The 66503-nt window shown below is 32.2% G+C and overlaps 2 protein-coding genes across 9 annotated transcripts; both read right to left on the bottom strand.

Annotated features, from left to right (window-relative positions):
* Positions 1–6114: 6114 nt before the first annotated feature.
* On the bottom strand, positions 6115–57623 carry LOC120354748. Of its 7 annotated transcripts, XR_005573103.1 has the most exons (7): positions 57506–57623; positions 51074–51176; positions 50816–50902; positions 47678–47892; positions 46813–47027; positions 46004–46165; positions 45205–45464 (listed from the first exon to the last, which is right to left on the bottom strand). XR_005573103.1 is itself a non-coding variant. In XM_039442224.1 (6 exons), the coding sequence occupies exons 3-6, from the start codon at positions 50893–50895 to the stop codon at positions 6509–6511; spliced, it is 414 nt and encodes a 137-aa protein (XP_039298158.1). In that variant the 5' UTR covers positions 50896–50902; positions 51074–51176; positions 57506–57623; the 3' UTR covers positions 6115–6508. The 7 variants fall into 7 exon arrangements, 4 of the variants coding, with proteins under 4 accessions (XP_039298158.1, XP_039298157.1, XP_039298159.1 ...); XM_039442224.1 differs by lacking the exons at positions 45205–45464; positions 46004–46165; positions 46813–47027; positions 47678–47892 and adding exons at positions 6115–6557; positions 7688–7788; positions 29908–30091; XR_005573105.1 differs by lacking the exon at positions 46004–46165.
* LOC111054715 lies at positions 9884–15758 on the bottom strand. 2 transcript variants are annotated; one of them, XR_002606321.2, is made up of 3 exons: positions 13927–15062; positions 12173–12332; positions 9884–10051 (listed from the first exon to the last, which is right to left on the bottom strand). XR_002606321.2 is itself a non-coding variant. In XM_039442226.1 (3 exons), the coding sequence occupies exons 1-3, from the start codon at positions 15174–15176 to the stop codon at positions 9921–9923; spliced, it is 309 nt and encodes a 102-aa protein (XP_039298160.1). In that variant the 5' UTR covers positions 15177–15758; the 3' UTR covers positions 9884–9920. The 2 variants fall into 2 exon arrangements, 1 of the variants encoding a protein (XP_039298160.1); XM_039442226.1 differs by lacking the exon at positions 13927–15062 and adding an exon at positions 15159–15758.
* Positions 57624–66503: the final 8880 nt, after the last annotated feature.

Raw genomic sequence — 66503 nt, 5'->3', positions numbered from 1 at the left:
AGGCTGCATGTGTTTTTCACATGAATAGATTTTGAATTTTCTTTCGAGGCCCGTATTCCTTGAACCTTGAAGTTAGTTGTTGAGTTAAGGCATTGGTTACCTGAAGAATTCTGTCTTGAGAATTCAATTATAGGCTGTCGCAGTCCGGGCAGTTTAAACCTACATAATTTTGTTTTCAGGATTTGAATCTTGTAGGGATTGAATCCCTATGACATCCTCTGCATAAACGAGCATTGGCTACATGAAGATGAAGTATCATTTTATGTGCCCACTGGTTTTACATTGGCCGACTCATATTTTAGGAATACAAAAACGCATGGTGGCTCATCTATTTTGATTAGAGACTCATTGAGATTCAAGAGAATGGACGTATCAGATTTCACATCAGACAGCCTCTTTGAATTGTCTGCCATTAAATTATTGCCAGTGAATTGTATTATCCTATGTCTGTATAGAGCACCATACTCCAATGTTAAGGATTTCCTTGTCAAGCTGGAGGAGCTACTAATATATATTACTTCTAAACCATATTCGTATGTTGTCTTAGCTGGTGATTTCAACATGAACATTAACATATCTGACTATGAGAAGACAGACGTAAAGCAATTTATAAATGTTCTAAGATCGTTTGATTTGTATAGCATGCACTCTCATCCAACAAGAGGTCATGCTTGTATAGATAATATTTTTTCTAACATTGATACTAATTCATATGATTGTGAAATCTATAAGCAAGACCTTGTATCAGATCATGCCGGAGTTTTGGTTCATATTCGTCAAGATAATTTTCTTCTCAAAGGGCCTAACCGACAGGATGACGAAAACAACTGTTGTTTAATAAGAGTAGTGTCTCCTAGTAGGTTATACAACCTAAGTCAATTCCTTTCAAGTCTGGACTGGTCACAGATATTCTATGTATGGGACGTGAACGAGGTAGTACAAAAATTTATGAATATTCTGTCTCAATACCTGACGACGTTTTGCCCTATGAAAACCCACAAAAATAGAGCCAAGGACTCAAACATGCATGTTAATAGTTGGTACACTCCTGAACTCAAGACCATGAAGAACCACCTGTTAGTCTTGTATAAAATTTGGAAGATCCGAGGTGCCAATGAAGACAAAGAGAGATTCAAAGATTTCAAAAAACTTTACACTGAAGCGATTGCTAGGGCAAAGTTGTCACTCAACGACAAGCTGTTGACAGAATCTAACAATAAATGTAAAACAGCATGGAAAATCATCAACAATGAATCTAAACACAAGAATAAGTCATCAACTACAATCAACATTCCTCCTGAGAAACTGAATGATTTTTTTCTTAGTGCAGGAGTTCATGCTCAGGATATGTCTATCTCTAGATCAGTTACAATGGAAGATATGCTGGAAAAATGTAATCTCATCAATTTAAAAAATGTGGCTGCACCAAGATTTGCATGGAAAGAGGTTGACATTGATACGGTGAAGTCCATAGTGGGAAATCTCAGTTCCTCAAGAAGTGAGGATACCTTTGGTCTTTCAAATTATACGGTGAAGAACATTATCGATTCGATTCTCCGTCCACTGACATGTGTAATTAATTTGATTATGATACTTGGAGCTTTTCCTGAATGCTTGAAAATGTCGATAATAAATCCAATCTATAAAAAAGGTGAAAAGGAACTGCCAGAAAGCTACAGACCAATAGCAATAGTCTCGATCGTAGGTAAAATCATTGAGGCATGTCTACTGAAACAGCTGTATGAGTACTTTGTAGAAAATAATTTGCTCAACCCCAATCAATTTGGATTTAGACCAAATCATTCAACAACTATGGCGATTGAAAAGGTTGTCAACTACATTCTTGAGAGCTTTGAAAGCCAATGTATGGTTGCTGGTGATCTACTGGACCTGAGTCGTGCGTTTGACTCCATGTCACATTCAATATTGTTTGAAAAGTTGAGATACTATGGTATTGAAGGTAGCGAGCTGACTCTGATTCAAAGCTTCTTGAGCAATAGACAACAGGTGGTAAAAGTAAATAATAAACTATCTAGCCCAAAAGCCGTGAAAACAGGGGTCCCTCAAGGGGTCTGTTTTGGGGCCGTTTTTATTTCTAGTGTTCATAAATGATTTCAGTTGTAATATACCATGCTTTTCAATATTGTATGCCGACGACACTACAATTCTCAATTCTGGTGCGAATGCGGAAAATCTTATTCATGACCTTGACGTTTCAACAAAAACCTCAAAAATATGGTACAATGTCAACAGCCTCCGTCTTAATGAGACCAAAACTGAGAGGATATTATTTTCCTTGAAGAGCAGAATAGATCCTAGCCTAAAAAACTACACGAAGCCGGTCAAATTGCTGGGCTTAATGCTGAACAGTAAGCTATGCTGGGAAGACCATATCGAGTTTCTTTGTAAAAAACTATCAAGAGTCACCTTTCTTCTACGTAAACTTAAACTATCAGTCAGCCCTGGAGTTTTGATGATGGCATACTACGGTCTCTTCCATTCACATTTAAATTATGGTCTCCGTTTATGGGGCAACTGCTCTTCTGCCAGCAGAGTGTTTCTATGACAGAAAAAAGCCATAAGATGCATTGCAGGACTCAAATTCAACGAGTCATGTAGAGATGCTTTCAAGAAACTTAGCGTCCCAACCCTTGCTAGTATGTATATTTATGTAAATCTAATTTACATGAAGGAAAATGAAGATAACTTTATGAAACAGCAAGAAAATCATGATCACAACACAAGAAATAAATTTGACTTGATAAAACCTTCTATAAGGCTGCACAAGACTTATAAAAGCCATAAATACCAGCAGGTTATTCTTTTCAATAAACTTCCCTTAACATTTAGAAGTCTTCCAAGCAGCAAATTCAAGAGAATAGTAAAAGAACTGCTGAGACGTAACGCATTCTATACAATAGAGGAATATCTCGATAGTCAAATATTGCAATGTTAAATTTACACATGTTAACTTTAAAATGAGAATGAACTACTCACCTTGTTTTGCCTGCTTGTACGGAATAACTTATTGTCGCGACTAATTTAAGACATTTTCTCATGGCGTGACTGTACCTATTATAGCCTATTTATTTTTTATTTGTAGTTTTTAACTTGACACGATCCATATATATTATGTTATATTTGTTGATCAATAAACAATTCTTAAAAAAAAAAAATTCTAAAAAAATCTTCAAACAACTGGCAGAGTTTTTTTATATATTTTTTCATTTAAAATCGGGGGTGCTTTAACTGGACCTTGAGGAGCAGGCCAAGGGACTCTTTTTAAGGTAAAGTAAGATAATATTGTACTTCTTTTATTTTATTTTTCAGACCTATAATTCGTAATAAATAATTTATTGTTTCGTTATTTTCAAAAACCTGAACGACCATTTCTTTTCTTTTTCCCACCGTTACAAAAATCAGTAGAAATAACTGTGAATAGTCTGAATGTTTGAATGCCGACCTTTTTTGGATGGTCCCACCTTGTCTTTGCATTCATTTTTGTTCACTTGAGATTGATTCAAGATTGAGATCATTCACTCCTTTGATTCGAGATTGAGATCATTTAAGATCATTCACTCATTTGATTCAAGATTAAGATCATTCACTCATTTTGAGATTGAGATTGATTGGGGTAGGGGTGAATGGGGGAATGCCGGTATGTTAAGCAGCATCATTTTTAGTTTTTAGTAAAACTTTACATTTTGTCTGGTGACATTTTTTTTGACTTCCACATATCACAGGCTACAATATAATTTTTTTGTAGATACTTTGTGACAAAATGAGTAGCTTAAATTAATTTTTTTGTAGATACTTTGTGACAAAATGAGTAGCTTAAATTTTTTTATCTTAACCCTTACACATACCGGTATTACCCCGACCCTAGGGGTACTGGCAGTAGGGACTTTCCCCATGTATTTCTAATTGCAAAAATTTAATAAAACAAATTTCATATTTTTTTGTTAAAAACGAACTTGAATCATCTAAATATTATAGGGACTTGAAGAAAAGACTTGAGTATTAGAATGGTATTTTCTGGACCCTCAGGTCGATACTATTAAAATTGAAGCATTACAGATCTCTCCATTTATTGAAAAAACATTTTCTAGAAAAAGATTTGGGTGATTACCAAAAATAAAATCGATCTATGGGTGGGTTTATCAACTAAAATCTTAACTTTTGACTATCGTCGGTACCTCCTCAACATGAAGGAACGAGATCAAACTTTAAGTTGACTTGTTGAAGAAAATGATAACTTTTTGCCGATGGTGATGCCTACATGAGCTCTAGGCTTGTGCCTGAAGAAAATGATAACTTTTTGCCGAGGGTGATGCCTACATGAGCTCTAGGCTTGTGCCTAACCTTTTGAATCACTATTGGAAATATCCATATTTCAATAACTCTTTGATTTTTAGATGACTTATGAAAACAATTCTCTGACTAGCCTGAAATACCCATATTATACATTTGTACATAAGTACATCATCAAAATAATAGGGAGAGGAATGTGCTATTCCTCTCCCAAATTTAGTTTTTCAATTCACAAAATTTTCAGTATTCAAATATTCTCACAAAGTAGATTTTCAAATTTAGATGTTTCAAATATTCCAATAACCAATAATCTACATTAGTACATCATCAAAATAATCGGGAGAGAAATGTGCTATTCCTCTCCCATATTTAGTTTTTCAATTCACAAAATTTTCAGTATTCAAATATTCTCACAAAGTAGATTTTCAAATTTAGATGTTTCAAATATTCCAATAACCAATAATCTACACATTAGTACATCATCAAAATAATAGGGAGAGAAATGTGCTATTCCTCTCCCATATTTAGTTTTTCAATCACAAAATTTTCAGTATTCAAATATTCTCACAAAGTAGATTTTCAAATTTAGATGTTTCAAATATTCCAATAACCAATAATCTACACATTAGTACATCATCAAAATAATAGGGAGAGAAATGTGCTATTCCTCTCCCATATTTAGTTTTTCAATTCACAAAATTTTCAGTATTCAAATATTCTCACAAAGTAGATTTTCAAATTTAGATGTTTAAAATATTCCAATAACCAATAATCTACATTAGTACATCATCAAAATAATAGGGAGAGGAATGTGCTATTCCTCTCCCAAATTTAGTTTTTCAATTCACAAAATTTTCAGTATTCAAATATTCTCACAAAGTAGATTTTCAAATTTAGATGTTTCAAATATTCCAATAACTCTTTGTGTGGTATTATTAAGGGTAGGAATGTGGGATTATTAAAGGCAGTAAATTATTATATGATTCTAATCATCAATCGAGCATATTTTCCCCCAAGAACAATAACTCGCGGTCGCAGACATTAATCATCCACGTCCCACAATGGGTCCCACTTGGTTTTTGGATTTTTTTCTTCGTTTTTGGCACCTTTCTATAATATTCGTAGAACATTTTAAGTAAGATTTACCTGAACCGATCATCATTGTTTAAATGGGTACCTAACACTGCAAATATATGCGATGCTGACAGATTGTGGAGTGAACACTTCGCTATAGTTTCGCTTTATTTACATAAAAAAACAGAATAAAAAAGTTAATAAATAAAATGGGTCAGATTTGTTACAAGCTCAAATGGTCGGTCATCAATACTGTATTCAATCAGGTTGAATTAATAGCCAATAGGATTTAATTGCAAGATGCCTTTTTTCTAGCAAGCTCTCAATATTGGAAGCCATATCCATATAAACAGAATTTAAAAATGAATTGTAATATTACAAATTTTTACTCTACTCTCCATGCCTCCACCAACTTTTATATTGATTTTTTTTAGGTAAGTTTTTCATATTACATTGCTATATCTTTATAAAATTTGTAGTGTATAACTTGTGTTGAGGCAAGTTCCTGGTTTCTACCTGATTTCCTCCACATAATTCTGTATGTAAACAAATTAATAAAACCGAATAAAAAATTTAATAAATAACTAAAAATGGGTCAGAGTTGTTTCAAGCTCAAATGGTCGGTCATCAATTCAATCAGGTCGTACTCAATAGCTAATGGTGATTTAATTGCAAAATGCCATTTTCTAGCAAGCTCTTAATATTGGAAGACATATCTGTATAAACAGAATTTAAAAATAAATTGTAATATTACAATTTTTTACTCTTCTCTCCATGTCTCAACCTGCGTTTATTTAAGTCAATAAAAAAATCAAAGTAGGGCAAATTTAAAGAAGTTTCAATACAAAAGGATAAACTGAACATAAATAATTTTGTTTTTTCATTTTTGATTTTTGATGAGAATGGATAAATTATATTGCAATAATAATTTGTGATTGTCAATGGAATAAATAGATAAAGTATGAATAAAATAAATGAAGGAAAATAGAAAGATATGATAAAAGAATTATAAATAGTTGTTAGATGATGGATGGGCTGGTTTTTTAGAAAAACATTCAAATTAACTAAATGAATATAACCTAACACATTTAAAAAAAGAACAATTAAAAAATCAAGCCATTATTTACCAGTTGCCATCGTCGGGAAGATCCAGAAGGTCGGATTGATGCATCCTGCGAATAAATGAATAGATAAATAATTTAATGAATTGATGAAGAATAATGATATAGAGGTGTTAATGCAGTGGCAAAAGAGTTGGTCAAATATATTATTACAGTGTCAAGAATAAGAATAAGAATCTTTATTCGCCATTGAACAAACAAAGAAGCAATAGGCTTCTTCAATATCAATGTAACACATAGTCAAACATAATATCATACAAAACATGAAAAACGATAATAATTTCAAGTTGAAATTGTAGGGCACTAGTATCACTCTACACTCTTCAATATTATAGAATGGGGTTTTTCAAAGCCAGTTCATTACTGACTTGAAGCGTTTTACATGCAAATTTCTCATTTAAGAGGAAGTTTATTGAATAATACATATCTCTAAGGTCCAAGTTATAATGGCAACATTGGTATTGCTATCCTTGTCTATCTGACAAAGCAGATACTGATGATATCCTTTTCCAGCTCATTACGTTACCAGATCGTTTTTTAACAACGATTAATCAGCAAAATATTTAATCTCATTAATTAAAATTCTTTGAAAAATATTTATTCTAGATGAATGAAATATAATATTGATTGTTTTAAACAAGAATTAACAGTTATATTTAACAGTTAAGATTTAACAGTTATATCAGTTATACCGGTATCAGCTGTCTGCTATAGAAGGCACAGTGGCAAGGCAGAGAATAAGCAACGCTGTTATATCTTTCTTCTCTGCCATTATTACGTGGACCGCACTATAGTGAGCCCATCGGGCAGGAGAACTCGCTATTGTACTGATCAACTATTGTACTGATTTTGGTATTAGCAGCTTGTGATATATTAACTTAAGAATCAATAATGTGATTTTGCATGTAGTTTTCATTGTCATTGAATAATTCATATTAGTTATTATGGTACTATATCATGTTTATTGTGTGAAAATGAAAATCAATTTGATTTCATTTGAATAGAACTTTATAGTTCACATCATTTATGGGTAAGTGAATACAAAGAGAAAAGATAGCATACGTAGACAAATCCCATATGGTATAGGCCGCCATTTATGATCCAAATTATTTCAAATAATTTTTTCTACTCAAGCTGATAAACATTTAAAAATTACATTTAAAAAATTAGAGAGTACTTACATAAGTCTCATGGCAGCATCCATGGATGCCTGCCATTTTGCCATTAGCCTTTGAGGCACTTTTGTGGCTTCATGATTTTTCTTTTTATTCTGGCCTGGGTTCTGTAAATTGAACAATACAACACATATACAATGCAAATCATTCATATAATACAACACATATACAATACAAATCATAGAGAAAAGATATAGCACGACAACACATTACAATCATAGAGGAAATATATTATCCCAATGCATACGCCGTTTATGAACGGTACTAAATTTCATTGTTAACTAGTCCTAGTAGTTGTTTTTGGTGTAGCTATAATACAGCTATGATGCTGGTAGTCTCTTATAATGTGCCGTTCTTAGACGTTCTCCCCTACAAATAGTAATTCTACACAGTAGTCAACGGTTAGCTTGAGTTAACGAAAGATCAGCTCGAAATTTGGAACTCATTACCTATCTTATCCCGTCTTCTCTCTATCACAATACGGTACCGTACATTTTATGTGTTGTTTGCACAGAGGCCAAATGTCATTCCTCACTCATCTATGTTAAGACTGGTTGAATATGCATTATAGAGATGTGGGCCTATGCTACACAGTCGTCATCACAGTAAAATGCTTCCAGCAAAACTTTATGAGGTTGGGCTTTTGTATCTATAATATTTGTTGTTCATTTTTCCTTCCCTGCTCTAATTTCAGGTTAGATTATTTTTCTACCATTACAATTTGTGATTTTCCAGTGACTCTTTATTGTTATTGGTTGTTTATTTATGTGATAAGATTCTCGCCGATGATAAAACACATGCGCATGCGTAGGCCTACCCCAGTCAGCACACAGACGTATATAATACGTCAAATTTATGTATTAGCCAATGTCAATGAAAGTAAATAATACGTATAACATTGATATTGAATACGTCCCATTTACGTATAAATGTCCCGACTTTTCAGGTATACTATACGTATTTCTTGATACGTATATATACGTATTTCTTGATACGTATACTATACGTATTTCTTGATCCGTATACTATACGTATTTCTTGATACGTATATTATACACATTTCTTGATACGTATACTATACGTATTTCTTGATTCGTATAGTATACGTATTTCTTGATACGTATAGTAAACATGTTTTCCAATATATATATTTGATGTATTGACCTATACATCTATTTTATGTATTGAATAATACATCAAATATACATATTGTCCAATACATAAATTTGATGTATTGAATAATATGTCTATTTTATGTATTGGCCTATACATCTATTTTATGTATTGAAAACTAAATCTAATTTATGTATTGACCTATACATCTATTTTATGTATTGAATAATACATCAAATCTACATATTGTCCAATACATAAATTTGATGTATTGAATAATATGTCTATTTTATGTATTGGCCTATACATCTATTTTATGTATTGAAAACGAAATCTAATATATGTATTGACCTATACATCTATTTTATGTATTGGAAACTAAATCTAATTTATGTATTGACCTATACATCTATTTTATGTATTGAAAACTAACTCTAATTTATGTATTGATTGATACATAAATATGTCACACTATTTCATCTATTTTATGTATTTCATACAAATATCTCATTTAAATAAGGTACCTCATTTATACATGTTGCCTAATACATCTAATTTATGTATTGACAAACACATCTATTCCATGGATAGAAATACAAATCTCAGTACCCTTTTTTGAATTATTTAAAATAATAATAAAATAATTCAAAAAAGGGTACTGAGATTTGTATTTCTATTTATATTACAAGTAGCCCTATACAGAAAAGACATATATTTCATGTATTGTGTGAAACATTTATTTACATAGGTACACAGTTTTGTATCATCAATAACATTTTTCATTCAATTCCATATCATAAAATAGCCTTGAACCAGTAGTTGATAAGATCAGGTGTTAGACTCCCCATTAGATACATAGGTTTCATTAGATAGATTAGAGTTCCACATTATCTCTATATTTATATATAATGAAAGGGAGTGGAGTGAATGCTAGAAAAATGTAGTCTATAATTAGCTGTTATTGGTTCAAGGTTGTTTTAATGAATGAATTGCATGATAAATTTGATAGTGGACACAACTATTATGAGCAGGCATTACCAGTGAAATTTGAGAAAATATGGTAATAAGGCGAGCAAAAAAACAGTAGAATACAGCTTGAAAATACATATTTATTTAAATAATAAATTCAGTGAAACGTATTATTTTTTGTAGATTTTTTTAGATTATAAATTCTGGTTCCAGACTGCCGGAACCACTCCTTCACCCGTATTTCAAACAGCTTGCTGGTAAAGTCTGTATGCGACGCAGCAACAACTTCTGAAACAGAATTTTACAATGTGTTACTACTATACACAGCTTTCATTGAATCGCGCACATTCATTCTAACATGTATGAAAATGGAGAGGTTTTTATAATTGTTGTGTGGCTACTGCAAAATATCATCAGTAATTACCTAATTAATTTATTTATTTATTGGATAGAGTAAACAATACAGAGTCGGAAAAGAAAAACAGGCTATTGCCCAAAACTTCTTCAATTTCCTAATTTCGTCTGAAATTGTCCAAATATTATGTAGGTTATGTCCATTTCAATTATTTATACACTAAGGGCCGGTTTCCAAGCTCGGAATTTAGCTAAGTTCTAGACTTTAAACAGCTAGAGTCAGAAAATTAGCTTTGCAAAACGGGGCGTAGTCGCAGTTTTTATTTTCTCATTTCTATAATTGAAAACGTTTTTTCAGACGAAATTAAACATTTCTAAATAATTAAAAATAGCTGAAACTTTACACTATTTTCTCTTTATTGTATTTTGGGTTCAATTTTCTAGTTTGTTGAAATTTAATTTAATAATGTGACTTTGATAATGACTACGACTACGGCCCGTTTCGGAAAGCCAATTTTCTTACTCCAGCTGTTTAAAGTCTAGAACTTAGCTAAATTCCGAGCTTGGAAACCAGCCCTTAATCATCAATCTGAATATACAATTCAGAATAAAACAAACAATTTTAAATTTAAATAGATTAATAATAAAACTTCAGTAAAAACATAAAACAAACTTCAAATTTACAAAATAATTGTATAAAAACACATAAATTTTGAGCTCAAAAATATCACGTTCACCAAGACAACAGCTGACTTATATCATGTAAAGTAATTTATGGTGTACAGGCTACCACAGGTCTGCATTTTGGTTCCGAATACGTTAATGTGAACATGTTTGTTTTGGCAAATCAAAATATTTATATTCATATTCAAAATTACTAGTAGTTCTGTGAACAGTAGACCTCACGCACAAGTACCTGATTGAAACTATAGACCTTATGGAAATTCAGCAATAGACTGGTTCTCCACACATCTGTGTAATCACTTGTCAGCTGATTTATGATGAATAATTCTATAGTCTGATTTTTACTCTAATATTGGAGGAGGAATATGAAGGAGGCTCCTTTTTCCTTTTATACTAGTAGTTCTGTGAACAGTAGACCTCGCGCTCAGTAAGTTACATTGACCTGTTATGTTTTCTTCAAAAATTAATAAATAATTTATCAATTTAAAATGTCTAGAAAAAATACTAAAAAAACATAGAGCTTTTTGTTCTATCGTACCGTGACGTGTCGTCCCGGAATGTGAGTGTGAGCGCTGTTATCAGGTCTGGCTGCAACTGTCTACAACCTTTATGGACTATACATTTTCAAGATACCGTATTCGATGTTTTTGAACGGGTAGTATTATAGTCCACTGGACAGCTGATTTATGATGAATAATTCTATAGTCTGATTTTTACTCTAATATTGGCGTATGCAGGAGGCTCCTTTTTTCTTTTATATTATCCTAGAAATGCAAAATTTCCAAAAACCTTGTATATACGTCGACGCGCAATCAGAAAACGAACATACCTGTCAAATTTCATGAAAATCTATTACCGCGTATCGCCGTAGATGCGAAACATATAAACATTAAGAGAAATTCCAAACCGTCGACTTGAATCTTATACCTCACTTCGCTCGGTCAATAAAATGCAGACCTGTAGTGAGTAGGGACCTGTATTCCATAAATAACTTTACATATGATTTGCATATCATTTCCATGTGAATCTTAAGCCGCGTTTACATCAATTTTTTTAACTACTTAATAACTTAATCCTTATAGATTCTATTAGATTGAACGGGACTTGACAAGCACATATATATGTTCATCATGTGTATGATAAGTTATGTTCAATCTAACAGAATCTATAAGGATTAAGTTATTAACATTTTGTTAAAATAACACTTACAGAGATTTTACTTATTTACTTAAAGGCTATCACACTATTATAATTGTTCACATAACATAAGATTGGGATTCAAAATCTGAAAACACGGCTAGCCTATTTGTTGGATGGAGAGCCTAATCCCGATCTCATGTTACGCCAACTATAAACACTAAGCACACTTACTCTCCAGGGTTTTAATAATCAGAAGGCTGTTTAAGGCCCTCTTCCCTTTCCTGCCTTCCCAGCTGAAGTTTGTGGCCACTTCATTAGTAACCAGTCGGACTAGTGCTCTCCGAACCGCGTCCTCCACATTCCCTCCCCCTATCCTTTGTAAGAAAACCACCTACAAGAAAAAAATAGTCATGGATAAGGATTTTAGATTACAGAAATTACTATTCAGAAGGTTCAAAAGACTTACTTCACCCTTCATTCATTTTTTCAGCAGATGCACTCAGTTGCTGGGTGGCTCTTAGGCCCGCCGAAAAGTACACCCACGCTAATCCACGAAAAGCAACCACGCCGTGGGATGTTTTGTAAACCACTGCTAGGCTTCTCCAGACATGTGATAATACATGCAATGAATAATCCACTTGTCAGCTGATTGATTATGAATAATCCTATAACAATGGTTTACAAAACATCCCACGGCGTGGGTTGCTTTTCGTGAATTAGCGTGGGTCTACTTTGCGGCGGGCCTTAATCAATTAGAAATTTCAATCAATTTTATCAAAATATCTGATCTGTTGACATGACATGGTATACCATTCAAAATTGAAGTATATCAGAGTTTTCAAAGTTGATCATTATTTTACAGTTTTAGGTGATTAGTGAATGTTATTTTGTTATTCAATTTGTTTACAAATTCTATCAAATTCTGTTTACAGAAGTATCTCGTAAACTATTCAAGATAGAGAGGCCATTTTTCTCTTGAATTGTAAAAAGAAAAATAATTGATTATCCGCAGAGGGATTTTGAAAAATACATTTTCAAAACATCAGACTGGATATGAAATTATCATTTTTATTAAACCTGCATGAAGCCTCTATAAAACTCTTTGATTTGTAATATTAAGTTAACATATGAATTTAAATGAGAATCATCAAAGTTCTATGTGGAGCGATCTTTGACAAAAGAACAGAAACATTGGTTACGGTTATCAAATAATGATTATTATTGCTCTACTGGTGTTTTCAATGTGGACAATTTGAAAGTTCCACTAAAACCAATCAGCTGTTGAAACTAAAATATGCAACGGTATCGAACATCATTCATTGCGAATAATAATATTATATTGTAAAAGAGATCCTATCCTTAATTTCAAGATAGCGGTTTTATTCGGTTATTCAAAAAATGATTTTTTTTATTATTGCTGCACTGTTACTTGACAATTAAAAAATTTCACGAGAATAAACTAGATGTTGAAAATGTAATACATGCAATAGGTAACTGTATTAAACATAATTCGTTGAAAATAATTGTAAAGGAGATTCTATCCTTCAATTAACAAACAATTTATATCTTTATAATGAAAAAGGCATTCAAAGATAGAATGACAATGAGATAGGCTAGCCTATTTTTCGGAAATAGAATTTCCATACTAGCCTACTATGTCACAATTCAACATTAGTTCAATGGATAGAGTGTTTCTGGAGAAATCTGCTAAACCTTTTGGGCCGATCCTTAGTTGCTGAACGGTACTCAAAAAAATATATTGAGATTCAAGACTGATTCGCAATCTGATTAGGAGCCTTTTTTCTAATAGTTTTTGTTGATAGAAATAGCTTGATAATAGAAATTCTTACGTAAATTTTCGAGTTTTAAATCTTTCAAGATCTGAAGACATGAAAATTGTACAATCCGTTTCTTCTTAATTTAATCAAATAAATGAATTCATTATAATAACAAGACATGCAATTATGATTGTAATTCTCACTCACCTGAACAGACGCAGACACCGCAGAAACACAACAGTCAACAGCTATCGTTACTGCCAGAAACTCGATAATATGAACTACCTAAGCTACTCCCTATTAATTAATCCCCTATTTATTTATCCTATATATCTATATAACCTATCTGTCACCTAATACTAAACTCAAAAATCTATAACTAAACCTATCTGTTTATCTAACCTATTTCAAAACTTAAAAACCTATTACGAAGCCTATCTATTTATCTAATCTATTTCTTACTCAAAAAATTATCACTAAGTCTATCTATCGAAACCTATCTACCACTTATTACAATAAATTTCTGGAGTCAAACTAGAAATCAGCACGATGCTATTCTAAGCTTTGTGGAGAGACGAGTGAACAGTGAAGACGAACGAATGACCAGAAATCGTTGTCTTCTTCAAAAAAAGACCTTCACCCCCTCAAACTACTACCTGAGAGTTAGGAAAATGGCGATTGGGTACCGCTATGTTGAGAATAGAAAGTTTAGGGTGTGTGTGAAAGAGAGAGGGTGAGTCAGTGTGGCAGTAGAGAGACAGAGACAAAGTTCTAAACAATTGGAATTCCCAGTTTCTGGAATGTCACAACTATAGCCAATAGTTCCCTTTGAACACCACGTGAAAAACACCACTTATTTAGTAATAATTTTAATGAAATAAATAAAATTACTCAATATTGGTTTCCATTACGAACTGCTTGCTATCATTTTACTGTTTTTGTTTTAATCAATCAATGAATTTCATTAGAAAATCATTTTCACATTGTTGGGTCCTGCTAAACCCGTGGGTTTTTCAGCAGGTGCCAGATCAAAACAATATTATTTACAACGTTAAATTAAAATTAAGTATAAATAAAATAATTTAGCTTACTTGTCGTTAATCAAGAGTAATATACAAGAAATGAAATAAGATGATTACAGTCATAATGAGGAACCATAAGAAACATAATAATTAGAATAAAAAGAAAATAACTGAAAATTTATAACATGAAATATTGAATCAAGACATCAATGGAATAATTATAATTTAAATAAATACTTGAACAACACAGCAATATAACAATTATAGATCAAACAATACTTCATAGCATATTACCAAAATTTACAGGAACATTAACATTACATTATAGTACTACTTTGGATTGGTACAGGTACTTTAGGACAGGTACATTACTTAATAATTTTAACTACAAGATTTCAAGCTATTGAATAAACTTACAGGCATTCTAATGAGCATAATGATGGTAGTTAAGTTAGAACGAATTACTTGATTTATACAATAAGACTACACTAAACTTGGATGGACATTCAATTTTTCAAGCCAAAACAAAATGTGATTATTTTACTTGGGGCATGCAATAGCAATCATCACACATATTTTATATGAGTTACAGGAAATCCCACTTGTGAAATCACGTACTCAAGTATCAACACTACAAATCAAGAAGCGAATATCAATTGCTTTTACTAGATAAAGGAATACTCTATTTATTTTCCTCCCACTCAAATTTGATAGAAGTACCATTACTTTGTCGGCATCTGACACAACATTTTGGATGAATTCGCCAAGAAAGTAGGAACGAATAGAGTTATACATTGGACAGCGTACTAAGAAATGTTCTATATCTTCTCTCTCACGAATATTACAAATAGGACAATTCGACATACAGTTCAATTTTGTACCTCTATTATTAACATACAAGTATATAGATACAAATAGTATCTATATAGTTCCAAATATAGTAATATAGTTCTAAATTTCAAGTCATTCCGTTAATTGGGAGATGAGATATCGTGTACACAGATGCACATACACTCATACACACACACACACACACACACACAACACACACACACACACCACACACACACACACACACACACACACACACACACACACACACACACACACACACACAGACCAATACCCAAAAACCACTTTTTTGACTCAGGGGACCTCGAAACGTATAGAAATTTAGAAATAGGGATACCTTAATTTTTTTCGGAAAGCAATACTTTCCTTACCTATGGTAATAGGGCAAGGAAAGTAATAATAACATTTAAATTAACACTGTACTCTGCCATTTAAGTAATATTAATTAACTAATTATGAATAGTATTGTATAAGTAATTTTGAAGTTTTCTGAAATATTCGTGATTATACCTAATACTACTCTCATGCCTAAAATAAACGAAATTTTCTTTGATGTCAATATTTGAAATAACGTTTTGTAAAAAATCAGTTCATGAAATAATTACACGCCAGGCTATTTTCCGCAAATCTTTTGCCAAGATGAGAATGTTCTCTCAGGTGAATTTTATTTTAGTTGGGAAAAATTCTGCAAGAAAAGAAACAGTCACTCGCTGCGAGTATCACCAGTTTGCGAATACCACACTGCGACTTGGAAAATTTAAAAATTGATTTTTTATAGTTTTTCATATCGATGTTGAGATTTTTATAGAAAAATCCTATGGTAGTCGCAACTTCTGATACTTGCAGCGAGTGAATTTAGCTTAATGTGACTTTCCCATAAGGGCTCACATACACGAGTCAAGTCGATTTGGTCAAGTAGATGCATTTGATTCAATGTTAAAGTAGTCCAACAGCTCATAAATGTTGACACGAAGTCGACTTGACGCCTCTGAACCGACTATCATTGAATCAAATGCATCCACGCATCAATGTGATGAATGCAATTCATGCAATGAATGCAATTGATCAATGTGAATGACTCGTGTATCTGAGGCAACAGGTATGGAAGAATGAGAAGAATAAAGCTTCTAATAAATCCATTGTGCTAATTAGAATTTCCATAGACATAATTCGAATTGAGCGTTGGTGGATTTTTATTTTAAACTTATCATACTTATCGATCGCTATACTATAGGTAGAATTGAGAGTGAACAACAGATTATTCAAATGAAATTATTTATTTTAAATTTGGAGTTGATGGGTAGCCTATTGTATCACGGGAAAATTTAGGAGTAGGAGAGAGGAGGAAGAGAAATGAGAGAATTAAGAAAGAGAATTAAACAAAAAGTGGCAGTGAGGGGAACTGAGCAAGTACCGGTTCTGATGAAGATGAAGAAAAAGAAATAATATGTGAAAAGTGCAATAATTGATAATGAAGGAGTAGGTGGAAGAGAGAATAAGATAAATGTAAGTGCAGGGACACACGATCCGGCGACATCGCCGTCCGGCGTTTTTGCCGGGCCCGGCGGCAATTATTTCCTATTATTATTATTATTATTATTATTGTTGGGGATGAATATTTCCTTCCTGAAGGACAGTCGCTGTTCAGAAATGACACTGTCAAGACGGAAGAAATTGGCTGCAATATCTCTGCTACACCACAGGAGAAAGAAGAAGCAAACCAGAAACAGAAACATCTGGGTTCATCCAATAGTAGAAAAAAGACTGTTCCATGGTGCATTTTATACTCTATTTCTGCTGCTCATGAGATAGATCGCTATACCTGAACATCGATGTATCGATACCCATCCCTACTTACAACCCTACCCTTGTAACCTACCCTTGTAACCCTACCCTACCCATTTGTAACGTTACAAATGTAACGCTGTCCGGCGTTTTCGCCGTGTCGTGTGTTCATCTCCATATAGTACAATGCCCTGCTACTGCTTTCCGGCGGCAAAACCGGACGGCGAAGTAGAGAATACCCGGCGATATTGCCGGATCAATTTCTTGCCGGGCCGGCGTTTTCGCCGTCGCCGGCGTCGCCGGAGTCGTGTGTTCTGCCCCATGCCTTCCTGTGTACTTCTTGCAACCGGACGGCGAAGCTTCGTCCGGCGAAAACGCCGGACGGCGATGTCGCCGGATCGTGTGTCCCTGCACTAAGAGGGAGAAGTGAATAGAGAGGAGAAATGAGTGAGAATTGATTACGATGATGATAATGATGCTTTCTTTCACTTGTGCACAGAAACATTGAATTTTTAATTTAAGTTTTATTGAGATGTTATTGTGGGTTAATTTGATTCGATTGAAGAAACAAAGTACAATAGTCGAAATTGTAATGTTTCATACTCTCGTAGATATGTCATTGATAAGACCATTGATAAATATGGTCATATAAGATATGACCATTGATAAATGGTCAACTGTTGACCATCATAAATCAACATCAATAAAAATTTACGTGAATTTTTCAATTGTAGATGTATCCAAGCTCTGACTCTATGAAGAAACTTCAAGTTCAGACTATAGTAATAAATGGATTGGAGTATAATATTGGGTCGTTCAAGTTATAATAATAAAGTTCTATGGTAGCTGGGCAAGACAAAAAGTCAGGAAGAAGAGTTTGTGTAGGCTATAGGAGTGCAGAGTTTTAGAAGAATGTATTTCTTGTAGCCTATGTATTTCTCTCCAACTTGTCAACAGCTATAGAAAAAGTCACTTCAGCAAGGACCATCTGGCAAAGTTCATTGTCCAAGCAAATTCCTTTCTTGGTCTTCTCTCTCACTCATCTTGCTCTCGCGCTGCCTACAACCTCTCACTCACTCTTCCACCTTTTCCAACTATCTTTTCTACAACTGTCTTCCATTCTTTGTTCTTTGAATCTACACAAAGTGTAAACTGACTCATAGAATTATGAACTTAGAATATGAACATAGAACATAGACTATACAGTCGAACCTCTCTATAACGAACCTGCAGTTAACGAAAACCTCTACACAACCAATTTTTACTTGGTCCCATGACATTTTAGAGTTTTAGCTGCTTATTTACCTCTATTTAACAAATTTCGGACCTCTCAACAACAAAGTTTACTCTAGACTTCAACATACAAAATGTAGTTTGTATAGGAAGCAGACGGGAATTTTCAAGGAATTGTTTAGTTTCAGCAGAAAGATCAATAGACTAAAAATAATGGCAATTCAGGTAGGAAGAAGATAGGGTGGTAGACAGTCAATAGAGGTTGAAACACATGTCGGAAATTGAATGCAAGTTACTGAAAATAGAATTTTAAGGATTTGTCATTCATTTTCACTTTTAGATTCACTTTCAGTATACATACAATTTATTGACGAATAGGCCATAAAATCGCTATGAAACAATGACAAATCAGTAACATAGCGGCTTTAGCCTCAGTACAATTAAAATTCATCAAGAATTTCATTATAAATAATCGTATCTATAATTCACAAAAATTATATGTCAATTGTGAGACATTTATTATATGTAAATGATTCACTTTCTGTATACATTCAATTTATTGACGAATAGGCCATGAATTCGCTATGAAACAATGAAAAATCAGTAACATAGAGATTTTAGCCTTAGTACAATTGAAGTTCATCAAGAATTTCTTTTTAAATAATCATATCTATAATTTACGTGAAATTACATAAATTATATGTCAATTATGAGACGTTAATTATATGTAAATGATTTACTTTCAGTATTCATTCAATTTATTGAGAAATAGGCCATGAAATCACTTTTAATCGAACAAATATCAGTAGTCCAATTCTTTTTGCTCAACTATAACTAGAATTCATCAAGTTCTTTTTTGAATAATTGAATGTACTCGTATATTCTACGTAAATATACAAGAATAATAGGTCAATTCTGGAAAGTATAATCCTTGTAAATCATTTACTTTCAGTACCGTATACATTCAATTTATTGACGAATAGGCCATAAAATCGCTATGAAACAATGAAAAATCAGTAACATAGCGGTTTTAGCCTTACTACAATTAAAATTCATCAAGTTCTCTTTTTTAAATAAACATATGAATAATTCACGTGAATTTACATCAATCATATGTCAATTATGAAACGTATATTATATGTAAATGGTTTACTTCCAGTATACATTCAATTTATACACGAATAGGCCATAAAATCGCTATGAAACAATGAAAAATCAGAAACATAGCGGTTTTAGCCTCACTACAATTAAAATTCATCAACAACTTATTTTTAAATAACCGTATCTATAATTTACGTGAAATTACATAAATTATATGTCAATTATGAGACGTTAATTATATGTAAATGATTTACTTTCAGTATTCATTCAATTTATTGAGAAATAGGCCATGAAATCACTTTTAATCGAACAAATATCAGTAGTCCAATTCTTTTTGCTCAACTATAACTAGAATTCATCAAGTTCTTTTTTGAATAATTGAATGTACTCGTATATTCTACGTAAATATACAAGAATAATAGGTCAATTCTGGAAAGTATAATCCTTGTAAATCATTTACTTTCAGTACCGTATACATTCAATTTATTGACGAATAGGCCATAAAATCGCTATGAAACAATGAAAAATCAGTAACATAGCGGTTTTAGCCTTACTACAATTAAAATTCATCAAGTTCTCTTTTTTAAATAAACATATGAATAATTCACGTGAATTTACATCAATCATATGTCAATTATGAAACGTATATTATATGTAAATGGTTTACTTCCAGTATACATTCAATTTATACACGAATAGGCCATAAAATCGCTATGAAACAATGAAAAATCAGAAACATAGCGGTTTTAGCCTCACTACAATTAAAATTCATCAACAACTTATTTTTAAATAACCGTATCTATAATTTATGTAAATTTACATAAATTATATGTCAATTATGAGACGTTTATAATATGTAAATGATTTACTTTCAGTATACATTCAATTTATTAAGAAATAGGCTATGAAATCACTTATTTTAATCAAACAAGAATCAGTAGCCCAATTTTTTTTGCTCAACTATAACTAGAATTCATCAAGTTCTTTTTTGAATACTTGAATGTATATTGTACGTAAATATACATAAATAATAGGTCAATTCTGGAAAGTATAATCCTTGTAAATCATTTACTTTCAGTATACATTCAATTTATTGACGAAAAGGCCATAAAATCGCTATGAAACAATGAAAAATCATTACCGTAACACAACGGTTTTAGCCTTACTACAATTGAAATTCATCAAGTTCTCTTTTTTAAATAAACATATATATAATTCACGTGAATTTACATAAAATATATGTCAATTATAAGACGTATATTATATGTAAATGATTTACTTCCAGTATACATTCAATTTATTGATGAATAGGCCATAAAATCGCTATGAGACAATGATAAATCAGTAACATAGCGGTTTTAGCCTTATTACAATTGAAATTCATCAAGAACTTATTTTTAAATAATCGTATCTATAATTTACGTGAATTTACATAAAATATATGTCAATTATGAAACGTATATTATATGTAAATGATTTACTTTCAGTATACATTCAATTTATTGAGAAATAGGCCATGAAATCACTTTTAATAAAACAAAAATCAGTAGCCCAATTCTTTTTGCTCAACTATAACTAGAATTCATCAAGTTCTTTTTTTGAATACTTGAATGTATATTGTATGTAAATATACATAAATAATAGGTCAATTCTGGAAGTATAATCCATGTAAATCATTTACTTTCAGTAAACATTCAATTTATTGACGAATAGGCCATAAAATCGCTATGAAATAATGAAAAATCATTAACACAACGGTTTTAGCCTTACTACAATTGCAATTCATCAAGTTCTCTTTTTAAAATAAGCATATATATTATAATTCACGTGAATTTACATAAAATATATGTCAATTATAAGACGTATATTATATGTAAATGATTTACTTTCAGTATACATTCAATTTATCGATGAATAGGCAATAAAATCGCTATGAAACAATGAAAAATCAGTAACATAGCGGTTTTTCCCTTACTACAATTAAAATTCATCAAGAACTCATTTTTAAATAATCATATCTATAATTTATGTGAATTTACATAGATTATATATCAATTATGAAACGTATATTATATGTAAATGATTTACTTCCAGTATACATTCAATTTATTCACGAATAGGCTATGAAATTGCTATGAAACAATGAAAAATCAGTAACATAGCGGTTTTTCCCTTACTACAATTAAAATTCATCAAGAACTTATTTTTAAATAATCATATCTATAATTTATGTAAATTTACATAGATTATATGTCAATTATGAGACGTATATTTTATGTAAATCGTTTACTTGCAGTATACATTCAATTCATTCACGAATAGGCTATAAAATTGCTATGAAACAATGAAAAATCAGTAACATAGCGGTTTTAGCCTTACTGCAATTCAAATTCATTAAGAACTTATTTTTAATCAATCATATATATAATCTACGTGAATTTACATAGATTATATGTCAATTTTGAGACATATATTTTATGTGAATGATTTACTTCCAGTATACATTCAATTTATTGAGAAATAGCGGCCATGAAACCACTTTTATTAAAAAAAAAATTAGTTGCCCAATTCTTTCAGCTCAACTACAACTAGAATTCATTAAGTTCTTATTTTGAATACTAGAATGTATATTTTACGTCAATATACATAAATAATATATCAATTCTGTTAAGTATATTTTATGTAAATAATTTACTTTTAGTATACATTCATTTTATTGACGAATTGGCCATAAAATCACTTCAATTCAGTCAAATATCAGTGACACAGCTATTTAAGCTCAACTCCATAAAAAATTAATTGAGTTTTTAATCTTAAAATTTTCATGTATAATATATGTAAACTATACGTATTTTAAAATACTTGACATAGTTTACCAAGATTGACCTAAAAAATACGTATTATATACGTGGTGTGCTGACTGGGTACATATACCGTGAGTGGCCTTCCTAACACCGAGGAAACTTGAGCTATTATTCTATGGTCAAGGCTGTGCCAGCATCTGTTGATATTTTTCACAGATTTTCGATTTGTACAGGTACGGTACTATCAAGTTATCAAAATAAAACCATTTTCTCAGGAAACAAATTTTTTCCGATTATTACTTTTTGAGATAGGAGCGCCTAAACTTGAAATGTTTGGGACAGATCTTTTGAAATTCGGCGAGAGATAAAATAATGAAATTTTGAGAATAAATTCTTCATGATACTGTTGATTGAATAAAAAATGAAATTCTTCAAATCATCAATTTTGGGAAGGTCTACAGGTGAAAAGTAATAAGATTGCATTTATTCACATGTCAATTATTATTGAACGAAAATCAAAAATTAAAAGCTGTAAATGACCCCGACGACTTCTCCTACTGCAAATAAATATTATTTATTTATTTATAGCCATGCACAATTATTACACTTTTATGAAAAGGCACAACAGCCTTATGCTCAAAATTGTCCCTTTTCAAATTTATACTACAGTCCAAATCAAAGTTGAGCTACTACTTCAAAAAGCAAACAACTCTTCAATAAAAAAATATAATTATACCATAAAAAAAATTCCACATAGTTGAAAACAATTATTCAAAAAACTTAAATCTATAGCCCTACTATAATAAAGGAAATACTGGTTTATACATGTATGGGATAGAGTAATATTATGTTTGACGCATCATCACGTCCAAACTACTGGACCGATTAACTTGAAATTTTGCATAATATAGATTCTTAATTAATCAAGGATGCTTATAGATTATGGGTCTATTGACAAATCTCCGAAATTTCATTATGTCAAGCTTTCAGTTGTTCAAGGTGCACCCATGCGGAGCACAGGTTACCTATTGCTAGTTAAGAATGAAAATGAAGAATTTTGAACCGAAAACCTTGAAAAACAATGAAAGACTTGAAAACTTATCTGATTATTATTTTTTAATCTGTTTTTCTTGTAATTATTTAGTAATTGTTTGTCATTAATAAAGACATTTTTTATTATTATTATTATCATCATCATTATTATTAATGCATCTCATCTCATTTTCTTCAATAAAATGCTATGAGGGACGGTATCAAACGCTTTTGCTAGATCTTTTTTTTTTTTTTTTCTTCAAGATTACGTCCTAAAGACTCCAGTCATGGAGTATAAGTCAAGTCATGTTATTACATAATAATTCTAACACTAAGTAGTTCAACCTAGTTTAGGTTTGAAAGGAATTCTTGTACACTATAAAAAGCTTTATCAACTGAATATTTTTTCATTTGTTTTTTGAAAATCTTCAAATCATCATTACTTTTCAAGATTTGAGGTAGCTTGTTATAAAATTTCCTACCAATATAATCTGGTTTTTGTTCAAATAACCTACTATTGTGACCCATTATATGATAATCTGCTCTGTTTCGCGTATTATACTCATGAACATCTGAATTCTGGATCACACCACTCGTTTTCACATGCATTACAACTTCATATACATACAAAGATGGCACAGTTAATAGACCAAGCTTTTTAAATAAAGGCCTACAAGAGTCTAACCTATTCACTTTCTCTATACATCTGAGTGCCTTCTTTTGAATCTTAAACACTCTGTCCATATTTTGTTGAGATGAATTACCCCATACTAAAATAGCATACCTAATATGAGATAGTATAAGTCCATGGTAAGCAGTTAACAGTAGTTTTTTATCATTCAGCCTAGCAAGCTGCCGCAGGACAAATACCCCAGATGATATCTTATTACATATCCTCTCAATGTAAGGATGCCATGTTAATTTCCTGTCCAATAAAATTCCCAAGAATGCTACTTTCTCTTCTTGGTCTAATTCATTTTCCTCTACAAACACATTTATTTCTCTATCCTCTACTGAATTATGTTTACTTTTGAATTGTAGGAATTGACATTTCTTACTATTTATTGTTAATTGCCTTTGCTTCAAGAATTGGACAATTGACTGTACTCCAGTAAAAGCATTTATTTCTAGACTATCTAATAAATAATTGTTAAAGATAAGCGATGTGTCATCAGCAAACAACAGAGCTCTATGATCTTTTAACTCTTTTGGTAATTGGTTCACATACAACAGAAACAGTAAGGGACCCAGAATTGAGCCTTGAGGTACTCCAGCCTGGACCTCCAGTTTTTGAGATTTAATTTTTACTATTTCATTCCCATCCACCTTGGTAAGCTCAACACACTGGTTTCTACCTATGAGATATGATTCAAACCATTTTAGTTCTATACCATTCACACCTACAGTTTTTAGTATTTCCAATAATATTCTATGGTTCACACAATCAAAAGCTTTGGATAAATCAAGAAATATTGCGGCTGCCTTCTCACCTGAATCTATTATATCTATTAGTCTTTCAACAAGGGATACTATTGCAGTCTTAGTAGATTTCCCTTTCTGGAACCCATGCTGTTCATCACATATGAAATTAATTTCTTCCAGGTGCATCAATAACCTATTTAAAACTACTCTTTCAAAAATTTTACTTATTACATTTAGAATACTAATGGGTCTATAATTTTCAACTCTTTCAGAATCACCGCTCTTGAAAATTGGCAAAATTTTTCCTTGTTTCAGATCATCAGGGAAAATACCCTGCTCTAGTGAAGTATTAAGGAGATGCAATAAAGGGTCCAGTAATTCATTTTCACATTCTTTTAAAATTTTGCTTGAGACCCCATCCAATCCTACTGTTTTTTTGTTATTCAAATTTTTTATTATTCTTGACAACTCATCTCTTGATAATGGATGAAATTTAAATACCTTTTCAATTGGCTCAGCATTTAATGTAGTTGTATTATAAGTATTAGTGTTCAGTGACTTTTGGAGATTATATGCAACCTGTTGATAATATTTATTGAAAAAGTTACAAATGTCTATACTATCATCCATATAATTTCCATGTTCATCGATTATCCTAGGGACATTAGTAACTGTATCTTTTTGAGCTGCTCTCCTATTTCTATTAATTACCTCCCAAACAGCAGAGTTAAAATTGGTACTAGTTGTTAATATTTCAGCTGTTTTCTTACACTTAGCTTTCCTCACTTCTTTTGCATAGTTTTTCTTTAGACATTTGTATTTGACTTCACTCGGAACATCCCTCACTAATTTAAATTCCTCATAAGCTTCCCTAACAATATTTCTTTGAGTAAGAATATCTTCAGTTATCCATTCATCTACTTTGTTTAATTTACTTTTTACTTTGACTTTTTTTATCGGACAGCATACACTAATGTGAAATCTTAGAGTATCAATGAATTGCTTATATTTGTAATTTAGGTTACAACTGTTATAAACACTACTCCAATTTTCTTGAAGCAGTTCCTGCTTCAAACAATTTATATTTCCTAGCTCATATTGCTGAATTTCTTTCACAAAAGTTTTTTTTCTGCTTGGATTCTGGCCCTGCAACTTAACATCTAAAATTTGATAGTTATGATCTGATAGATCTGAGCTACCTAACCTGACATTACAACCTTCTATATTTGTGAGGATATTATCAATAATTGTCTGTGAAGTTCGAGTTACTCTTGTATATTCGTGGACCTTAATTTCTAAATTATTCATATTAATAATATCTCTAATATCCTCTGTCATTTTATCCTGCCTGGCAAAATCGGTATTGAAATCTCCTACTACTATAACATTTGTGAAACGAGCGGTTGTAATTTCCAAAAGTGTATGGAGCAGCTCACAAAATTTTTGCCAGTCTCCATTTGGTGACCTATAGATACCTAACACTGCTACCTCAAATCGATCATCAATTTTTAACCTTAGTCCCGTCACCTCTAAATCCATCTCAACAGAAAATCTCTTAACAAAATCCAGTTCATAAGTTTGGGTATGTTTAGCATTGCTAGTGAATATACATACACCACCACTTCTATGAGCTATTCTACAAAATTCTGATCTCAGTGAATAGCCTGGAATCCTAACTTGATTTATTTCCTTTATTTTTAAGCCATGCTCTGTGAAAATAACAATGTCAGGATCCTCCTGTTTAAGAAATACTTCTAATCTGTCAATTTTGTTGCGAAGATACTGAATATTTTGATGATAAATACTAAAAACCTTACCATCTTGTGCTACTCTATCTCTAGCATTTGTAGCTATTTCCCTTTCCCTGTTTTGAGCCAATTTACTAAAAAATCGTTATTTGTTTTTTTGACTGTTTTTAAACCAGAGGATTGCAAACGGCTTTCAATCAGCTCTGCCAATCTATTACAAAAGATTACTTTGCCAGATCGATTTAGATGCAACCCATGATTAGTGAAGTTATGTCTTTTCAGCCTTTCATTTAGAAAACAAATCCCCAGTTGTTTAGAATTCTTATTTTTTAGGCTGTTGATTGTATTATGGATTGATTTGTTTGTCGAATTGATTGCTTCATTTAATTCTGGCCTATCAAACCTATTAGGAATAGTACTTATTATTAAGTTTGTTTTTTTGCTGAGTGGCACAATTTCCTTGATTTTTTCTGTTACTTGAGGAAGATGATTCAAGTTAGGTTCATTTATATTATTTGAGCCACCCAGTACAATTAGATAGTCATTTTCATCAAAGTCTTTAGTTTGTTCCCTAGCTGACTCTACAACTGCATTAATTGATGCACTTGGCTTGAAAAAACATTGGACATCAAATTTATTTTTTAATCTTTTATCAAGGAGATCACTGCAATCACGTCCATGACTGGACGTCAGTAGCAGAACTCTCCCTTTCCTATCTTTATTTCCCTCAGCTATATTTTTGGTTGCTGTCTTCAAAACCTCACTGTACGTTTTATTTCGACCATTTTCAGAGCATTTCCCATCATTTAGGTTAGATTCTATTTTTTGCATTTGGACGGAGGTTCTATCATACATTTAGTATTATCAAATTTAGATTTTAGTTTCTTTATTTCCTCCGACATTAGACTACATTGATTTTTTAGATTTAGTATTTCTTTTTTATGGTCTTCATCTTGTAATTTTATAATCAGTTCCAAAGATTTAATTTCTTCTACCATCCCTAACCTTTCTTCCTCAGACGTTTTTAGAGTTACTTCTAATTGGTTTTTTAAATTAGTGTGGCTACTTTGTAGTTGAGCAACTTTTTCGGCTAAAGTAGTTTGAAGAACTGGGGTTTTTGGTTTTTGCGTTTTTGAATTTTGGTTTTGGGAACGCGTAAGTACTCCCGCTATGTTTACATTTCTATTATTAACCTTCGGTGTTCTACTTGAGCTCATCTTCCTATCTAAGAAATTATATTACTTGCAATAATAATAATTGATTTATAAATGATAGGATTTTAATTTGGTTATAATTTTAGTCAAGTAAACTATCTATGTTTATTTTTAAATCTCGAAAACCTAACCTCAAACTAACCTCTAAACGGTGTTTGGCTTATTAAAATAGAATTAAGAATTAAAATCTAAAACAAAATGATAAAACGTGATCAAGAAACAATTAATAATGAAATAAACACAAAATTTGTACTTATCCGTGACTATTTATAACACAAAATCTTCCAAAACCCAGGAGCGAAATTATGTAGGACTTTCATTCACAACCTCTCAAGGTCAACTCTAAGAATCTAAGAATACAGCCAATGTTTTTTGTTTAGAGTTGAAGTTTTCATCTATCAATTTGGATTCTATAATTTACCTAATCATGTAATTACTTATACAAAGTGAATCAAGTGTATGGGAACCCTTCAATAAGTTGGAGACTGTTGTAGATATAATGCTGTAACTCTCAGGATAAGTTATTGGTCAAATACTCTACCTTTTGACGTACAACTGAATTTTAACCCCTCATAAGGAGACTTAGGGTTTGTAACTCGAATATTTTATTTTAGATTTCATACGAAGATATCCCATGGTTTGTAGAATTCATTCAAAGATTGAAATTTAGGTATCAAATTGTGACGTTGTTTAACAAGTTCAGATGATACTGTATCATATTGTGGTGATACTGTACCATTTTTTGGTGATACTGTCCCATTTAAAATGATACCATAGAGGAAAGATAGCATAAGAAGATATCCCATGGTGTACTAGGACTTTCATGTTCCAAATTTCTAGCTGATTTATTTATTTCATTAAAATCACAAATCATAATAATTATAATATATAATATCAATGGGAGTAGACAACAGGCATAGCTCAAAACTGTCTTCTCCAAATTTTTACAAAAATAAAAATTGAAATGTAAACATCACAATAATCCAGAGGAATAGAACTCCTCGCCTTGAACTTGTCTGTGTAGATGATACTGTATCATATTGTGGTGATACTGTATCATTTTGTGGTGATAGTGTATCATTTTGTGGTGATACTGTACCATTGAAGGTGATATCATAGAGAAAATATACCAGTGTGTGAGGAGGGTATGCTAACTCTTCTCTTTGGTATCACCTTGAATACAGTATCATCACACATGATACAGTATCACCATAAATGATACAGTATCAATTTTCAGTTGGAAAAGAAACACTTTTCTGTCACTTCAGAATTTTAAATCCGAACTTTTTTTTAATGGGAAGGTGGACTTGTAATACAACATTTAGGTACAGAATTTGAGGATAAAATGAGTGGCGGAAACTGCACATCGATATCTCAAACCATTCCAAAGTTATCCACATTTATAGAATAAAAAATAATGGAAAAATGAAATGAACAAGTAGAGTCTGATCGTAGTTTCAAATATGTTGCCGCCAATCGTCACTATGTTATTCCCCTGAATTATTCTCATTTAAGAATGGGGCTCACAGTTCAATGAGCAAGGAAAGTTGTGTGAGTGTATCACACCAGATTTTTATCAATATTGAAAAAATTAGCCCTTAGTGAAAAGTGAAGTGATTTTATAGATAGTATTATAGTGGGATAACAAACCAATGAAAGACTTACTGTGTTTATTTGCTCTCCAAAGTCATGCGGGGTGTGATGGGTCCTTCCTCACCTAGTGGGGGCGGTGAAAACGGGGTGCAGGCCGAGCGCCCCACCCAGGTGTGGCGGTATGAACCGTCCAACCATACGAGATGGTAGGTATGAATTATTCTCATTTAAGAATGGGGCTCACAGTTCAATGAGCAAGGAAAGTTGTGTGAGTGTACCACACCAGATTTTTATTAATATTGAAAAAAATAGCCCTTAGTGAAAAGTGAAGTGATTTTATAGATAGTATTATAGTGGGATAATAAACCAATGAAAGACTTACTGTGTTTATGTGCCCTTCCAAGCTAAAGCATGTCTGGACGGGTCCTTGTTCATCACCTGTGGGGGGGGGGGCGCTGAAAACTGGACGCAGGCCGAGCGTCCCACCCAGGTGTGGCAGTAAAAACCATCCAGCCAGACAAGCCTGTAGGTATGTCTCTGATGAAAACCTGTTTTTGTATTTACATCTGCAACATGAAGAAACAAACTCAATTTGTATCAGCAGGAAATTAATGAATGGATAGAAAAAAATTCACGTACCCTGTTATAAAAATAAGATTTTTTCTTCATTTGAGAGCAGCCCTAACGAAATCAGTTACTGTTCGCGCGCCAGCTCCGGACCCCTGGGTGGAATGCGATTACTAGTAGTCATCACAGAGAATGCAATTATTGTATTTGCGAACGTGCTGCTCGATTAGATGATCTCTATCGACAGCACATTTGAGAGTAACCCACTACTTTAAAGTACGCTGTCTTCATTTCGCTGTCTTCAAGTAGACAAAAACGTATTATTATTAGTAGCTGCGATTCTATTTCAGAATAATTTTTTTGAAACATTGTCTACAACTTGGAAATTTCTAAACTTGGTAAAAAAAAAGAACAATTTTGTTTAAAATGTCATCAACAAAGTTTCAAAACCATTATACTGTAAGATTTGTTTCAGGTTTTTTGGAATGTTTAATTGCCAATGGATAGGCAGCTGGAGAGTTGGATCAAAATTTTAAAATGTATTGAAATTATAAAAATATTAACAAAATTATGATAAAAAACAATCAATTATTCATACAATTACATACCCTATACTATTCTGGAAGAGGTCGAGCGTAATCGTCTGAGTCTTCTTCGTCATCAGAGCCAGAATCATCTTCTTCATCATTATCACTGGAACTCGAAGACTCATCTTCGTTGTCCCCAAGGGAAATGGTGATATTGTCTATCACATCAGATATGATACCATCATTCTGCCAATACATTTTTTCATTTTCTACTACTTTCTCGCAGTACTTGGTCCAATCTGCACCTGTGAGTGTTGAAACTGCTTCTTCGGCTAGCTCCATCAGTCTCTTCAAACACAAATTACCGTCACAGTTTTTACTCCTTACATAATTTTTTACACTGGCCCAGGCATACTCAATGGCATTCAAGTCGCACATGTATGGAGGTAGCCTTATCACTGTATGATTGAAGCTTGAAATATATTTATCAATTCGAAAAGTTTTTTCTCTGGGCTTATGCAATTGTATCAATGGGACCAATTGTTCTTTTCTCATTGTCATATCGCACTCGACTCCTTTCTTTTGTAAAAAATCGATCATGTCTTTTTTCACTGAGTATTTTGTAGGAACTTTTTCAGCCAGAACAGAATGGTATGGAGCATTGTCCATAACAACTATCGAGTTTGGAGGAAGATTCGGAAGGAGGAATTTCTCCTTCACCCACTTCTCAAAATTAACATTATTCATCTGACCATGATAGTCCCAAGTTGTAATACCCGCTCTATAAATTAATTTTGCACCACTCAAAAATCCCGATGCACTCCCAGCATGTAAGACGATTAATCTATTTCCTGCCGAATAGTTCTCTTGAACACCAAATATCTCGTCTGATTGCCAGCATTTTTTGACAGTTACGTTGCTGTCAATCCATGTTTCATCGAGATAGAAAATTTCTCTTCCTGTTTCGCGCAAAGCCTTCATCTCAATTAAGTATTTGTAACGCCAATTCACAATTTCAGGTTTCTCTATCAAAATTCGTCGTTTGCTTCTACATTTTCTCCATTTAAAGCCAATACTTTTTAAAACTTTTCGTAGAGAGCTTTCTCTCCAGGGAAAATGTATTTTATTTTGTACAATAGGGAGAAGCTTCCTAATTGTTGGGACAACTTTCTCTGTTTTATAGAAATCGTGCACTATATTACGTATTACACATTTATCGAAATCATCTACAAATAATGTTCTATTATTCTCAAGCTCCCCCAACACTGGGTAATAGATACAATCTTGAGGAGCACTTGATGGATATTCCACATTCGGTCCTATTTCCCAATCCACTGGTTTTAGGCCATATCTTGTTGGAACCAAGTTGAATTTTGTGATACAACCGTGACTCCAGTTGTGCTTCATTTGGTTACGTTGTTGAATAATCTGTTTGTGAGGATTGGATGCTGGTAAAGTGGGGGATGGACTCTGATTGAGTGATGTATTTGAATCAGTGATTATAAGCACAAGAGAATATGCGAGGTTTGCAACACACTGTAGTCACCACTGTGATGTGAGTAGATTAATTGTTTTAGATCATTGTTTCGATGCATTTGAATGAAAATGTTATAGTTTAGTTTAGTTTAATTTTTGTCATGTAACACTACATAATCAAGCAAAGCTTGGTAGTATATGACACGTCAAAAAGTATTGAGTATAATACTAAAAAAAAATAAGAGAAAAAAAGAAGAAAATCAGAACATACAAAGTAGTTGAAAATATATGCCATCAAAAAATACCTACACGTGCCAACAGTTGAAGCTTTCCTCTACACTGTTCTGAGATGCATCAATCAATTTAGCTTTTATTGCATTCTTAAACCTTTTTGGGCACTCAATACATTTTATTTCAATAGGAAGAGTAAATAAAGAAATAAATAATCCCATCAATCTAAAAAATTCTATGAGCAGCATTGAAATCATTTTAACATGTTTTAAAACTGCTTTGAACACTTTTGAAAGCAGTTTGCAATAAGTTTGGTGTTAAAATGGTTCTAAAACAACTTTAAAAACAGTTTTCAAACTTGTTTCAGTTGACCCGACTAACAGATTATAAAACTAATATGAACAGCAGTTTTAAAACATTTTAAAATCAGATTTTCGGACAAATTGTAAAACTTATGTTATAATTTGTTTTAAAACTAGTTTTTTAAACATATTTCAAAACTTATAATATAATCAGTTTTACAAACTTTTACTTCGCGCAAATGTTTTGAAATGTTTAAATCCCCACTCACATCATCACCCTCTCCATAGAAAGCCCCCTAACTGGTTTTGAGACGTTACCAATGTAGTCTGAAATCTCCAGCCAGCTGATAAGATTCTGAGTGCAAATTGAAAGTCAAGTGCCGGTTTCTGAGCTTGAGGTTTAGCTAAGTTCTAGATTTTAACCGGCTTTTAACTCTGGAGTCAGAAAATTGGCTTTCTGAGTCAGGGCGTTAACGTAGTCGAGGACTTAACAGACTCCAAAGCTTAGAAGATAAACCTGTGACTCAGGAAGTCGATTTGGACCCGAGCGCTTATTTTAGTCCTGGACTCTGTCTGGTCTTAGTCCAGAACTCATAGATCCCGAGCTCGGAAACCCCTAAATCTCTGACAGTCTTGACAGTCGCCAATTGTGTTTCGTTTTTGAAACGGTATGCATCATGTGTTCAAGGCATAATAATTAGGGTACTTTTTAGGTGCGCTTTCCAAGAGATGAAAGTGAAAACGTGACATTATTGAGGAAAGTTTCAAGAGCTTTTATAGCTCAAGTGCTGACAAAGAAAAGACGTTCACAGCTTCCTTGGCAATTACCTTCGTGACGTTTCAAAACCAGTGAGTGGGCTTTATATCTGTAGAGGGTGGTGCTCACATACCTGCAAGCAGCAATTGGATTTCATGTTCTATTAAAAAAAAATTAAATTCATGTACCATAATGGGATTTTTGTGACCCCATAGTGAAGCGTGCGAACCTGTTAGTTAATACATAGTAAACTATGAGTAGCTCTTTAGGTCACATATCCAGATGATTTGAAATTTAGAAAAACAACTTGAATTGAATAATTCGAGCCCCATATTCTCAATTTACTCATTTAATGTGCGTTGCTATAGTAGCCATATTTGTCAAATAACTAAATAGGCCACCCTTTTCATACGAACTATTGAACGAAAATCCAAATTAAATGCTGAATAGTAGTGTTATAAATAGTGTTATAAATGCTGAATAGTGTTTTTGAATAGTAGCGCTCATCCAAATTCCATCTAGCTGTTTACCCTGTTGCCAATATTTGCAGTAGTGTCTTCGGGGTGAATTACAGCATTTAATTTGGATTTTCATTTAATAATAATTATTAATTCATTAGCATTTGAATAATTGCAATATCTCAGTAATTTCCATCTGTAGACTGGCTGGCCGCTATGGCTTCGTATAAAATGAGCGCTGCTATCCAGGGATTGTCATTTCGGTGTAAGGGTAAGCATTTCTGACCGGCAATTAGGAGGTACTGGGTTCGATTCCCTGGCTGACAAATAATTTTTGAATAGTAGCGCTCATCGAATTTCCATCTAGCTGTTTACCCTGTTGTCAATATTTGCAGTAGCATAAAAGTCTTCGGGGTGAATTACAGCTTTTAATTTGGATTTTCGTTTAATAATAATTATTATTTGGGGTTTTCAGCACACTGGATGAGGAGGATGACATTTCAAGGGTCCAGGTTCCACAAGAATGAAACTTAGATGAATACATTTCATCAATCAATCATTTTATTCAGTAAAAAGCATTACAAAATTGGTCCCGCTAAACCTAAAAGATTTTACAGCAGGTGCCTACTTTTTCTTTTATCGTCTGCACATCGAGAACTCTTATATTATCAATACCTGGAGATTTGTTTTTATTCAAGTTATTGATTATTTTCAAAACATCATCTGAGTTTGCTTTTTTAATATGAAGACTTTGATTTGTAGGTGTATGTATATTTTGCATTAGTATATGCGGGCATTTGTGTACTATATTGTTTACATTCCTCCTGAATGATTCCGCAAATTCATCACAGATATTTTCCTTAGAAAACAAGCCATCAAACTCACGTAAGATAGAGTGGTCAGAGTCATCTCTTGCCCTTCGCCCCAGAATCCCATTTATGCATTTCCATTTCAGTTTGATGTCGTTCTATGTATTTTGAAAGTTCATTATGATGAAATCTCTTTTTCTATTTTTTATTAATTTATTCACTCTATTTCTGAACGCACAGTATTGTATTTTGAAAGTAAATTAATTAAGAAAGAAACTAATTATTTTTCCAATATCTAAATAATCCATCCCTCTCTTTATAATCCATCTCCCACACATTGCGGTCTGACCTTTACTTGTTTGTTGAATTAAAGAAATAATCAACTTGGATGAATTTTTTCGAAAACTCTTCCGTAGAAAATTATTCTATTCAATTTTATTGGGCTACTTCATCTACTTTGTAGGAACGTACCCTAAAGAGCAGGTTCCGTTCAAGTATACGTTACAAGTCGCCTTGTTCGTCTATGCTTGCATAAAATTGATGGATAATTTGTTCACCTATAAGGAAGTGTTGGTATTCTACATGTCTACGTTCCTGATTATTAATTACAGTCATTATTTGCCAAATGCGGATCCGATTACTACAAACCCGAAATACATTCGCCAGCAAATGCAAGATGGCTATTTTATCGTTACACAGACAATGGACATTTATGCCTTACTGGTATTTATGGAAATTTGTATGCGTCTTCGGGAAAACAGACAGCGTTAGTTTCGACGTCTGTGAGGAGAAGGAGAAGGGAGAAGAGAAAGAGAAGGAAGAGAAGAAAAATTAGATTAAGTTCGTATCGTTCATTTGTTTAATGTATTATGATGAGGTTGGCATCAATATTCAAATAGGTCTTCCCATTTTCATAAAAATGGGTTGCAAAAGATGATTGCGAAGTCTGTGAGAAGAAGGTAGAACAGAAAGAGAAGGAGAAGGAAAAATAGATTAAGTTTATTTCGTTCATTTGTTTAATTTATTTTGTATAAAGTTCATATCGTTCACTTGTTTTATAAATTATGATGAGGTTACCATCCATATTAAAATAGGTTTGCCCATTTTCATCCAAATGGGTTGCAAAAGATGATTGCGAAGTCTGTGAGAAGAAGGTAGAACAGAAAGAGAAGGAGAAGGAAGAGAAGAAAAATTAGATTAAGTTCGTATCGTTCACTTGTTTTATGTATTTTGTATTAAGTTCATATCGTTCACTTGTTTTATGTATTATGATGAGGCTGGCATCAATATTCAAATAGGTCTTCCCATTTTCATAAAAATGGATTGCAAAAGATGATTGCAAAGTCTGTGAGGAGAAGGAGAAGGGAGAAGAGAAAGAGAAGAGAAGGGAGAAGAGAGAGAAGAGAAAGAGAAGGAGAAGGAAAAATAGATTAAGTTTATGTCGTTCACTTGTTTAATGTATTTTGTATTAAGTTCATATCTCGTTCATTTGTTTAATGTATTATTCAGTTCATATCGTTCACTTGTTTAATGTATTATGATGAGTTCATTGGCATTAATATTTAAATAGGTCTTCCCATTTTCATCCAAATGGGTTGCAAAAAATGATTCTGTTGTTTCTGAAGCCTGGATGTGATCTGTAAATCTTTGTTTCAAGGATTGGCCAAGCCGTCCTATGTAAAATTTGTTACAATATGATAATTTTATCTGGCATACTCATCCAGGCTCCAAGGAGGCTATATAAATAAAATTATATAATATATATATATTTAAACTGATTATATAAGTCGGTTGTCATCCATTCATTCTTAAGAATAGTGTCATCATTTGAACGAATTTTATTAGAGTTATCTGTATCATTGCAGAGTGGAACTATTAGATGAAGAGTACATGCGATAATGTAGTGGTCTGAAATTTTTACGTTGATAACGCTGGTGTCGACATCAACATCATAATAAGTCCTGACAAAAATATGGTCGATGCATGATTTGGTTATTATGTTTAACCTAGGCTCTTCACGAGTAACAATGGAGATACCTTTAATACATCCAAATGAATTTAGCGTTGAATAGATTCATATAAATTAATATTATGCTCATTCCTTTTCAAAAGATCTAGGTTTGTATCTCCCACTATAACAAGGTTCGACCTATTATCAAATTCTAGAATCAAGTTCTCCAGATCTGAAATAAAATCAATCTTTCTAACACAATGAGGTCTATATAAAGCTATTATATTAAATTTATATCCGCTTATGGAAAGGTTAAGGCTCAAATATTCGAAATTTGTTATAACACTTTGAGGGTTGAAGATATTGTAAGAGATTTCTTTTTTAAGAAAATAGCCAAATCCATGTTCATTACTTTTAGCAGGGAATTTGAAGATAGATTTATAGCCTCGTATTCTAAAAGTACTGCTTATAGAACTGTCAATGTTTATTACATTAATAAATATTTTAAGAATTTATAACCTGTGTTTCTCTGTGAGTCGACCACCTATCACGCTGTATATTTACTGTTTTAACAATGACACTGTATTTTCAAACTCTGTTAATGAAAAAAGTTGAAATTACTTTCAAGATAACTTTGAGTTATCTAAATTACCAAATTATAGCCTATTTTATTCCAATGTAACTCTCAAGTTCTAAAATATTTGTTGTATAGTTGATCGAACATAGTGAGGTCTATGTTACATCTCGACTTGCTTTTGTCTGTCTGTATGTAACGCGATTACGGCCAAACGCGTTGATAGAATTCGATGAGATTTGGCAGGAATATTCCTTTTTCAACTGCGCGTCGATGTTGAAAGTTTTTTGAAATTTTGCATTTTAAGGATAATATAAAAAGAAAAGGGATTCCTCCATACTCTGGTATCACTATATAATTTTATAAATATATATATCATCTACTTTGAAGATATAGGATCAATCAGACTGTGGAATTATTCATAATCAATCAGCTGACAAGTGAATTCAAGTGCATTCATTACACAGATGTCCAGCCGTGTCTATTTCTATAAGGTAGGGTTTCAATATTTTTTATGAAGCGTGCTCATCATTATCAATATTGTCACATTTGAAAAACAAATTTAATAGGTGATTGAAAATAAAATAAAAAATGATTAAATGAACAAAATAATGCCAAAGAAATTGAAAACAATCTTGTTCACTCCACTTTTTTAACACAATGTAATGCGTGACTAGTTTGTGCATTCGCTATACAACCACATTCATAAACTAAGGGCCGGTTGCTGAGTTGGGGTTTATCTCTTGCATTGGCCAAAAACGCTTTTAGCAAGAGATAAACCAGAACTCATAAACCATGCAGCCCTAAGTAAATTTCCTGTCAACTCCTTTTGGAATAAGTTTTAACATCAGTCTAAAACTGATTGTAAAACTTATGCACAAACTGGTGATGACTCTTAAGTAAAATAAGTTTTAACATCAGTCCACAACTGATAGTAGAACATTGTAAAACTTTTAAAAACTCATGGTGACTCTTTCTAAGATAAGTTTTGACACCAATCTACAACTTTTTTTAAAACTGATGGTGACTCTTTCTAAAATAAGTTTTGACACCAATCTACAACTAATTGTACAACTGTTTAAAACTGTTTTTAAAACTGATTGTGGCTCTTTTTTAAACAAGTTTTAACACAAGTCTACAAGTGATTGTAAAACAGTGTAAAATTACTTTTAAAACCATTTTAAAACTAGTTTTATTACGGAAGTGTTGGGAATATAATAAGTTTAAAACCTGTTTAAAACTGATATCAAAAGGTTTTAAAACTTGTTTTAGCTTATTGCCTTGCTGCTTGGGCCAGGCACCTGGTGGTTACATACCTCGAGTGTTTGGTCATTCAATTCTAAATGAATGCTTCACATAATTATGCAGTCATGTAGATAGATAGGTAGTATAATAATTTTTTTCTCAAAAGTACAATTCTTTTTTATTCTCAAATTCTTTTATTATTCATTGTGGCATGGGGCTGAATAAATCTATAGCCGCCTATTCCATTGTGCTAATGTTTTCGATTCAATTTTCAGTTTCAATCTACTTAACTTGCCAGTGTACAGTCAAAAGCTGCAAAACAACCTTTTGAAAGCCATTCACGAGTGCTCGGAGGGCTTCGGATTTGCTTAATCCACAGAGCAAATACTCTAGTGGGGGGGGGGGCCTGGACAACCGACTTGGAAAGGGGGGGGGGGTTTCTTGTGAACAGCCATTGCACAAGTCATACACTTGTCATACAAAACAAGACCCTAAGAACAGTACTGGGAGATGACAGACTGGATCACTGTAAGCCGCTCTTTGAAGAATATCAACTACTGACTTTAATCACACTGTATATTCTTGAGACCAAGATCCTGATCAATACTGATGTGGAACTGTTCAATAATGATTTTTATCTTAAGTTTGATTTAAGAGAAAAGACAAAAAACGACAAAAGACGGGTTGATTCTCACAGCTTCCAATCAAGAACTAGCCTGAGAATTTTATTCCTAATAATTATACTAATTCTTGACAATCAATTTAACTTGACTTTTCAACTTTAAGGAATCGACTATACATATTTAAAAAGATTGATCTATCTAAGATGTAGATAAATAAATTGGTCAAGATTTTGTTTAATTTTATCTTGAGATTCAATTTAATAAAACGTTTGATAATATTTGTTCATTGATTTACCTGTTTCCTATAGAAAACTCATTTTCTGAGGAAAACTTTTTTTATACTTGGTCCATCAAACTTATATTTTATTTCAATGCTTAAACTACAAATTTATTATATTATTTTGGTTGTGACTACTTGGAGTGTTTCCAATATGGATTTAAACCACAATATCGTCTTCATAACCAATATCGTCTATTAACTCCTAATCCAGACTAAATACCACGAGAATCAATAAGAGAATCCTTCTTCTATCTAAAATTAAATTAATGTAAACTACTAATGTATTTTAATGTAACTTGGAATAGGCCTGTAGCTAGGTGTAGTTTGGCTCCTATAGCATGTATATTGTTTTTTTCCCGTCTCCCATGTATATAGGTTAAAATTCCCATCAAGGAAAAGCACCCTTCCGGATACAAAATTCTATGACAATGACAAAACTGTATAATATAAATAATCTATCAATCCAGTTCGATTCAGCAAGCAACTTTTGATTGCATGGTGAATCTCAGACACGATTATGACAAAGGTGACAGAGGACCAACCCCAGGAAGAATACACATATAAATAAATATCAGGCCTTGTGGCAAAGCCTAATGCACCTAAGTAGAGAGAAATTGAGACTTCTGGGACAACCTTGACCTTGTTTCCAATGTTCAAGGTCACCAAACCTAAGCTGGACCACCCAAACCTTGTTTCCAAAGGGCCCCCTAACTCTCCCACCCACACCCAAACCCCCCACCCACAGAATGCAGAATGAGAAAAGTCCTTTGACATTTTTTTATAACTCTAATAAAAAGGGTGTTAATGGGTAAAATATTTGGAAATTATAAAAAAAAATATTTCTAATTAAAAAAAATTATTTTCTATCCCAATTGATGTATTTTGATGGGAAGGATAAGAAATGTCTTTTGATATTTTTCAATTAATGAGATAATTGAGAAAAACTGACTCACATTGTAAGACTTTGAAAAAATTCCCTCTAAATATTTTTTTTGAAAATATCATTAAAAAATATATGGATGTTATGTATCTCAGAATAAGAAAAGTCCTTTGATATTTTTTGATAACTCTGATAAGAAGGGTGTTAATGGGTAAAATATTTGGAAATTATAAGAACATATTTTTAATTAAAATAAATTATTTCCTATTGCAATCAATGTATTTTGATTAGATGAATAAGAAAGTTATTTTGGAATTTTTTGATAACTATCTTAACAAGATAATTGAGAAAAACTGACCCACAGACTTTCACTCAAGAAATTTCCTTCGATATTCCAAATAAATAGCCTATCAAATTGAAATATTATTTCAAAGAATGATTGAAACAGCAAAATTATGGTTAGGCCTATTAGCAGAATAGTGTCGAATTGAACAAATTAATATGAGTATTACAATTTTTATATTTATTAATACATCTTCATTTAATACCTATATGCTTTGACGTATTATTTACATGAATTACTTAAGTAGCCCTACCCTAGGTCTATGTATAGACCTACAGTATGATAAGTTTTGCCTACCCAGTTTTTTATGTCTAGAACCACCACTGGAGCTGGGTGCAATTCGGTGCACAATTTTAAATTACTTGATTGAACCTGGTTCCAATTCAATTGCAGGATGCAGAGGAGGAAATACCAGTGGGAAATCTGATTTCATTTTATTTTGTCAATTCTATGTGAAGACAAAAATTTTACAAAACTACATCTGCACCAACCCTTTTATATGGGTGTGAAACCAGGGTGCTGTCAGGGCCAGAGGAAAGTAGACTACACCCAAGCAGCATTGAAATCATTTTAACATGTTTTAAAACTGCTTTGAACACTTTTAAAAGCAGTTTGCAATAAGTTTGGTGTTAAAATGGTTCTAAAACAACTTTAAAAACAGTTTTCAAACTTGTTTCAGTTGCCTCCACTAACAGATTATGAAACTAATATTAACAGCAGTTTTAAAACATTTTAAAATCATATTTTTGGACAAATTGTAAAACTTATGTTATAATTTGTTTTAAAACTAGTTTTTTAAACATATTTCAAAACTTATAATATAATCAGTTTTACAAACTTCTACTTTGCGCAAATGTTTTGAAATGTTTTAAAACTTATCTCACCATCAGTATATATGTCACCATATAACGCCCATTTTAAAAATCCCCCCCTGGCCCCCCTGGTTACCCATTAGATATTTTATCACATAAATTTATAGATAGCCTAATAATTTTGGTAGATTTTCAATTTTCCCGAAACAACGTATTTTTGATGACTGATTCGGGTGTAGAAATGAATTTCCAGCACTTTTTGCCTCTTGCAAAAATCGTCTACAGCATACCGTTAACGATATATAGACGTTTTGCGGTGATTTTAAATGCAGTAAAAAACTTGGTAGGCCTAATAATTTTGGAAGATTATCAATTTTCCCGAAACAACGTATTTTTGATGACTGATTCGGGTGCAGAAGTGAATTTCCAGCAATTTTTATCTTTGGAAAAATCGTCTTCCATGCACCGTTAACGATATTATAGATCATTGCGGTAATTTTAAATGCAGTTAAGGACTTGGTAGCCTAATAATTTTGGCAGATTTTCAATTTTACCGAAAAAACTTATTTTTGATGACTGGTTCGGGTGTAGAAATGAATTTCCAGCACTTTTTGCCTCTTGAAAAAATCGTCTACAACGCACCGTTAACAATATATAGACCTTTTGCGGTAATTTTAAATGCAGTTAGAAACTTAGTACCGTAATAATTTTGCAGATTTTCAATTTTCTCGAAACAAGGTATTTTTGATGACTGATTCGGGTGTAGAAGTGAATTTCCAGCACTTTTTGTCTCTTGCAAAAATCGTCTACAACGCACCGTTAACAATATATAGACCTTTTGCGGTTATTTTAAATGTAGTTAAAAACTTTGTAATAATTTTGCAGATTTTCAATTTTCTCGAAACAAGGTATTTTTGATGACTGATTCGGGTGTAGAAGTGAATTTCCAGCACTTTTCGTCTCTTGCAAAAATCGTCTACAATGCACCGTTAACGATATATAGACATTTTGCGGTAATTTTAAATGCAGTTAAAAACTTGGTAATAATTTTGCAGATTTTCAATTTTCTCGGAACAATGTATTTTTGATGACTTATTCGGGTGTATAAGTGAATTTCTAGTACATTTTGTCCTCTGCGAAAATCCTGTCAGACGTGCCATTAACGTGCTACTGACGTTTAAATTTTTTTTAATATTGTATTTTATCAAAAAAATCCTTTTCTGAAAGGAGCTGTGGTGATAAAATTTTCCAACACAGAAGAAGAAAAAGACATGGAAGCAGTAATCAAAGACTGGCTGAAGTCTTCTAAAATTCGGTTTACCAGCAAAGAGAAATCAAAGTACGGTAAGTCTCAATTTTTAATTTTTTAAAACAGAATATAAAGTCAAACAATTTTTTTCTATGGGTGATGCCCACATAAGCTCTAGGCTTGTGCTAATCATTAATAGTTAGTAATTATACAGGGTGAGTCATATGTATGGGAATCTTTCAATAAATTAGAGACTGTTGTTGATATAATACTGTAGCTTTCAGGATATGTTACTGGTCAAATACTCTAACTCTTGACGTATGGTACAACTGAATTTCAACCCCTTCATAAGGGGTTGAGTAGGTTCAGAATCTATAATATGGTGACTCAATAGTTTTAACTGGAAAATTTTAATGTAAACGCCTATTGTGTGGTACATTATTTTAAAGGGCTTTTTAAAACAAGAAACATTACATCAATTGAAATGTACTTTGAAACTTGAATCCAAAACGGTGGCTGATTGAAGTTACAGTTTGTAAAGAAATGAGGGGTTGTAATTCGAATATTTTTAATGTAAACACCCATTGTGTGATACATCATTATAAAGGCCTTTTTAAAACTAGAAAGATGACATCAATAAAAATCTTCTATGATACTTTTATCCAAAATGGCGGCTGATTGATTTTTATCAATATTATTTCTTTAAAAATAATTTTATTATTTCAATTTTTATTCAGTCTGATGTAAAATTATTGTAAAGTTAGGGTAGAGAATTTACTTCACATTATATTGTCGTTATTCAAAAGTTTTATAAGATTTATAGTTTTTTAATGTAAAAATAAAGAATTTAAAAGGTTATTTATTCAGAATAATTAAGGTAATCTATATGAACTAAACTTTGCCACACTGTCTCCATATAACCTAGTCACTTTATTTCCTTACTGTTTTATTACACGAAGATGGTTATGTGCAGCAGTGTTTACTACACACGGTCAAACTCCTGAGTTGAGTCAAGAGATTCACTTAATATTTTACAAAATTCAAGCCTATTACTTTTTAGGTGCGCTTTCCAAGAAATGGAAGGTGAAACCAGAGACAATATTGAGAAAATTTTCAAGAGCTTTTTAGCTCAAATGCAGACGAAAAAACGTTCACAGCCTCGGTAAGTGATGCTTATTATTCTTAATAATAAGAGAGTGTGATTGTTTGTGTGCCGTTTATTTGTTAGCGAAATGCAAACTTAGTTTTTGCTTCACATTTTGAAAAACGGTGATGATTTCAATTTTCAAATTTTGCATGTATTATCAAATAGAAAATATCAATCTTGTTCACATCGAAGCCCAAATTTCAAATTTATTTATAGATTTTATAATTAATGCTTAAAGTTCATGAACATCAAGTATGATTTAGGATGATAAAAAGGTATGATCAGTCAGTTTAAAATTACACAAGAAATTTCACCACGGGTGCTTCTGTAATCTTTAAATCCCCACTCACATCATCACCCTCTCCATAGAAAGCCCCCTAACTGGTTTTGAGACGTTACCAATGTAGTCTGAAATCTCCAGCCAGCTGATAAGATTCTGAGTGCAAATTGAAAGTCAAGTGCCGGTTTCTGAGCTTGAGGTTTAGCTAAGTTCTAGATTTTAACCGGCTTTTAACTCTGGAGTCAGAAAATTGGCTTTCTGAGTCAGGGCGTTAACGTAGTCGAGGACTTAACAGACTCCAAAGCTTAGAAGATAAACCTGTGACTCAGGAAGTCGATTTGGACCCGAGCGCTTATTTTAGTCCTGGACTCTGTCTGGTCTTAGTCCAGAACTCATAGATCCCGAGCTCGGAAACCCCTAAATCTCTGACAGTCTTGACAGTCGCCAATTGTGTTTCGTTTTTGAAACGGTATGCATCATGTGTTCAAGGCATAATAATTAGGGTACTTTTTAGGTGCGCTTTCCAAGAGATGAAAGTGAAAACGTGACATTATTGAGGAAAGTTTCAAGAGCTTTTATAGCTCAAGTGCTGACAAAGAAAAGACGTTCACAGCTTCCTTGGCAATTACCTTCGTGACGTTTCAAAACCAGTGAGTGGGCTTTATATCTGTAGAGGGTGGTGCTCACATACCTGCAAGCAGCAATTGGATTTCATGTTCTATTAAAAAAAAATTAAATTCATGTACCATAATGGGATTTTTGTGACCCCATAGTGAAGCGTGCGAACCTGTTAGTTAATACATAGTAAACTATGAGTAGCTCTTTAGGTCACATATCCAGATGATTTGAAATTTAGAAAAACAACTTGAATTGAATAATTCGAGCCCCATATTCTCAATTTACTCATTTAATGTGCGTTGCTATAGTAGCCATATTTGTCAAATAACTAAATAGGCCACCCTTTTCATACGAACTATTGAACGAAAATCCAAATTAAATGCTGAATAGTAGTGTTATAAATAGTGTTATAAATGCTGAATAGTGTTTTTGACATTTGTATGCTACATAAATTAATAATTTAAATACATAAATTAATAACACATGTACACAAACTTAAAATAACAAACTTAAAAAATAAAATACCATTGCTAATCAAACACTGCCATTATAACGTGGACCTCACTATAGGCATACATCAGATAGTACTAACCTTTTCCTCGTTGGCGCACAGCCTGGCTCCACATAATTTTTTAATTATACTTAGCGCCAATAAGTTTTTTTTTCTTGCATATGCAAAGAACATTTTTTAATTCTATTTAGCGCCAATAAGTTTTTGTTCCTTGCATATGCAAAGAAGTGCATAAAATGGTCAGATAGTGTGGGCTGCTACATGTTCTGGACTTCTAGCCCGCTTATTATTGCCATAAACTGAAAACAGACCAGCGTTAAAACAATTGAGAACAATAATATTATGGATAGGCATTGCAGTACAAAATTTCTTCAACCGAGTAAAATGCTCTCTCCTTCAAGAGATAGCGCTATCCGCTTTGTTGAATGATAGACTAGGATAGCAATTGAATTGAATTGAATTTTATTGTTTCCGAAAAATACAATGGAATAGCTGCCGGCAAAAAGGTTGAATTCCACAAAATGTTAATTTTTCAGGAACAGCAAAAACGTTACAACCTTTATGCACAATCAAGTGTGGAGGTTAAATTTTAAAACCGAAATCAGCTGTTGATAATCAGGTTAACCAATATAAGATATTGTAGAAGTAGAACCGACTACTTTTACAACCTTTTTGCATGGAAACATCACTTTGCCAAAAGTTGTGGTTTGCCATTATGGCAGTGTTTGATTAGCAATGGTATTTTATTTTTTAAGTTTGTTATTTTAAGTTTAATTTTAATCAAACACTGCCATTATAACGTGGACCTCACTATAGGCATACATCAGATTGTACTAACCTTTTCCTCGTTGGCGCACAGCCTGGCTCCACATAATTTTTTAATTGTACTTAGCGCCAATAAGTTTTTGTTCCTTGCATATGCAAAGAAGTGCATAAAATGGTCAGATAGTGTGGGCTGCTACATGTTCTGGACTTCTAGTCTGCTTATTATTGCCATAAACTGAAAACAGACCAGAGTTGAAGCAATTGAGAACAATAATATTATGGATAGGCATTGCAGTACAAAATTTCTTCAACCGAGTAAAATGCTCTCTCCTTCAAGAGATAGCGCTATCCGCTTTGTTGAATGATAGACTAGGATAGCAATTGAATTGAATATTTTATTGTTTCCGAAAAATACAATGGAATAGCCGCCGGCAAAAAGGTTGAATTCCACAAAATGTAAATTTTTCAGGAACAGCAAAAACGTTACAACCTTTATGCACAATCAAGTGTGGAGGTTAAATTTCAAAACCGAAATCAGCTGTTGATAATTAGGTTAACCAATATAAGATATTGTAGAAGTAGAACCGACTACTTTTACAACCTTTTTGCATGGAAACATCACTTTGCCAAAAGTTGTGGTTTGCCATTATGGCAGTGTTTGATTAGCAATGGTATTTTATTTTTTAAGTTTGTTATTTTAAGTTTGTGTACATGTGTTTTTTATATTTGTATGCTACATAAATTAATAATTTAAATACATAAATTAATAACACATGTACACAAACTTAAAATAACAAACTTAAAAAATAAAATACCATTGCTAATCACACACTGCCATTATAACGTGGACCTCACTAAAGGCATACATCAGATTGTACTAACCTTTTCCTTGTTGGCGCACAGCCTGGCTTCACATAGTTTTTTAATATTATGAAGCACCAATAAATTTTTTTGTCTTGCATATGCAAAGAACATTTTTTAATTCTATTTAGCGCCAATAAGTTTTTGTTCCTTGCATATGCAAAGAACATTAGATGGTCAGATAGTGTGGGCTGCTACATGTTCTGGACTTCTAGCCCGCTTATTATTGCCATAAACTGAAAACAGACCAGAGTTGAAGCAATTGAGAACAATAATATTATGGATAGGCATTGCAGTACAAAATTTCTTCAACCGAGTAAAATGCTCTCTCCTTCAAGAGATAGCGCTATCCGCTTTGTTGAATGATAGACTAGGATAGCAATTGAATTGAATTGAATTTTATTGTTTCCGAAAAATACAATGGAATAGCCGCCGGCAAAAAGGTTGAATTCCACAAAATGTAAATTTTTCAGGAACAGCAAAAACGTTACAACCTTTATGCACAATCAAGTGTGGAGGTTAAATTTTAAAACCGAAATCAGCTGTTGATAATCAGGTTAACCAATATAAGATATTGTAGAAGTAGAACCGACTACTTTTACAACCTTTTTGCATGGAAACATCACTTTGCCAAAAGTTGTGGTTTGCCATTATGGCAGTGTTTGATTAGCAATGGTATTTTATTTTTTAAGTTTGTTATTTTAAGTTTGTGTACATGTGTTTTTTACATTTGTATGCTACATAAATTAATAATTTAAATACATAAATTAATAACACATGTACACAAACTTAAAATAACAAACTTAAAAAATAAAATACCATTGCTAATCAAACACTGCCATTATAACGTGGACCTCACTATAGGCATACATCAGATTGTACTAACCTTTTCCTTGTTGGCGCACAGCCTGGCTTCACATAGTTTTTTAATATTATGAAGCACCAATAAATTTTTTTGTCTTGCATATGCAAAGAACATTTTTTAATTCTATTTAGCGCCAATAAGTTTTTTTTCCTTGCATATGCAAAGAACATTAGATGGTCAGATAGTGTGGGCTGCTACATGTTCTGGACTTCTAGCCCGCTTATTATTGCCATAAACTGAAAACAGACCAGAGTTGAAGCAATTGAGAACAATAATATTATGGATAGGATTGCAGTACAAAATTTCTTCAACCGAGTAGAATGCTCTCTCCTTCAATCATTTCGTTACATCTTCTACTGTTCATATTTCTAACTTCAGATGATAGAGCATTGAAAATTTTTACATCTAAATAGCTGTACATTCTCTGCGTCCTAGCAAGTGTAGAGGAAAGCTTCAACTGTTGCATGTGTAGGTATTTTTTGCTGGCATATATTTTCAACTACTTTGTATATTCTGATTTTCTTCTTTTTTTCTCTTACTTTTTTTCAGTATTATACTCAATACTTTTTGACGTGTCATATACTACCAAGCTTTGCTTGATTATGTAGTGTTACATGACAAAAATTAAACTAAACTAAACTATAACATTTTCATTCAAATGCATCGAAAGAATGATCTAAAACAATTAATCTACTCATATCACAGTGGTGACTACAGTGTGTTCGATACATATTTTGTGTGTTCGATACAAACGATACATATTTTTGTTGGAAACTCAATTCTCATCTATCATTTTGGGACGGGCGATTATGAAGAAATTGATATCTCAACGAGGGCTAGAAGTTCAATGCGTCAACTACGCCCTAAATGCAATTTGTTGAACAATTGATTCGATAATCTTGCCTTGATTAGATTGTACGAAAACGAATACACAGAAGTTTGGGATTGGAAGAAGAATCGCAGGTGTGTCAAACTGCATTCTTTGAGGCTATTCTATTGATTCATAAATGCTATTACTGCAAAATGGGTGATGATTCAAACATTCTACTCAGATTCGGAAGCTTATTTCACAGTCTATAGGTGTGAGTAAGCGAGGAAAACGATTCAATTAAATTATTATTGATTTTGAAAATAATAAATGTGAACAATTAACTACATAAAATGTTTTTATGAATATCAATAATTTCGTCCTATAAATCGCAAAATTCAGTGCTGTCTACCAGTTTCCTCTTGATTATTCATTTGGTAACTGTACACCATAAAGTATAATTTATAACATTCTATTACATTTTTCACAACTAGTAGTTCTGTGAACAGTAGACCTCACGCAGTTTCCTCATCCACAAGTATCTGACGTCACCTGATCTAGTTGATTCAGTTGAATCACAATTCACAGTTAAATCATAATTTACTCTCAAATTTGTTTTCTCCTAGATCAAAAACTCACTTATGCTAATAAACTCAGTTCGCATTTGAATTTGTATCCCATATGATGATGATTCGTGATAATCTTGCCATCTGATAAAAATATTTCTCAACTATTTTAAAATTATTTTTTTCAATCAAGAATATTATAATTTCTTTGGCATTATTCAGTTCATTTAATCATTTTTTATTCTATTTTCAATCACCTATTAAATTTGTTTTTAAAATGTGAGAATATTGATACTGATGGGCACACATCTTAAACAATATTGAAACCCTACCTTATAGAAATATGTCAGCCAGACATCTGTGTAATGCATGCAATGAATAATCCACTTGTCGACTTCAAATTAGATTATATATATGGTGATATCAGAGTATGGAGGCATTCATTTTCTTTTCATATTATCCTTAAAATGCAAAATTTAAAAAACTTTTAAAGAAAATCCGAGTTAAAACATAGACCTCACTATGTTCGGTCAAAAATAACATTACAGCCATCCGTTGTCAATTTTATTTGTAATCTTATCCAAATTTGGGAAATAAATAGACAAGATATCCCACTTTGTCTCTCCCGATCAGATCATTTTGAAGGTGTGCTTCTTTGTAAAAAATAGAATAAATGAATTTTCCTGTCATCCAGGCCATAAATGGATGAAACACTATTTCTTTTACAGTAATAATTATTGAGATCTTCAGTTGTTAATGTTTGGTGTCAGTAGTAGTATACAGAATAAATTTATAGACATTTTACTGATCTTTCAAATTCTTTTACATTTTCCTTTTCCCCTTTTTCCTTCTCCATCATGTATTCTTCTTCTTCTTCTTATTCGTCATCATCTTCTACTTTTTCTTCTTCTCCGCCATGGAGAATGACTGTTCTGCCGGTCTCAGATTTCTTCCGATGGTTTTGAAATCCCCTCTACCAACATGCTCATAAGGAATAGTCAGTAAATCATCAATAATGATCAGCTGAAAGCTTGATTAATTGATTCAGTCACACAACTATACGTGTACTTTGAAATGTAAGTTTATTCATAGTTCATAATATATAAAGCTACTAGCTTACCCAGCGAACTTTGTACTGCCAAAAAGTCAATGTATCTCATGTCACACTTGACTTTATTTGGTGAATCATGAAATTTATCTGACAATCAATATTTTAATTTACATCTCAATACGGACTTCCTATGTGCTTAGTCATGCAATACAATAAGCTTTCTCCACTTGAGTAGCGGCCATATTGCTAAACTAAACTGGCTGTTGTAACACGGAGCAGCCAACAATAGCCAGCAACAGTTCTACCAACATAAACTTTGAGAAATTCCCTACAAACCTATATCACTTACTATGTTGAAATACACGAGTTTAATTTTGTACAGGCTATTGAAGTTGTCTATTTCATTTGTAATCACCCGGTAGATTGAAAATGTGGAAAATATTGCACTCATTTGGAAAATGACATGTAATCACAGACCTACTCGCTATGAGTAGGCCTACAGCTGAACAATTATCTTTCAATTAATAATTGATTTTTTCAAACTGTGCAAACTCAACCAACATTGCTGATGGATAATACTTCACTATCATCTATCTTATTCATGCATTTATGTATTATTTAAATTGATAGCAGATTGATGTTGACTGACTCTGGCACAACACGACAGGACAGGACAGTTTTTTCTGAAAATCGGTGAGTGTGAAAATGGCCCATGAATGGTAGCAAATACTCACCGGGGACGCCCACGTAAAGGAGGCTCACTTCGCTCGCCGGAAGGCTGTGGCCCTCTACCGGTCGAAAAAGGATTGCCCATCTCAACGCTGTGGGAGAAACAAATGGATTGAAAAATTTGGGGGGCCCAGGGGGCAAAATCTTATATACAGAAGAGACAAGAAGAATTACAGTAATAATAATATTAATTCTGTAATATATAGAAGAGATAAAAAGAGAGAAAAAATAATTATAATAGTGTAGAGCTGTAGAGCACTCACTCGGTGAGGACTCGTGCGCGCAAGGATTTGGAATTTCGTCTTCCCCCTCCCCTTCATCATCACTCCTCCTCCTTCGGCCTCGTCTTGGTCTTCCGGGGGGCGCCTGCGGGCATGTACTTTTTAGTATTTCAGGTTAGATATACTAACCTGTTAGTTGACCTGTTTGATTTCATTTGATATCACACTTCATGAACATTGGCTCAACTTACTACAATTTCAGGCCAGTATAGCCATTAGCGGGGTTCAAGGGAAATCTCTACACCCTCCCCCAAATTGAATGATGGGATTCAAAAGTTCATCTAGAATTGACTGTAACCTGTTAGACTTGAGATTTAGGTCTTTGTGAATTTCATCATACAATTAGAGTCTCCGTGCTTTGTGCTCAGTCCTTCATTATTTTGAACAATGAAATTTCTCACATGTAGTTGACAATAGAAACTTGGAATGATGGAATTATTCATCTTGGACCGATTAATTGTTCCAGTAACCAGTATGAAACGTGGGAACTCGAAAATAATAGAAAACCGAAAGGCTTGTGTCAATTTGTTGATGAGTAAGCTATCTTCACTATACTTGAATCTTTACACACTTCTACTGAAAGTGATCAAGCGATCAAAGTGAATTTCTATATTGTCATTCAATATGCAATGTTAACAATCCCAATGTAATAATTCGAATTGATCATATTCCCTCCTTAACAACATGGCTAGAATTGTTAAAAACTTTTCGTATTTATCGATTTAAATTGATAATTCTGTTTTCTTAATACCATTGCTAGAATTCTTTAAAATTGACCGTGGAAAAAATAAATATTTTCTCTTTAATGATGTAAAATATTGAACAATACCCTTGTTTCTCGAGTCCTTGATAGTGTGAATGTATAAAAAAATGGGGGGGGTGAGTTGGAATGCATTTATTGACTTGAATCATTGAATTATTCATATTGAATAAGGAGACTAAGAAATTGTCGTTTTTCACTGCTTGCCAGTAGGCTACGATCAATCGGTTCAAGATGAATGATTCACTTTTTGTGTACCGTAGTTGAGAATTTGATATTGTGGTAATTATTCATATTGAATGAAAAAGACCAAGAAATTGTCAAAAACCACATATTTATTGATAGTTAGAAAATCCGGATTCGGTTCTTACACCATTGTCAATCTCTGATAAACTGAAAGTTTTTGAAAAGTTTGAAAGCTTTTAGTTTATCAGAGATTGACATTGGTGTAACAACCGAAGCCGGTCTTTCTAACTATCAATAAATCTGTGGTTTTTGACAATTCCTCAGTTTTTTTATTAAATATGAATAATTACCACAATATCAACTTCTCAACTACACAAAAAGTGAATCATTCATCTTGAACCGATTAATTATTGTACTGGCAAGCTGTACCTATAAAACGTGGTACGTGGAAACTAAAAATAATCAAATAGAAAACTGAATAGCTAAAGTTTAAATTTGTTGATGAATATGTTATCTTCAACTGTACTAGCATTTCTACACTCATGTACTAGAAATGATCTAGCAAATTTTCATACTGTCATTCAATAAGCAGCGTTAAAATTTCCTTCTTTGATTCAATTTGATCATTATCTCTCCTTAATACCGTGTTAGAACTTTGTCAGTTTTCGTATTTATAGATTTAAATTGATAATTCAATTTCCATGATACCGTGGCTAAAATTTTCGATTATTAACTGTGGCAAAGATGAAAAATCATGTTTCTCAACTATGTGAAGCAGAAGTCTTCGGGGTGATTTACAGCATTTAATTGGGATTTTCGTTCAATAATAAATTATTTTAAAATCAGATCATATCTTCATAATTAATTTAAAATCTGGCAAATTTTTAACTGTTCATAATAGCTAGCAATGATTTGAAAAATTACTGGCAACAATTTATAATAAACCTGGCAATAATTTGAAAAATTTCCAATTGTATCATACTGTAATAATAATTATTACAGTATGTTATATTGTAATTGTTGTAATTGTAATTTTAAGTTGTTAACTTTTTTTAAAAAAAGTTGTTATTGTAATTGTTGATACAATAGAACAATTCTTTCACAAATTCATGATCTTTCTGATATTTTCAAGAAATATTCATCATTTTCTATGTTATGTGAATATTATAATATCTGAAAATGCAATCAATTATTACTGCTTCTGCTGCTGCTACTGTGGTCGTACTGTGTAATACTGTGATACTGTCCTACTGTTGCGTACTGTCTACAACAGTACTACTGTGTGATGATGTTTCTTAGACTTTCCACTGAGATGAATATTGACGAATTGTGACTTTGTGACTCCCGATTTTGTGACTCCCGGTTTGTGACACTCTTGATTTGATGACATATTCCCAATCTGTGACTCCTGATTTTCTGACTTATTCCCAATCTGTGACGTTCTTCACTGATATGACACAAACAAATCTATTGTGTCATGCATCTATCTAATATTTATGTCCTAATGCAGAACATGCGTTATCAGTGTAAAGCTTATAAACACATGAGTATTGTCAAGCTCTTAGACACATAAGAGTATACAATAAACAGTATGAGAACTATGAACGAATGTATAATGTGATATCTCATGTTTATAAGCTCTTAATTTTTTGAGAAACTCAATTATTAACTATAATCAGTGGTTTTTGAGAATTTTTCCGTTGATCTAACTTCACAAGACTTGAAGCTTCGCACTTCCTCGAGTCATGAGTATGACCAAACTCAAATTGATGTCATTAAATTTGTGAATTTTCTGATTGATCAATTTAATCATTTATTCCAAATTTGTGAATTTTTCTGATTGATCAATTCAATCATTTATGTTTATTTATTGTCATGTGTTTTGTCATTCATTTATTGTAATGTATTTATTGTCTTGTGTTTTCACAAGCTTTGATTTTCTGATTGATCAATTTAATCATTTATTTCAAATTTGTGAATTTTTCTGATTGATCAATTTAATCATTTATGTTTATTAATTACCATTACAGTTCCAAAACACATTAAGTCCAACAAATAAATATTTTTATCTTAATAACTACTGGAGTATGATTTTACAGGCTATGTTAGAATTATTTCTTATATTGTATTACATATTTGATAATTTTTTCATCAATTATTACCGCCAGAACATTAATAGGAAGTTTTTTCTGTTTTCTGTAAAATTTGAGGTTAAGGACATAACGAGTTTTGGAACTGGACTATAAATTATAGTCATGTGTTTCGTCATTCATTTATTGTAATGTATTTATTGTCATGTGTTTTGTCATTCATTTATTGTAATGTATTTATTGTCATGTGTTTTGTCATTCATTTATTGTAATGTATTTATTGTCTTGTGTTTTGTCATTCATTTATTGTAATGTATTTATTGTCTTGTGTTTTCACAAGCTTTGATTTGATCAATTTGAACTTGTTAATTTATTGTTGTGTTTATTTATCTTTTTATTGTAATGTATTTATTCTGTTGTGTTTTCACAAGCTTTGATTTGATCAATTTAAATCTCAATTTACACCAAAGTTATCAACAAAATGTTAATAACTTAATCCTTATAGATTCTATTAGATTAAACATAACTTATCATATACATGATGAACATACGTGTTTGTCAAGTTCTGTTCAATCTAATAGAATCTATAAGGATTAAGTTATTAACATTTTGTTGATAACTTTGGTGTAAACGCAGCTTAAGCTGTTAATCTATTGGAATTCTGTTATTTATTGTATTGTCTCGTGTTTCCACAAGCTTTTATTTTGTTCTGTAATGTGTCTATCAAAATGTTCATTATTATGTGTCATGTAATTTATGTATCATTTTGCAAAATGATACAGTGCCTGTCTTTTGGCATAGATTTTCTGATCGTTATGCATTTCTTGTTTTAAGCATTTTAAGCATTTTCCTTACAAATGAACATTCATTTTCACGAGCATTGTTAGAGAAAGTTATACTTCCTGAGAAAGCAAAAGACGGTTTTTCAAAACCTACCTCAGTTTTAAGACTGACCGAGATGGATGATATCTATGTAGCCTATTTAATCTATGTATCATTTTGCAAAATGACACAGTACCTGTTTTGTGACATAAATTTTAAGTGTATTTCCTGTAAAAATATCGATTTTCTGAGACCCACCTCAGTTTTAAAAGTGAGAATGATAATATCATGAAGACTGTAGAAGATTATGTAATTTGAAAGACTGAATGATCAATGTTACTGATTTTGTTCAATAGAAGAAATTTATTCTTGATTAAATCAAGTTTATGGAAAGATTGTTGATCAAATTTATGACTGATTTGTTCGATAGAACTAATTAATTCTTGATGAAATTAAGTTCATGAAGTAGGGAAAGAATGTTGTCTTGAGGCTACCTTAGTTCCAAGACTGAAAAAAATATCTTAAAGACTGTTGAAAAATACCATTGTAATTCAAAAGACTGATCTCTGTGAGTAGAACTGAATTAACGTTCGATAGAGAATCTAGATGTGTTGATTGTCTTTGTATACTGAGCTTGTATTGTAATGCAATTGTCACCGTTTTATGTGTCTACTATTATGTTATTATAATCTATGTGCCTTGCAAAATGACACTGCCTGTTTTGAGGCCTAAACTTCCCGATCTTGAAGTATTTTCTGTAAAAAAATGAATTCTCTATAACCTACCTTAGTTTAAAACTGGAAATATAAGACTGTTGAAGCTTATTGTAATGGAGATAATCTCAGTATTCATTAAGCACATGTTCAATTCTACAACGTGCATTATATCTACTTCATTTTATACATATTTATATTCAATTAATACCATTTCCATTAAATACTTATATCCTATTATTACCGTATATGTTAAATATTTCCCAAGATAATATATTTATTCATTTTTTCCTAAAAACTTCTATCTGTTTTATTCTGAACCTTTCACTTAATATCACTTCATGCTATGTAGCACAGCTTTGAATGTCATTCCCAACGAATTGGCAACACTGTAAAGGTACAGTTGACAGTCATGCTGAACGAGTTGTCAACACTGTAAAGGTAGGTCTGGACTCAGCTGCAGATCTCGGACATATATACATTCTAAGATACCTTTTTGTTTTCACACTCTACTATAGTGAGGTTCACTTATAATGACAGTGAAGAGAAGGGAGAACATAGTTGTCGGTTCTCTCCCTTCTATAGAGGATAGCTGGTACCAGTATATAATATTGGAGCCTGGTTTTCATTAGTAGAGTTAGTGGTAGAGTTTCCTGTATAAGTACTAACTATCTTGTGAATGGGGATGGGTATCGAAAGACAAAACATTGATGTTTTTTCCATCCTAACATCGATAAGTGAAAAACATCGAACAGTAAACATTGATGTTAAAAACATCGATGTTTGATGTTGAAACATCGATGTTTTTAAACATCGATGTATCGATACCCATCCCTACTTGTGAACTCTTCCAATGAAATCGTTCATGGTAGAGTAGTCTTGGTGGAGAACTAGTTTATAGTAGAGTATGACCAGTTACTCGACCACTAACTCTACTAGTGAAAACAGGCTTAACTGTTCATTAAAATGATCAATTAAAACAAGTCATCAACAACTCTGGTCATCAAGAGAATACTTTCAATGATTGTATTTTCAATATTGACAAACTTTTTTGTTGATTAATCACATTCTCATATTGTTGAAAACCCGATCTGGCAACGTAGCAGGGCTAGAAAAGAATAGCACCATATGCTTTTTCGAATGATAGACAAGAATAGCAACACCAATGTTGATTGAACACTGCCACATCTATAGTGAGGTCCACGTTATAATGGCAGTGTTTGATTAGCAATGGTATTGCTATTCTTGTCTATCATTCAACAAAGCAGATAGTGGTATCCCTTTCTCGCTTTGCTCTGTTGCCATATCGTCTTTCAACAATGTAGAATTAATAATTAATTGAAAAATATTTCATCTTAATTATGAAGATTCATTAAGAAATTATTGGAAAATATAATTTAATTTTATAATTTTAAAGGGGAATGAACAGTTAATATTACATCAATAAACCTGTATCAGCTACCGTCTATAGAAGGCATTGACAAGACAGAGGATCGACAACGTTGTTCTCCTATCTCCACTGCCATTATAACGTGGACTTCACTATATATACTATAGCTATGTATAGCATGTATATAAAATGCATAGCTATGTAAGCTATAGCTATATTACATCACTATAGATATATCCATCCATCGCTTTCTATAGTAGATAGGTGAGATTCAAAATCATTTGAATCATTGAAATTTTTCGAAAATAGTACAGAATGCTTTTTATTTATTATGAGACACTGTACCTTAAATGATTAATCTATTCAATTGTAAAAATCTCCACTTATCCAGGAAAAAATCTAAGGGACAAGAAGTAGAATTATTTTCAATAAATGCTTGAAAATTTAACGTACCTTGACTGATGCATTTATTTGTTTGAAAAACTTCTCTACTCCTCCAGAAAAAAATAACTTTTGATAAAGTTTGATATTTTAATAATACTGAACTGCTCTTACAGAAAAGTGTGTTCTCTTTCGAAACTCTGAAATCCTAAAGACCGAAGCTGATGAAATTGCATGAGAAGTGATGCAGCTGTTGCCAACATAACAGTTGAAAATTTCTTACCACCTCTACTGTACCAACCTGATCTAGTTTCACCCTTATCTGATCTACGATATCAATATTGTTGTTTGATAATGTATATTTTATTCACCAACAAGTTATCTTCCCATGTTTTGATTATTAATTTTCATAATAGAGATAGAAAAGTCTGTTAGTGTTAGGCAACAATTCGGTGTTGCTAGATAAGGATAGAGCCATCTGCTTTGCACAATGACAGACAAGGATAGCAACACCAATGTTACGGTGATCAGATTATGACTTGAGAAGAAGAAGATGAAGAAGAAAAAGAGAAGATGATGAAGAAGATAACGTGAATCTCTTTTTTGGTAGAATATAACGTGAATCTCATTATTAGGGCCCTGTTGCACAAAAGCCTGTTAAATTTAATAGTGATCAATCACACGAGAACCAATCAAAGAAGGCTTTTTTGAAACAGAGTACGAGATCAATGCTGTCATTGTCAAGTCTATTGTTAACCCATATTTCCAATGATTGAATTATAATTATTGAACGAAAATCCAAATTAAATGCTGTAAATCGCCCCAAAGACTTCTGCTACTGCAAAATTCGATGAGAGCTACTATCCAAAAATTGTTTGCCAGCCCGGGAATCGAACCCGGTACCTCCCAATTGCGAAAGACAACTTGCAGTAGCAGAAGTCTTCGGGGTGGTTTACAGTATTTAACTTTAAATTTTCGTTTGATAATAATAATTATTATTTATTGATTAGCATTTCAATAAATTCAATTTCTCATCAATTTCCAATTTATCGAATTTCTTGTTGATTGAAAAACTAGTCAAATTATGTTGTTGATTTACTTGCTTTTGTGTTATCCAATATCTTTATTGGATTTCTTGTTTAACTTGATTGAATTTCTTGATTAACTTGATTGAATTTCTTGATTAACTTGATTGAATTTCTTTATTATCTTTATTGAATCTTTTGATTGAATTTCTATTTCCTTTATCGCCCGTGGACTGCCGGGCTGAATAGAATTGCAGTCCTAGCCAACCTTATATCCCAAGGTGCTACAGTGGTAAAACCCCACCAAAAAGCCGGCTATCCTTTTCGGAAGATAGAAAGAAACCTCCAATCAATAATTTTCCGATTCTGATCCATGTCAATTTTCATTTAAAATGTGAATTTCTAATGAATTTGTTGAAAAAAGTCATAAAAGATTCTAAAAAAATCCGTTGATAAGCTCTGAATGAGCTTTCAACTTGAGCATGAGCTTTAACTTAGTTTTGAGCTTTCAACGTTTTAACTTCAGTGTTAACTTTAGATTAAACTTCATAGTTAATCCTCAGATTGCATAGCTATCAAATGGGTACCTACAATTTTCAAATTTACTGAAAATTCAGGAGAGGTCTCTTTCTATTTTTCACCTCTATTCCTCTTCTAGTCTCATTTTTCTTCCCTCTTCATTCCTTTTTCTTTTCCTCTTTTATTTTCATTCCCTTCCCATTATCATTTCCTCCTCATTCTCCTTTTCTTTCCTATTTCATTTCATTTTCTCTTCCGGTTTCTTCATTTGAATTTCAGTTTCCGGAATTTTTTTCTTTGCGCTCAAATTTTCACAAAGCTTCCCGAAGATTTCTTCAATCATAACCCATGCACAAGCCTAGTGCTTACGTGGGTATCATCCTCATCGAAAAATATTCCATGGTGAAAATAGCTTATAACTACAAACCTTTTTCTTCTATACGGTAGATAATCTATGCAGAAGCGTAAGGCTCATGTGTGGAGGGGGTCATCCTCAAAACTTCTTACCATACTTGTTTTTTGTAGATAATCCATGCACAAGACCAAGGCTTATGTTAGTAGCATCCACACCAAAAAAATTCATTGTAAAAATCGCTTGAAACTTTTTGTTATAGATAACATCATCCTCATGAAAATGATATTTATTGTATAAGTCGCCCAAAACTATAAATAAATTTATCGTCTTCTCTGTAGATAACCCCACGTACAAGCTTATTGCTCATAGAGGCATCATCATCATCAGAAAATATTTCGTGTAAAACCCTTGAAACAAGCTTATTCTGATTCTATAGATAATCCACGCACAAGCCTGAGGCCTTTTGGGAATCGTCCTCAACTGAATGAATATTTCATTTACAAAACTTTCAATGGTATGATCATATTTACTCAATGTACCCTTGAAACTCCTGATTCTATCAGATAGTCCACGCACAAGCCTCAGGCTTTTTGGGAATCGTCCTCAACTGGATGGATATTTAATTTACAAAACTTTTAAAAGTAATATTTTCTCAAGTATCACCCTTATCCACACAAACAAGTCTAAGGCTTATGTGGGAATAAATAAATATGATTCTATTGTCGTTACATTCTTAGAACAAAATTTGTTCATTTAATGAACAACTAATTTTCAAGTACTAAATACAGTATGATAAAAGATAATATCAGAATCATACTTAACGTAAAATATCTTTCATTGATTGAGAAATCACCTTGATTCTATCAATTCGTACCGTAGTTCATTTGTTGCTCACGCACAAGTCTATGGCTTAAATGGGATCTGTCCTCAGCGATATAAAAAACCTTGTATCTATAGAACCGCTTTTAATTCTACAAATATTACTGTTCTATCAGGTTTCATCTTTGAAATTTTTTACAGTAGTTTCTCTATTGCTCACACAGAAGTCTAAGACTTATGTGGGCTTTGTCCTCAGAATTCAGAATCTCCACAGAACCGCTTTTAATTCTACAAATATTACTGTTCTATCAAGTTTTATCTTTAGTTTTTGACAGTAGTTCCTCTATTGCTCACGCACAAGTCTAAGACTTATGTGGGCTTTGTGGTCAGCATTCAGAACCTCTACAAGAACTGCTTATATAATTTAACAAATATTACTGTTCTATCATGTTTGATATGTAACCTTATTTACATTTGGGAGAGGAATAGCACAAGGTTACATTATTTTTCTCTCCCTATCATTTATTGTATGAATCATTAAGGTTTCATCTTTGAAGTTTTCGACAGTATTTCTATTAGTTTGAAAATTGTTGTTGATCAATTATAAGAGCCAAAATATAATGATGGTAGAATGTGAATTGTGACATACTGTGGAATTGTGTATGCTTGCTTGTTAACTCTGTCATACCCCATTCCAACAGTAAATTGATAAATTCTCAATAAACTTATTCATCTATTTATTAGAATCTATTCAATTAAATGTTATCAATTTCCAATCTACCATCCTTATTAATATTCTGGCTTGGCTCTATCACATCAACTAGATCTGATTAGATAATATTCTCTCAGAAAAATGGATTAAAATTGAGGTCTCTGTACATTATTATTGTAACTATCAGGTAACCCGTGCTCCGGATGGTTGTAATTAAAATAGATTGATAAAATGAAAACTAGACCTACCGAAATCTTGAAGAATTTGAAATAGGCCTATAACCGTCCTCGGTGTATTGAGAATCTATGGGTAAAATTTCAAGTTAATCAGTTGAGTAGTTGAGACGTGATTATGCGTCATTCGTGAGTTTCATATCCCGTACGTGTATAAGCCAGTTCTTTCCTTTATTATAATATAATCATATTCTTATCTGTGATGTTTCAACTTCAATGATCCTGGAATTACAAGGGTGATACTTGAGAAAATTGTTTATCCATTGTTCATACTTGGTAAAGTAGGTAAAGAGTAGTTAACAGTATAGGTGCTATAGGTTTAGACTATTTGAATGATAACCTATTTTTGGACAATTTCTATCTAAATTTGGGAAAGGAACAGTTTTGGGCTTTAAGCCTGTTCTTCCTTTCCCAATCATTCATAGTTGAGAATTATATTGTACCTATCAATGTATAAATAAATGAACAACTTTTCATTCTTGAATGAGGAAATAGAATGCCTTAAATTCATACTTTTTTAAATGAGGGTGATGCCCACATGAGCTCTAGGCTTGTGCGTAGGTGATGAGGCAGATAATAATTGATTGATTGATTGAGTACTTTATTTATGTAGATTACAATATATACTGGCTTATACACTTATATACAATAGCTTACAATACAGCAAAATTATAGATGAATTTACATAATATAGACTAAGAAAATAATTATTGAACTGTATATGATATGAAAAAGTAATTTGTAATATAATAACTATAGATAATTATATTGTTATGCATCTACATAAATTGGCGGAGCTTTGGACACATCAATGTCCATTCTTCGGAAAGAATATTAAAAATATCCTCCCCACTAACTCTCTACCAAAATAATGAGAGATGAATGGACCTATAGTCTTAGGTGGGTTCCGAACCAGTTTTCTTCAGCAGTTTCCCTTTTGTTTACTAATTCACCAACTCTATTTTATCAGAGTGTGTAGAGAAATCTTCCAAACCAATCATATTACAGCCTTCTATTTGAATTAATATCCACCTTATTACATGGTTGTTTTTTAACATCCCCGCCAAATAAAGAATCCCATATCGAATTGATAAGATTCTGCTTTTCTTTTTGTCTATCAGTTGACAAACTATTACTTTGCATGTTTTAACATGATTTTTTTCAGCTAATTTTGAATTGAATACATTCTAATATTTTAAAATAATGATGAGAGTTATGGAAAAGGTAAGAGTATAACTCTATTAACCAAACACTTGGGTAAAAACCTGTTTGAAGATCAGTTAAAGAGTATATTGAAGGATGCTTCTTGATGTGGAACTCGAATTTCAAACTATTAACTACTTTCAGCCAACGAAGAAACCTGTAAATATTTAAGAACTGGAATTTTTGATAACCAAACTTTTGGGTTTACTTGATGTAACTTAGATTGACAGACGTTTTGATTGGAGTATCACATCTTACTAACCAATCATTGTAATTATATAGTTTTAGGTGGGTTCCCAACCACCTTATTATTCATTTGATTTAAAAAAATATCTTTCTACTTATTGTTCCCACAGTCTTATTCTCAAATGACAGAAAGTAAATTGTGTACGGTACTTATATTTTTATTTTCTCACTGAATTTGTTTCTTAAAAATTTATATGATTTTTTTCACCCACGCCTTACCCATCTCCCTAACCTTATCCTAAATATTTCGATCAACAGAATTTTGTAGTATCTTACTTTATATGTTGCCAAGTTTATAGTTGCCTACTTTTAGTTTACTTGATATTCTTTCTTTTTCCAAAATTATTCAATTTTACTTATGCTTCTGAAGTCTTATGTTAATTAGGTACCAATTTTACTGGTGAATTTCTTCTGAATTGTTATGCTAAATACCAATCTACTACTAAATTTCATTAGCATCGAATCAATTCACATGGATTCTTATCTAGTATATTCCTAATTTTTAAGAAGGCTTTTTTATTTGAAACTAAATTGATGGATCAAGGTCTATTGAAACCTTGATTTATTGACCTATTTATAGACCTTGTAATCGATAAATCAAAACTTGATGAACCGATCAATCTATTAGTCAAAACTCTTGATTATTTTAATTACATCCAAAACTGTCTCTCATACTGTGCCGTTGTTACTCTCCCACCCCAACAAAACAGTAATAATAGACATTAGTCGACAGTAATCAGCTATAGAATAGTGATCTGTTTTTGAATATTTTCAACGACACTACAGTCTATTTTTTTAATATTAGTTATTAAAACTAGTACTTACTGTGGAGCGCTTTCGGATTAGATACTAGACTATTGTGACTTTTAAAATAGTTCAAAAACGGGTTATTATTACTTGCAGTTTGTCATGGTTAGTGAAATAGATGAGTATTGTCATGGTTAGTGGAATAGATGAGTATAAAATAGTAATAAGTCATGAATAGTGAATGAAATAGATGAGTATAAAATAGTAATAATAGACACTAATCGGCTACTTTACCCCAACAAATAGACAGTAATAGGCTTGAGTTGACAATAAATCTGCTAGAAACTTGAAACATAGAAGACCCATACCATGGGTGATCTTCTTTCTCTATGGTAGAATGCTCTTCAAGATGATTTTCAACGTAGTTTGAATGGAGAAAAATTCATTTTCAGACAACGCAAGGTAGGTGGTTTTTATTATTCTGTAGATTTGTAACATTTGACTTCCTAATTTGTCGAGATTCATAATTATTCCTCTATTGATTGAATTTTAATTAGGCTAGAAATTTCATTTATTCCTCTATTGATTAAATTTAAAAAATTATCTACTGCATTCTTTCAATGTTTGTTGATGAATAAAAGTTTCAATACCTTCAAACAATTTGCTCTTTGAATTTCTCAAGTCTTTAATTAGTGTCTTAAGTCTTTTAAGACACTTGTCTTAAGTCTTTTAAGACACTTGTCTTAAGTCTTTTAAGACACTTGTCTTAAGTCTTTTAAGACACTTGTCTTAAGTCTTTTAAGACACTTGTCTTAAGTTTTCGTGTCTAATTATGATTCTCAAGTCTTTAATTAGTCGAGTGGATCAGATGCTGGCTTTATTATTCAGAGGCCCGGGTTCAAATCCCGGCCCGGGCCAAGATATTTATCTCGGGCCACTCCCGTGTTTCGGATGGACACGTTAAGCCGTCGGTCCCGGCTGCCTAAAAAGCAGTCGTTAGGTCATGTCAGAGGCCCTGAAATTGATCAGTTGCGACCTGAAAACTCTGACACCAGACCTGAGCCAGCCAGGTCACTCGATATTATTATTATTATTTATTAGTGAATGATTGAATTTCATTTTTTATGTCCTACATATAAATTGAATTACTGCCTTTATTTTCCTAGAGAGCGAAGTTAGGGCGCAGTCGGGTTGCAGTTAGTCATATTGAAGAATAATTTGATGGAGAACAAATATGCTCTAGAAATTATGCTTGATGTTGAAAATAAACATTCATATAAATAAAGCTTACAGTTGTAAATGAATATTTATGTGCTGTATTGTTGAATCTACACCCTTTGAATTTACTTTTTACCTTTGCTCTTGAAGATTTCTTCAATAATTGATTCAATTTCATTATTAAATCTATAGTGAGGTCCACGTTATAATGGCAGTGTTAGACAGTTGACAGCGCTACCTCTTTCTCGCTTTGCTCTGTTGGCTACTTTACCCCAACAAAACAGTAATAATAGTAGTCTATAGTAATCGGCTAGAAGTTTGGAACTTAGAAGATATCCCATGGTATGGGTCTTAGGAAGGTGATGCATATTATTTTGTAAATTTGTGATATTTGACCTTCTCATTTTGTTGAGATTTATAATTATTCCTTTATTAAAACAAATTTTATTTAAAATTTTAATTACTCCTCTATTGATAAAATTTTGTTGTCTACTGCATTCTTTCAATACCTTCAAACAATTTGTTCAATCAGTTTTACTATTACGAATAACTTGATAAATGACAATATAGCTCTTGTAAATTTCATAAATTATAGAGAGGTCCACGTTTATAATGGCAGTTTTTGATTAGCAATGGTATTGCTATCCTTGTACCTATATCATTCAACAAAGCAGATATCGCTATCTCTTTCTCACTTTGCTCTATTGCCAGATCGTCTTTAAGCAATGTAGAGAATATATGATTAATTAATTAACAAAATATCTCACGTTAATTTCAAAGGCCATTATAATTTTGAACGAGAATGAGCAATAATTATTATTACATTAAAAAACCTGTATCAATGTTGCTCTGCTATCTTTTCTCACTGCCATTCTAACGTTGACTTCGCTATAGTAATATAATCCCTCACTATAGTAATATAATCAAGTCATATGCTGTCTTTGTTGAATCTTTACCCTTTCTCTTGATTTATTCAATTATTATAGGACTTGCTATGATAGATTCACTGGTTCAAATTAATTATAAATTGTATTTGCTAATGCATAACTGTAATAATAATTATAAAAAAAGAAAACATCTGCAGTCAATCTTTAGTAGCAGAAGTCTTCATGGTAGTTGGAAGCATTTGAATAAGCCCAAGGTACAGTCTTTGTAATAATTGGATAGAAAATAAATTTGAATTGAATATTACCTTGCTCTTCATCTTTTGAAGGTGGCGTCTTTTCTGGTTTCCCTTTTTTGGCGTATGGGGCTTCCCCTCTCTGCAGATGTTTCTTTTGAGTTTTGATTTTCATTTTCACTGAAAAATTATCGCTATCTCTTTCTCACTTTGCTCTGTTGCCAGATCGTCTTTAAACAATGTAGAATATATGATTAATTAATTAACAAAATATCTCACGTTTAACATAAAAGTCCATTATAATTTTAAACGAGAATGAGCAATTAATATTACATCAATAAACCTGTATCTACGTTGCTCTGCTATCTTTTCTCACTGCAATTTTAACGTTGACCTCACTATAGTAATATAATCAAGTCATATATTATATAGTATGCTCCAGCAATTTCGCTGTAGTGTTGGAAATAAATTGATGTGCTGTCTTTGTTGAATCTTTACCCTTTCCCTTGATTTCTTCAATTATTATAGGATTTATGATCTTTGAATCAAATAGTTTAGTATTAGTATCAATTTCGTATTTTCTTGCTATGATAGATTCACTGGTTCAAATTATATTGTATTTGCTAATGCATAACGGTAATAATAATTATAAAAAAGAAAACATCTGCAGTCAATCTTTAGTAGCAGAAGTCTGCATGGTAGTTGAAAGCATTTGATTTTGAATAAGCCCAAGGTACAGTCTTTGTAATAAATGGATAGAAAATAAATTTGAATTTAATATTACCTTTTGAAGCTGGCGTATTTTCTGGGTTCTCTTTTTTTCGTATGGGGCTTCCCCTCTCTGCAGATGTTTCTTTTGAGCTTTTGATGCTT

The sequence above is a fragment of the Nilaparvata lugens genome, chromosome X (genome assembly GCF_014356525.2).
Source record: "Nilaparvata lugens isolate BPH chromosome X, ASM1435652v1, whole genome shotgun sequence".
NCBI lineage: Eukaryota > Metazoa > Arthropoda > Insecta > Hemiptera > Delphacidae > Nilaparvata > Nilaparvata lugens.
This window is presented reverse-complemented; position numbering and strand designations above follow the sequence as displayed.

Coding starts and splice junctions, on each gene's coding strand:
- LOC111054715 (XM_039442226.1), bottom strand. Junction 10,052..12,172: donor GATTATTAAAACCCTGGAGA/GTAAGTGTGCTT, acceptor ATTCTGTTTCAG/AAGTTGTTGCTGCGTCGCAT.
- LOC120354748 (XM_039442222.1), bottom strand. CDS start 30,804: ATGAGTCTTCGAGTTCCAGTGATAATGATGAAGAAGATGATTCTGGCT. Junction 30,092..30,700: donor CTCTTCCAGAATAGTATAGG/GTATGTAATTGT, acceptor TTCATGTTGCAG/ATGTAAATACAAAAACAGGT. Junction 6,558..7,687: donor GATGCTGCCATGAGACTTAT/GTAAGTACTCTC, acceptor ATTTATTCGCAG/GATGCATCAATCCGACCTTC.